Below are 72,089 nucleotides of genomic sequence, written 5' to 3' on the forward strand. Positions count from 1 at the left end.
GTCTGTTGCCAATTGTTTGCTAAGTATTTATTCAGCAAGCACTATCCCCCAGAGTTTAATCTATCTGTGCAGCTATTATTTGCAAAGATTGTGAAGTAAAAGGCTTTTGAAATCATTGAACTTTCATTAAACTATAGTGCTCATAGTTTCCAATTATCTTATTTTAAAGATGAGTTTAAAAAAGAGGTTTAATGACTTGCCCACATCCTTGGAATTAGCTTTATCTGTTACATAAGTTAAAAAAAAAAAAAAAAAAGTTGGTTTCAAATGTGTAGGACAGGTTACTCATTAGAATTTAACTTCTTTGGAAAAATTTGGTGGTCTAGGGCAAGTTTCATAAATCAGGGGGGAAAACCCATATTCTTGACATTTTGTTTAAATACTCATGGTTCTTTAGAAAATTTCATCAAGTTAAGAAAAAGAAAGAGGAAGGTGTTCCCACACAGATGCAGTATAAAACTGAAGAGAGGTTTATTTGTAAAGTTTATGGCCTGTTCGTTTGCCCTACAGTTACTCTTGCAGGACAAGCTAAATGCAAACAATAAATAAGCAAGAAGACAGGTAAGTAGAAAGAGCAGAAGTAAAAAAAAGTACACACTGCTGAGAGCATCAGAACCATCCTCCCCATTGGAAAATGAGCAGAACACATTCTGAAGATGAGATTATGCAGCCACACGACACTCTCCCAGGTAATATGTAGATGAGAGGCAGCATCCAGAGGTGACTTCCTCTGAAAATCTTAATCAGTCTCTCTCTGTTTCAGATTTAAAGTACAAAGCATACATTTTCTCTCTTATTTCTCTACTTTGGTTCTTTCTCCAGTGTTGTTACACAATACATAAATAGGAGCATGATCCCCATGTAATTTAATATCATTTTCACATGTATCATATTTATGTTGAAAAGAGTCATGTCTTCTTCTGGTTCCACGGGCCAATGTACCAAAAATGTTTGGTATTTTATTACAGGAATTCTTATGAGACATAATCTTTATTCTGTGGAACACAGTAAACACATTAAATGGTTGGGAATAGAGATGTTCCAGGTAGAAAAATTTCCACAAAGCTTCCAAAGAATTTGGGGTGCTGATTTCTAAGTGCATAATTAACATAATTAACAACTAAAATTGCCCACTTGACATTATCACCTATCACAAATTGAAGCCCTCATCAATTTGAGAGGAATTAGATACATTTTTGTTTTTTAAGATTTGTTTTATATTTTTTCAAAGTAAATATAACAACCAGGAACTATTTACCCATCGTAACTGAATTTTACCTAAAAACATCCTTATTTTGTAATGATTTGGTTTCATGATAGTAGGTAGGTAGATACTTTGAAATTCCTCTCAATAACAGAAGTTTTCTCTATTTTTCTTTATGAAAAACACTGTAAATAGATCTTAACTATTAAAAAAATACATTTTTCCTCATTTTTTTCCTTCTCCACTTGCTTATATGCAAACATGATTTTAGCACAGTTTAAATCATGAAACATACTCTTTTTCATCCTTTTTTCACTGGCATAATTTCCTAAATTTAACTCCATATACTCATAATTACCAGATGAATTAATTCTAGCAAAAATTGAATATCAAATATTTTATCCAGATGATCTTCATTCCCTCATAATTATTGTCTTAATGACTGCATAATATTCTAACACATTTTATACCATAATTTAATTAGCCATTTTGTGATTAGTGGACATTTGCACTGATTTCCATTTTCCACAAATAGTAACCTTTCAGTAAATATCTATAATAATAAAATAGTAATATGCTAATTAGACCAGACGTCCTTCTGGACAAAATTCTGGATGAAGCTGGGGCAATCCCTCTCACAATCTGGGACTGCTGGCTCCTAACCACTCACCTGCCTGACTATCTGATTGTCCCTAACCGCTTCTGCTTGCCAGCCTGATGGCCCCCTAACTGCTCCCCTGTCAGCCTGATTGACGCCTAACTGCTCCCCTGCCAGCCCAATCGCCCCCAACTGCCCTCCCCTGCCAGCCCGATGGCCCCCAACTGCCCTCCCCTGCTGATCCGATGGGCCCCAACTCCCTTCCCCTGCCAGCCCGATGGACCCCCAACTGCCCTCCCCTGACAGCCTGTTTGCCCATAACTGCCCTCCCCTGTCAGCCTGATTGCCCACACTGCCCTCCCCTGCTGGCCATCTTGTGGCCACTATCTTGTGATGGCCATTTTGTGGCAGCCATCTTGTGACGACATGGGGATAGCCATCTTGTGATGACGTGGGGGCATTGCGTGAGGGCACAAGGGCCACCTAGGCTTTTATTAGTATAGATAATTAATGAGAGTGAATTGTTTTATGTCTCAGATAAATTGTAGTACAGGTTATTTCAATGTAAATTTTTGAACACCTGCTAGTAAAATGACAAATAATGGATGGTTTGTACCTTGAGGAGTTTACTGAATAGGGGATGTATCAATGCCCTTTATTAATTTACTAGTGGCCCGGTGCACAAAATTTGTGCACCAGGGAGGGGGGTGTCTCTCAGCCTGCCCTGCATCCTCTCCAATCTGAGACCCCTGTGGGATCGGGCCTAAACTGGCAGTCGGACAACCCCCTCTCAATCCGGGACTGCTGGCTCCTAACCAATCACCTGCCTACCTGCTTGATTACCCCTAACCACTCTGCCTGCTGGCCTGATTGCCCCCAACTGCACCCCCCTGCCAGCCTGATCACCCACCAACTGCCCTCCCCTCCTGGCCTGATCATCCCCAACTGCCTTCCCCTCCTGGCCTGATCACCCCTAACCACCTCTGCCTCAGCCCTGCCACCATGGCTTTGTCCAGAAGGACTTCTGGAAGGTCTCATAGTCTAATTAGTATATTACCCTTTTATTAATATAGATAGGATATGACATACTGCCATAACTATAACATATGTACCAGTATTACTCTATGAGAATACATACTTCATGTGATAGGAAGGCATCTAATACATGACATTGTATATGGTGTAAGTAGTAGAAAATACTGTATTCGCAGCAATAATATACACCCTGTGACTTCCCTTCCTGATTTGGGAATGGTTCCACAGTTCTTTGAACATTTCCTGGCCCCTACTGTATTTCTTTTTGTCATTCAGTGTAACTTTATTTACTGTTTATTGCACATGATTTGAGGTCTTTAATTTCTAACCACCAAAGATTCAAAGGACTATTTTTTCCATGAAGTTTAACATTAACATCAGTGAATTCATGCATTCATGTGTTTTTATTGTAAACATCTGAATTATTCACATTGTCATAGATCCTGAACTCATAAGCGTGGACCATGCATAGGCTGGCAGCAAGCCAGGAAGCCACTCTGCAAGCAAACAGATACTCTGCATAAGGAGAAAAGTCACAGCACAACATTTAATGTCCAACCTGAGTCACCTCAGAATGTTATATATATTGACTTCTTAATTCGTATAGTATCGGGAACTCAACCGCTTGATTGGTGACAGGGTTGACCTGGTTTCAGGAGGATTATTCCTGAAATAATTAAGGAAAGGGGGCTCAATCTTTTCTTGGTTGCTTACTACTCCCCAGCACCTTCATCTTTCTTCTCATCTTCAGCTTCTCAGGCATCTTCTCCTTCACCTTCACCTCCTTCTTCTTCCTCCTTTGCATCCTCAAATTCTTCCTTGGCATCTTCTTCCCCTTCCTCTCCTTCCTCTTCATCAGCTACTTCCTTCTCCTTCTCCTCCTCTTCAGCTTCTCCTTCAGAGGGGGGTTCGTCCTTAGCTTCCTAATGGTCTCCTCTACCTAGATCTGCTCCTCCTGGACGTAGCTGGTGTGTTAAGAAGGGAAGGAGCAAGCGGACATCAAGTAGGAGCTAGTCTGTAAACCACCTTAGGCAGATCGACCAAAGATCTGGGAACTCTGGGTGTAGCCACTGGCTATGTTTCCCATGCTGGTGAAACTGAGCCAGGTCTCCTTACCTTCCTGTAAGCTGCAATGTCAATGTCCAAACCCACATTGAGGAGATTCTGGTATTCTTTTAAATATCCTGCCATTTCACTCTTTGTAGTTCTCAACTCATTTTCTAATTTGTTGATTGTGTTTTATTGCATTCTTACACTTGATCTTAGCCAAAAGGCCGAGAAGCGATTTTATTGCATTCTTTACATAATGTTGGTGATAATGATGACTTGATCTTGTTTATTAACTTTTACTATGCAGAGCAGCCATCAGAGGGGAGGGGTTGTGGGCCTGGGTAAAAAAAGTGAAGGGATTTAGCAAAATATATATATATATATTTACTTTGCTGAATTTACCATGAATGAAAACTATATAGCAGAATGCCTATTGACAAACAAGAAGAAATGTCATTCTTGGTGAAATGGAATGTGCACGTGAATAGGGTACAAGCTCTTTGATAAGTTCTTTGATAAGGCGTGCGATAGGAAAGGTTGAGACCCACTGATAAGGATAGATCAGAATACATATGCAATTAATTATTTCTAATTAGAAAAACACTCCAAAGAGTAAGACATAACTTTTAAAATGTTAAAAATTAAATACACTTTGTCATAAGTAATCATGTTGAGTGCTGCTTTTCCTGATGAGGTGTAATCAGTATGTGATGGGCAAACACACTAAGTTAGCATCAGAAGTCCTGCATTTGAGTTTTTGCTCTGCCTCTTATTACTAGTAGCTATGTGATGTATGTAAAATTTTTAATTTTAAAGTTCTATTTACATGTAGCACATTATTAGAATCTAGGACAATCATGGAATTTTAGGTACACTATCAGGATAGCAGAATCCTCATATGTTACCTCAAGTAAATGAAATGTGCAGAATATTTTAAGTATTTTTGATATTTTTCCAGTTTGGGGCTATAATGAATAAAGCTGCTATGAACACTTTTGTATATTTTTTGAAGACATTTTTGTTAGATATTAAAATACTTAATGTTGTCTATTTCATTTTCAAATATTTACTCTTCATGTCCTCTGCCTATAAACTGCTCTCAGTTTTTCTGACTCTGACACAGTGCTAACTTCTGGCCCAGTATTCAATTAGAATTCTCATCTATTTCTTTAATAACATCTAATGTTATTCTGATTTCTTTTGCTTTTTAAGCATTGAAACATTTTTTCTGAACATCATAAGAACATACATTGATTGATTTTTTTTCTGTTTGTTTAATGATGGGGGGGGGGAGGGGAATAGAGCTCTTTTAATAACATATGACCATAGAAATACCTGTAGCAGAGTAGTCATTTTTTCCTATTATAGCTCCAAATTGGGGTGGGGAGGTCGGTATCCTTGAATAAGAAAATGAATAACTAAATCATGGTATACTCATGAAATGAAATACAATTAAACAATAAAAAGGAACATATAACATAGCTGAATCTCATAGATAAGATGTTGAGTGGAAGAAACCAGGCACAAAAAAATACATACTAGATACCTTTCATTTATATTAAATTTTAGAATGGGTAAAAACTAATTTATGGTGATAAAAGTCAGAACAGTTGTTATCTCTGGGAGTGGAAAGGTAGGGGTTGGGTATGATCATGAAGGAAAGATACGAGGTACTAAAAGTATTTTATATTTATCTGGATGAAGGTTAACTTAATGTCTACTTATGAAAATATGTATCTAGTTGTATACTTAAAATCATATTTGTATATTTCACTATTTGTATGTCATCTTTCAATTTAATAAGCTTTTCTTTAATAAACATAAAACTTTTCATTGTTCCTCTTTTTTTAATCAATATTACACCTAAATTCAAATTTATTTATTTATGTTACCTGTATTCTTTCAAAAATAATTGATTACTTCCATGGAAGCTGTATACTATGTCAGGAGTTGAAGACATAGCAGTGAATGGGCTATCCATGGTTGCTGCCCTCGGACAGCTCCCAGCTTAGAAGGAAAGACAGCTGTGGACTAAATACTTATAAAATAATGAGTGTACCAAAGAGAATGTGAAACCCAGGGTACTAGCCTAATTTGGGAGGTCAGAAAAAGAAGTACCAGTTAAGTGGGACAGCAAAAATGAGCTGAATATAACTAGATGAGGAATACTTGCTAGAGGAAATAGCATATGCAAAAGCCCTGAGGCAAGAAAATGCTCCCAGCATTGAAACAGATGCTTGTTGAGCAGGGAGAGTCTGGGGACAGTGGCTGTAGAGGTCAGTGGGGGCCAGAGAGATATTCAGTCAGTTGGTGAGAATAGTGCCGCTGTGCTGGTACCCATGACAATTTCAAATGATGAGTTATTTCAAATTTGCTTAGAGCTGCTGAAGTCTTATATCACTGTTAACACCCTATTGATTATTTTATTTTGGTTGTCCAGTACTGAACAAAAAAATCCAGATTAACATGGACAAATGGTTTTTAATAGCTTGCCTAACAAATATAGGAAACTTCATAATTAAATGGAGATGGCAGGAGATGCTTTAGTCCAAGTTTGAAAAACAACAGCAATAAAAACTGAGTTAAGTGACAGCATAGACTTTACAAGGCTTGTTTAGTAAGGAATGCATTGTGTCAATTTCAGATATATGAGAAAATTACACATGTATGTACTTAAAAGACTTTTAAAATAATATTGTAATGAAATCTATGTAGAAACCCTGAGGCACTCGGTTTGAAAACCATAAGGATAGCCAAAGGATTCTGGGTTGAACTCTCATCCTAAGCCTGTCTGACAAACTTGGGCAAGTCACAACTTTCGTTTAAATCATTTATAAAATGATTTCTGCTTTGCATTCCCACTGCACTGGTCTCAGGGCAGACTCTGTTGGTCACCTGCCTCGTTCAAAGAACACCCAGTGGCCTTCAGATAGCATTGTGGCCTTGATTGGTCAAAGTCTATCAAGCTAATCTCATTTCTCTGCCCAGGTGCTCACTTACCTAGCCTCCCTTGCAGCTCAAAATGGTCCAAGTGACACTGTTCTAGGCAATGAGTTATAGGGGAGAAATCTCTATAGAATGCTTCTGAGGAAAATTTTCTTCTCTTATAGAAATAGAGAGACCCTGAAAAGAAACCCATTTTCTTCTAATTGCTATCATGTGAGGATACCTTCTTGGTGCTACTGCAACCATTAAGTAGTATGAGGAGAAAGGTAGTAAAAGTACAGCTTACCCTGCACTTCAGCATCATGGAGCTGCTGTACCACCATTACCACCATCTTATTATGTGAAAATAATAAATACTAGTAAAATGTCTCTATTATCTCAGTTACTGTTAGGTAGTCTATTAATTGCAGCCAGAGTCACCTCAATTGATATACTGTGACCTGAAGACTTTCCAAACTGAGTGGCTGAGTGATTAGCTAGTCTCAAAGGAATTCACTGTATTCTCCTTCTCTGGATCCATGTGGTAATATCACTGTCTAGGTGCCATTGATTTTTAATAAATAATTCCAGTCACTAAACTTATTTGGGAATAAGTGTGATAGAATAGAAATCACTTGAAACTTGGAGCCTGACAAACATAAAATCAAATCCAAATTCTACTACTTAGTAATTATAATACCTTGAACAATTACCTTACTCTTTCTAAGCCTCAGTTTTCTCATCTGAAAAATCTATACTAATAAAAGAGAAAGATACAAATTGACCGTACCTTCATGATGCCCACTAGCCAATCAGGAGTGAGTATGCAAATTAACCCAACAAAGATGGCAGGTTAATTTGCATTTGCAGGTGCTGAGTGGCCAGGGGCGGGGCAGGACCCCAGCCGCTCCAGGCCTCTGGGCAGCGTGGGAAGGGGGAAAGGCAGCTCTGGGCTGGAGCAAAGGCAGAAAGGCAACTCTGGTCCAGAGCGAAGGCGATGCCGGCAGCCAGGGGATGAAAGGCCCATTCTTGCATGAATCTTCCTGCATCGGGCCTCTAGTAGGGATAATAATAGACCCTATCTCAGAGGATTATTAAGCATGAAATCACTTAAGACATATGAGATGCTTAGAACACTACCTTATACATTAAAAATGCTTTAAAGGGTTTACTACCCCTTTCCTCCTCTTCATCATCATCATTACCTCCTTTTTCATGATTCAGAGACCTCTACTATAGTATTAAACAGATCTAAACTATGCCAAATTTCATTCTATAGCAAATAGTGCCATGGAAATCTAGTGATTTCAGTGTTCTAATGTGATTGCACCTACTGATTTCTTACAGGTGCTTGTGCTAAGAGCTCACCAGCTGCTATGAGTTTGGAGGATGTCCTTCCAAACTTTAGGCCACTCCCATGGGAATCTGGCCACCACTTATGTGTCCAGTGCTATGTACTAGGTTAGGTGCTAGTATGTATGCCTGGTATACATTTTCATTATAACCGAATCCAAGAGGCTTGTAAATATTCTCTCTTTTCTATAGTTTAGAAAAGCAAAGCTCATAGGAAGAGCTTGCTTCAGTGTCTACAGACAGTAAGTACCAAAAGGAGTATCAACCGGCCTGATAAATAATAAAGTGCATGATACTGCACTAGAGAAAGAGCACCAAGCTTGATGGTAGTTGATGAATGACGGAAAGGGACAGCTCAGAGAGAGGATAATATGGTCACCCAGGACCTATAGGTGATTCACTGGTTTAGATGACTGCTGCCACTTTAAAGGTGTGAATGGATAGAGCAGAAAGCAAGAGAGAATGGGGCTTTCCATGGTCACATTGATTGGGGTCCTTCATTTTGAGCAGATATGAATACTCGAAAGCCTTCTCTCAAGCTCACCTCTTTCCTTCCCTGTTTTACTCTTCATCTTCCTTCTCAAACCTCAAATCAGTAGCCAAGTAAAACACAGGAGAGTGAAACTTGTAGCCATTTCTGAATGCACATAGATTCTTTTGAGGTTGAAAATATTTGTAGCTATTTCCTTTGTAGATTTTTAAAATTGATTTTTAGAGAGAGAGGAAGAGAGAGGGAGAGAAAAATGTGAGAGTGAAACATTGATAGGCTGCCCCCTCCCCGCCCCACCTTACGAGGGATTGAGTTCAAACCCAGGCATGTGAACTGACCAGGGATTCAACCCGAAACCTTTCGGTACATGGGATGAAGCCCAACCAATTGAGCCACACTGGCCAGGCTGTAGCTATGATTGACAAGTATTGCAGGAACCCTGATAGCCTCTAACTTATTTAATAAATGTATTAATTAAAGTGATGTAAATAGATTCTTTTTGCAGAGATATTTAAAGCCAATGGAATGGAAAGGAAATGAAGTTATGGATACAGAATAAGATCAAGCATGATGTGGTTGTTTTCATACAATTTTTTTTTCATGTTAACATATGGAAGATATGAAAAGAGTAACTAGGAAGGGCTAATTTTTAAGACCAATAAGTAACCAAAGCAGGAAGTGCCTTTCCTGTGTGATGGTGGTTTCTAACAGGTGTCCCAGTGACCCACAGTCACTGAGCTGAGATGTAAAGGACAAGATTGAGTTCAGTTACACGTTTTTGAAAGTGACCGATGAACAATATATCTTAGAAAGTTGAAGAGGGTTTTTGAGTTGATGCCTCTTGAGGTTATGGGGGTGGTACCAATCTTCAAGTCCCCTAACTTGCACAAGTATACAAATCACACACCCTGCCAGTGGCCAGAGGAGGGAGAGGCTGGCTCTGCATACCAAGGGTCTAGTTGATTCTCTCCTCTTCCATCAAGTTACAGTTTTTAAAATTCAGTGATCTGGCAGATATGAGGTGATATCTCATTGTGGCTTTAATTCGCATCTTTCTGATGATTAGTGGTGTTGAACATTTATTCATATGTCTATTGGCCATCTGTATGACCTCTTCGGAGAGATGTCTATTAAGGTCCTTGGCCCATTTTTTATTTGGGTTGTTTTTCTTCTTGGTGTTGAGTTTATTAATTTTTTCATATATTTGTGATATTAACCCCCTTATCAGATATACCATTGGTTATTATGTTCTCCCATACACTGGGTTCCATTTTTATTTTGTTGATGGTTTCTTTTGCTGTGCAGAAGTTTTTAGTTTGATATAGTCCCATTTGTTTATTTTTTTCTGTTCTTTCCCTTGCCCTAGAGAATGTATCAGCAAAAATATTGCTATGAGAGATGTCTGAGACTTTACTACCTATGTACTCTTCTAAGATTTTTATGGTTTTGAGATTTACATTTAAGTCTTTTATTCATTTTGAGTTTGCTCTTGTGTATGGTATAATTCTCTGATCTAGTTTTGTTTGCATGTACCTATCTAATTTTTCCAACACCATTTATTGAAGAGACTGTCTTGCCTCCTTTGTCAAATATTAATTGAGTGTAATGGCTTGGGTTGATTTATGGGGTCATCGTCCTGTTCCATTGATCTATATGCCTGTTCTTGTGTAAGTACCAGGCTGTTTTGATTACAATGGCCTTGTACTATTGTTTAATATGTATTATGCTACCTCCAACTTTGTTCTTCTTTCTCAAGATTGCTGAGGCTATTTTGGGTCAGTTTTTGTTCCATATAAAATTTTGGAATATTTATTCTAGATCTGTGAAATATGCCACTGGTATATTAATAGGAATTGTGTTGAATCTATAAATTGTTTTGGGTAGTATGGTCATTTTAATTCTTCCAGTCCATGAAAACAGTATATGCTTCCATTCATTTGTATCTTCCTCAATTTCTTTCTTCAATATCCTATCATTTTCTGAGTACAGGTCTTTTACATTATTTCTTAAATGCATTCCTAGGTACCTTACTTTTTTTGTTGTTGCAATAGTATATGGGATTGTTTTCTTAGTTTCTCTTTCCAATAGTTCATTATTGGTGTATAAAAATACCACCAATTTATAGCATAAGAACAGGCTTATAAATCAATGAAACAGTACAGAGAGCCCAGAAATTAACCTGCATATTTGTGCTCAATTAATATTTGACAAAGGAGGAAAGAGCATACAATGGAGTAAAGACATTCTGATCAATAAATGGTGTTGGAAAAAATGGACAGGTACATGCAAAAAATAAATAAATAAACAAGTGCTCGTGAGGATGTGGAGAAAACTTCTGGTGAGAATGCAGACTGTTGCAGCCACTGTGAATAAACAGTGAGAAGTTTCCCCCAAAACTAAAATGATGCCTTCTGACTCAGTGGTCTCATTTTTGGGAATATATCCTAAGAATCCTGATATACCAATTCAATAGAATATATGCGCCCTTATGTTCATAGCAGCATTATTTATAATATCAAGATCTGGAAACAGCCCAAGTGGATAAAAAAAACCAAAAACACAAAAAAAAAAAAAAAAAAAAAAAAAACAACTGTGGTGCATTTACTCAATGGAATACTATGTGGCCATAAAAATAAGGAAATCTTACATTTGCAACAGCATGGATGGACCTGGAGAAATAAGCAAGTCAGAGACAGACAAATACCATATGATCTCACTTATAAGTAGAATCTAGTGAACAAAGTAAACTGGAGAACAAAACAGAAACAGGGGCATGGATATATGCAACAGACTGACAGCTGCCAGACGGGAGAGGAGAGGGGGACAACAGATGAAAGGAGGTGAAGGGATTAGCCAAAGAACATATTTTCATAGGTAAAGGGGTGCAGGGGGTGAGTGGAGGTGGACAAAACGGAGGGGAAATGGGGGCATCTGTAATAATGTCAACAATAAAAATAAAGTAAGTCTAGCCCTGGCCAGTGTGGATCACTGGCTGAGCATTATCCCATGCACCAAAAGGTTGCCAGTTTGATTCCTGAATTTGTAGGCTCAAACCCCAGTACAGGAATGCATGAGGCAGCCAATCGATATTTATCTCACACATTGATGATTCTCTCTCTCTCTCTCTCTCTCTCTCTCTCCCCTCCAAAAAAAAATCAATAAATAAAAACATATATTTTTTAAGTGTCTATTTTGTCTGGAAAAAAAATTCAGTTGATCTAACCAAAACCTCTCAATTTCCCTTCAAATATACTGACCAGTCCCACCATTTCTGTCTCCACCCTCTTCACAATGTCATTTATTTAGCAATTTTTTTTTTTTACACATTGCTGTGTAAACCAGACTCAGTGGAGGAACCTGTTCTTTTTCTAAAATATATTTTTATTGATTTCAGAGAGGAAGGGAGAGGGAGAGAGAGAGATAGAAACATCAATGATGAGAGGCAATCACTGACCAGTTGCCTCCTACATGCCCCACAGTGGGGACCAAGCCCACAATCCAGGCATGTGACCTCCTGGTTCATAGGTCAATGCTTAACCACTGAGCCATGCTGGCCGGGCAGGAACTGGTTCTTAAAATGATGAATTCTTGTATCCTATTGACCCAAGTATTTACATATTTTATGCTGTCTTGATCCCTGAAGAATATAACATACTTCATAGTACAATCAAACATCTCCTCCTCCTCCGCTTCCTTCTTCTCTCCCTCCCTCTTCTTAGTGAAGACATCAGAGCACAGGGAAAATAAGAGTCTAGTTTAGAAAAGATAAACTCAGGGGTGAAATTTTCATACAAAAGTGTAATACACACACAGTCAGGTTCTGTATTCCTGGGCAGTATTTGAGCATGGATTCTGGAGCCAGACTTCCTGGACATTATTCCCACTTGCACAATTTACTTTGACAACTTTATTTAAGTTTTCTGTGATTTGGTATCCTTGTCTGGTGATAATAATATTACTTACCTCAGGTAGTTTTCTGTGGCTTAAAATAATCAATTGAAAGATTGTGTAATGAAAGTGTTAGTTCTTAATAGCATTAACTATAATTATATTTGTTATTATATTGACTCTATAGAGGCTGAAGGATATGACATTAACTTGGGATGTGCCTGAATTTTCATAATCCTGATGTCATCTTTTCTAATTCTTTATAGAAACAGAGGCAATGGAAGTTAAAATCATTCAAACATACTAATAACTAGAACTATTCTTTTATTAAGAAATGCCTTTAAAATATCTCAAAGTTATCAGATGAAATATATATATATATAAAGTTCTAACACATTAACTTATATTTCCTATGAGATTTTGCTTTTTGAAAGTATTAACAAGACCTTCAGAGATCTTTTCATTTAAAAATAATTGATTGTTTTCAAAGTACTTCTAAGTAAATTTTTATTGCTGCATTTCTTTATGCATGATTAAGAAGCAAGAGTGAGTGAACTTCTTTCCAGATTCATCTTCTAATAATGGTTTATGGGGTATCCAATACCACAGCTGTTACCACTCCCTGCTATAACACTAAATATATATATTCACAAGTACGTCTACTTGTTCAATTTTCAGAATCCTAATGTCATCTTTTCTAATTCTTTATAGAAACAGAGGCAACTTTACTGTGCGTCTACTTTATTTGCAACTCTGCCACTTGAAAATTATTAACAATTATAACTTTGGTAGTTAAATGGTCACAATGGAGACTTCTTTCATATCTAAAACAATGCAAATTAAAAAAATAATACATTAATTCTTAGCACCCAATTAACTAAAAATGGTTTGGCCCATGTGCACAAAATCAATTGATTAGAGTACAGCTGCCAAACTGACTGATTTATTCCAAGGCTTGGACTAAGATATTATTCAAAAGAATAATCTTCCGCTCTCTGAAATTATCTTTTAATAGATACATTTTTCTCTTCTTACACCAGAAGCCCAAGAGAGGCAAACCCCTTCCTGCATTCACTTATTCAACAAGTATCTTATGAGAGTGTACTCTGAGACAGGCATTGTACGAAGCCACAGGACAGAAAAGTGACTTAAAGAGATATGGCAAATAGCATGGATGGACCCAGAGAGCATTATGCTAAGCGAAATAAGCCAGTCAGAGAAAGATAAATATCACATGATCTCACTCACTGTGGAATATAATGAACAACATAAACTGATGAACAAAAACAGATCCAGAAACAGAGAAGCATCGATCAGACCATCAAACCTCAGAGGGAAGGTAGGGGAGGGTGGGGGTCAGGGAGAAGAGATCAACCAAAAGACTTGTATGCATGCATATAAGCATAACCAATGGACACAAACATTAGGGGGGTGAGGGCATGAGCGGGTGAGGGGGTAGGGGGGTTAATGGCGGGATAAGAACACATGTAATACCTTAATCAATAAAGACAAATATATAAATAAAAATGAAATAATAAATATGAAAAAGAGATATGGCAATTACCTCTGACCCATGTGGAGACAGAAAGAAAGAGTTTCCATATTATCAAGAGTGTTATATAGCGCAGTGGGGCCAATACTGTGGGGGAGCTGGAGAGCTCAACAACACTTCACATCTTGGGGAGGAGGGACCGAGGTCTGTAGATTGTAGGGCAGTGAGTCTCGTTGCAGAAAGATGGGGAGGGAGAGGATGAGGAGGATGATGCTCCAGGTCCATGAAGCATAGTGTTGGGAGTGCAGTGAGGTCTGTGTATGAAATTTTATAGGCAAGTCGCAGCCTAGAGGTTCTTACTGAATTTATAAGAACTATAAGATTCTCTCTTAGACATCAGACCCAGTACGATGCATAATATAATCTCTTTTAAAGCAATTTTTCAGAAAATAAGTCAATTACATAATTGCAACAGAGAAAAAGAGGGGTTTGTTGCTACTCACTGAACACAGTCACAATAAACATTTTATTAGCATTTCCTAGGACCCAGTGGTATGTGAAGCATAAGGAAATGTAACTAAACATACAGGCGCTAATAAGGGAAAAGATGGCACACCTGTGCCAGGGGGACCATACAGTTCTACCAGGACAGTCCCAGGGCATGCCTGTGGCCCCGGCATCAGCATAAACGGTGCCTCCTTTCACTCTCAGATATGCCCAGGGTTGGACAATGAATTATGGACAACCGATCAGAAAAGAGGATGATACCTATTGACGAGGCTGCTAGCAATGTTTTCACAGAACCAGTGGGATTTGCAGTGTGACTTGATGGTACAGTGGGATTCTGTAAGAGATGGAACCCTGTGACAGCTGAAGATCAAATACCAGCCAGCAGACACCTGCTGAGAACTCATCATTTCAACGAATGTGAAAGCTACTCATTCATTAATGCACTGCCTCACTCATTCAACAAATATCTATAGAACACATGATGCATAATGTGGCAGGATAGTGAGAAACAAGGAAAATTCCTGGGCAAGTGGGATGGGGAAGCGGAGACAAAAAAAATAAAATAAAATAAAATAAAATAAAATAAAATAAAATAAAATAAAATAACAAGGCCAAACACTTTGAGCAGCATGCAGCCAGCTTGTGAATTACAGGACCTTATCTTTCCTAACCAAGGACACCTGAGAGAAAATGGTTTATGCCTAACCTCCCTAAACAGAGAATACATAGCTTAATCACCCTGGCCTGGGGAAGAGAGAACAAAGACCCAATTAATGCCATTTGTGCCAGCTAAACCCAAGGACAGATGATGTTGGGGAACAAATAACAAAAACCCATTAAAGCCACACAGACCTAAGATAACAGTAAAACAGACCAAATAATAATCCAAAACTCGCCTATAGGCTCATTTGGATGAATCAGCATATTTAAAATGCACCTGGAAAGCTGATAAATATTCTACTGAAACCCTCCCCTAAGATTCTCACCTGCAGAAAAAAAAAAGGGGTGAGGGGGGACAAAAAGCCCTCAGAACAAAGACTAAATGTGGGCTCACTCAGGACTAGAGTGCACCCATGCCCCTTCCTGGGCAAGAATTTCTTTTATTCCTTCCTAAACTCTAAGTGTCCCCAAGAGACTTGCAAAGGGGTGGCAGTGGGCAGCAGTGGCAGCTCAACCCGGGCTCACCCCCTGATCCTGTCGCCAAGGCCCCTCTTTCCTCGGACTCCCCACTGAGCTAACAGCGGCCCCGCCTTGGCTGACTTCTTTCCTGTGACATTTCTAAGGAGCCAAAGCAGAGCACCGCCTGGGCTTCGCCCTGTTGTTTCTTCTACCCTAGGTCCTTCCTTGGTTTCCCTCGCCTCAGCTTTAATGCTCTCAAATCCATCTGGCCTTGAACTGTGAAATCTTTCCTACAGGAATTCAAGAGCCCACACACTACAGCCCAGCCTGAGGCAGACTTGCTCTGGGCAGGTAGCTGTCCAGTGACATTACCAGGCACTGTGTAGGCACTGAGTCACACCAGCAAACTGGCTACCCAGATCTCATCCTCATAAAGCTTACATTCTAGAGGGGGTGGGAGAGTGGGTGGAGCATAATTTAAAAAGTAAAAAACACACACAAATAAACTGGATATTTTCAGACAGTGCTAGTGCTCTGAGGAAATCCAAAAGGGTAATGCACTGGTGAGTGGTTGGAAGGTGGTTACCCAGACGGCTTCCTGAAGAGCTGGCCTGTGAGTTCTAACCTGAATGAAAGGAGCAGACACCCATGATAGGATCTTGGAGGCATTTAGAACATGCAGACTAGTGAAGGCAAAGCCCTGGTGCAGGGGCAAACTTGGTCTGTGGCTGGCAGCAACCATCAAGAAGTAGGGTGACATTTAGCCATGGCTTGAGGCAAGGTGAGTAAGATAGGGCATTGCAGCTCAGGGAAAGAATTTGCATTTGATTGCAAGTGAAAGAGGAAGCTATGTAGACAATAAAGAGGCAAATGCCTTCGGGATAATCATGTTGTAAAGATCACTAAGGCTCTCTTGTGGCAAACAGAACAGAGAACAGCAAAACAGAGAGGGCAGCTGCTTGGACCAGGTGGTTGCAGGAAAGCAGAGGTGATAAGATGGATTCAAAATACATGCTGGAGGATCTGGAGAAACCAAGATGGCGGCATAGGTGAAACACCTAACCTGCAGCCGGGCACAACAATTTCAAAGGCACAACTAGAGGTCAGAACGGACATCGTCCAGAACCACAGGAGAGCTGGCGGACTGAAATGCCCACAGCTGGGGGGAAGGAGAAGGCCACGGGGACAATCGGGGGAGCCGTAAAAGCCTGAGGTATGGAGAAACTGGCGGAGACACGAGCACGCGCGCCTGCGGGGAGGATGGAGCCGGAGAGGAAGGGGCGGCTGACGGCCTGGCCGGCGTTCACTGGCAGGAAGGAGATAAAGGCTCCGGAGTGTGCTAAGCGCCGGCTCCGACTGCACTGAGCGCCAGTTCCGGGCGAAACCCTGGGAAGCCAGGCGCAGGCTGGGGGAATGAATCTGGGCTGTGGGGCGCAGGCACAGAGGAGCGGGGGAAGGCAGAGCTCCAGAGACGCGCACGGGAAGGGGCACAAAGGACGGACTGTTGCCTGCGCCACTGAACTGCCCTAGCGGGAAGGAGACATAAGCTCAGGACCGTGCTGAACCCCAGTTCCAACTGCACTGAACCCCAGTTCCGGGCGAAACCCTGGGAAGCCAGGCGCACGCTGGGGGAATGAATTTGGGCTGTGGTGGCGGAGGCACAGAGAAGCGGCGGCTCCAGACGCGCGCACTGGAAGGTGCGCAGAGGACGGACTTTTGCCTGCGCCACTGGGTGGCCCTGCTGGGAAGGAGACAGGGACGCCAGACTGCGCTGAGACCCAGTTCCAACTACACTGAAACCCAGTTCCAGGCGAGAATCTGGGAGTCCAGATTCATTAGGGGAGGGACTGGACTGTTTGGCAGTGGGCGAAACTCCAGGGCGCGTTTCTCTCAGAGGTGTTTGCAAGGAATACAGAGGGACACAGACACAGGAGCCTCATAGGGCGGGGCTGACAGGAAGCCAAGGTTGTAGGCTCCACCCTGTAGCTCCGCCCCAGCCAAGCTGAGCAGAAGCTTTTTCCTGCTGAGTGCCTCAGGTAGTGGCTGACCCACACTACATTGGAGACCCAGAAACGAGGGCATCTAGTGGTTGGTGGGAGATGACACCAGATTTCAATCACTTGCATAAGGGAGGCATTCTAGAGGCAGACTCAGTGAGCGCCAAGGCATTGCTGCATCAAGACCCGGCCCACAAACATGTCTCCTGCACAGCAACTCTTCCTATATAGACAAAGAGGGTCCTCACGGCCAATTGGCCTGGAGGACAATTCCTCCCAGTGACACCAACAACAATCAAGACTTAACTGTACAAAGGAGGACCAAGATGGAGACATAGGGCGGCAGCCTGATCGTTGCCTACCACAACAATATTGAGACTACGACGGGAGAGCAGAGCAGACACCAGCCAGAAAGACCGGGGGGCTGGCTGAGCAGATGCTCTACAACTAGAATAAAAGAGAGGGGTACGCAGGATGATGCTGATGCCGGTGACCCAAAGTCCACACTTTAAGAACTATGGCTCAGGCGACACAATGGTGGCCTGGAACGTGCTCGGCGCAGTTCCCCCGGCGGTCTCCGGCTGAGGGGACGGCTCCACTCGCTGCCGAGCATGGACAGACGAGCCCCTGGGAGACATGGGGAGGGAGACTCCGTGCTTGCTGACCTCTGAGTCCTTCAAGAATCTCAATGCCCCAAAGTGGCCAGGTGCGCACGCTCAGCGACTGGCCACCGTTGCAGACCCAAGGGCCGACGCAGCGACACCGGACCAGCCCACCGCCGGGCACCGGGCACACCAGAGCCTTGCCGAGCCCGCCGCCCAACGAGTTCTGCGGCAGCCGCCCTGGAGCTCTGAGAAAATGACCGAAGGAATTGCTGAGAGGGAATTGACCAACAGGAATTGGGATCAAGAAGACGAAACCCCGCTGAGACCCGAGTCCAGGCGAGCCTGTGAGCCTCTGGGCTCAGATGTGGTCACACGCCTCTGGGTCTAGGTGAGGCCTCACGCCCCTGGGTTTGGGTGAGGCCACGCGCCCCTGGGTCCAGGTGAAGCTGGATTCCGGGTTCGGGTGAGGCCATGTGCCCCTGGGTCCGGGCGAATCTGAACCCTGGGTCCGGGTGAGGCCGTGGGCCCCTGGATCCGGGTAAGGCTGGGTCCCTAGTACGGGTGAGGCCGTGAGCCCCTGGATCCGGGTGAGACCACGCGACCAGGGGTCTGAGAGAGGTAACGCGCCCCTGGGTCCGGGTGGCTTCGTGCACCTAGGTCCAGGTGAGGCCACGTGCCCCTGGGTCTGAGAGAGGCCACGCACCCCTAGGTCCGGGCGAGACCATGTGTCCCTGGATCTGGGTGGGGCCTCGTGCACCTAGGCCTGGGTGGGGCCGCGTGCCCCTGGGTCTGGGGGAGGCCAGGCGTCCCTGGGTCCGGGTGAGACCGTGAGTCCCTGGATCCGGGTGAGGCCTCGTGCGCCTAGGCCCGGGTGAGGCCACGTGCCCCTGGGTCTGGGGGAGGCCAGGCGTCACTGGGTCCGGGTGAGACCGTGTGTCCCTGGATCCGGGTGAGGCCTCGTGCGCCTAGGCCCTGGTGAGGCCACGTGCCCCTGGGTCTGGGGGAGGCCAGGCGTCCCTGGGTCCGGGTGAGACCATGTGTCCCTGGATCCGGGTGAGGACGCATGCACCTAGACCCGGGTGAGCCCAAGTGGCCCTGGGTCTGGGAGAGGCCAAGCGTCCCTGGGTCCGGGTGCGACCATGTGTCCCTGGAGCCGGATGAGGCCTCGTGCACCTAGGCCCGGGTGAGGCCACGTGCCCCTGGGTCTGGGAGAGGCCAAGCGTCCCTGGGTCCGGGTGAGACCATGTGTCCCCGGATCCGGGTGAGGCCTCGTGCACCTAGGCCCGGGTGAGCCCAAGTGGCCCTGGATCTGGAAGAGGCCAAGCGTCCCTGGGTCCGGGTGAGACCATTTGTCCCTGGATCCGGGTGAGGCCTCGTGCACCTAGGCCCAGGTGAGGCCACGTGGCCCTGGGTCTGGGAGAGGCCAAGCGTCCCTGGGTCCGGGTGAGACCATGTGTCCCAGGATCCGGGTGAGGCCTCGTGCACCTAGGCCCGGGTGAGCCCACGTGGCCCTGGGTCTGGGAGAGGCCAAGCGTCCCTGGATCCGGGTGAGACCATGTGTCCCTGGATCCGGGTGAGGCCTCGTGCACCTAGGCCCGGGTGAGCCCAAGTGGCCCTGGGTCTGGGAGAGGCCAAGCGTCCCTGAGTCTGGGTGAGACCATGTGTCCCAGGATCCGGGTGAGGCCTCGTGCACCTAGGCCCGGGTGAGCCCAAGTGGCCCTGGGTCTGGGAGAGGCCAAGCGTCCCTGGGTCCGGGTGAGACCATGTGTCCCTGGATCCGGGTGAGGCCTCGTGCACCTAGGCCCGGGTGAGCCCAAGTGGCCCTGGGTCTGAGAGAGGCCAAGTGTCCCTGGGTCCGGGTGAGACCATGTGTCCCCGGATCCGGGTGAGGCCTCATGCACCTAGGCCCGGGTGAGCCCAAGTGGCCCTGGGTCTGGGAGAGGCCAAGCGTCCCTGGGTCCGGGTGAGACCATGTGTCCCAGGATCCGGGTGAGGCCTCGTACACCTAGGCCCGGGTGAGCCCAAGTGGCCCTGGGTCTGGGAGAGGCCAAGCGTCCCTGGGTCCGGGTGAGACCATGTGTCCCTGGATCTGGGTGAGGCCTCGTGCACCTAGGCCCGGGTGAGCCCAAGTGGCCCTGGGTCTGGGAGAGGCCAAGCATCCCTGGGTCCGGGTGAGACCATGTGTCCCTGGATCCGGGTGAGGCCTTGTGCACCTAGGCCCGGGTGAGGCCACGTGCCCCTGGGTCTGGGAGAGGCCAAGCGTCCCTGGGTCCGGGTGAGACCATGCGTCCCTGGATCCGGATGAGGCCTCGTGCACCTAGGCCCGGGTGAGCCCAAGTGGCCCTGGGTCTGGGAGAGGCCAAGCGTCCCTGGGTCCGGTTGAGACCATGTGTCCCTGGATCCGGGTGAGGCCTCGTACACCTAGGCCCAGGTGAGCCCAAGTGGCCCTGGGTCTGGGAGAGGCCAAGCGTCCCTGGGTCCGGGTGCGACCATGTGTCCCTGGATCCGGATGAGGCCTCGTGCACCTAGGCCCGGGTGAGCCCAAGTGGCCCTGGGTCTGGGAGAGGCCAAGCGTCCCTGGGTCCGGGAGAGACCATGTGTCCCTAGAACCAGGTGAGGCCTTGTGCAACTAAGCCCGGGTGAGGCCACGTGCCCCTGGGTCTGGGAGAGGCCAAGCGTCCCTGGGTACGGGTGAAGCCAGATCCTGGGTCCGGGTGAGGCCGTGCGCCCCTGGATCCATCCGGGTGAGGCTGGGTCCCAGGCCCGGGTGAGACCACGCGCCCCTTGGGTATGGGTGAGGCCACGTGCCCCTTAGTCCGGGTGACGCCGTGCCCCTGGGTTCGGCCGAGACCAAACCAGAGGGAGTCGGACCTCCATTACCACCATTTGTCCACCATCCAGAGCTGAGGGGTCAGTGCTGACATGTACACATAAGGAACTACTGGACATTGAAATTGGGTCTCAAAAGAACTCTTGGTCCAGGGGGAAGCTCGCTACAGATTGATTCATTTGCCTGTCAGCATAACTATTATTGCTCGTCTCACATTCAGTTCTTATTAGTATATATCTAGTGACATATGATCTCGCTCATCTAGGGGAAATGATGAACAACATAGACTGAGGAACAAGAACAGAACCAGAAGCAAGGAGGCATCGATCGGACTATCGGGCCTCAGAGGGAGGATAGGGGAGGGTAGGGGGAGGGTGGGGGGAGGGGGAGAGTTCAACCAAAGGACCTGTATGCATGCATATAAGCCTATCCAACGGTTAAGTTCAACAGGGGATTGAGGCATGCGTGGGGAGAGGGGTGGGATGGGAATGGGGGGATGAGGACAAATATGTGACACCTTAATCAATAAAGAAATTTAAAAAAAAAAAAAAAAAAGAAGGATCTCTTACCATTTGCAGCAGCATGGATAGAACTGGAGAGCATTATGCTAAGTGAAATAAGCCAGTCACAGAAAGATAAATATCACGTGATATTTAACCTCCACAATGCTGTCTCACTCATTTGTGGAATATAATGAACAACATAAACTGATAAATGAAAATAGAGCTAGAGGAAAAGAAATTTTAGACTATAATAGAAGTAATCCTGTTATTTGTGGATTTTTAATATTTCCTGCAACTTTTGTGATATTATACTGTTAGTACAGTTTTCATAATATTATATTTTTAAAAATCTTTTTTCTTAAAATATTAATGGTTATCGCATGTAACATTATATTTAAAATCATTTTTCTTGAAATATTAAAAGAAAGAAAAAAAGTTTGTATAGCTCTAAAAAAAAAAACAAAAAAAAAAAACAAAATACATGCTGGAGGTAAGTGGCCAGGGTTTGCTGGAGGTTTTCTGAGGGGAGTAAGAGGGAGGGGGATTGAAGGATAGAGGAAAATAAGCAATACCTCATGGACTTGGCCTGAAACTGGGTGAGTAGTAACATAAATATAATTGGTGAACTGTGAGCACAGTGCCACTTTCAAACGTCTATTCATGCTTTGATCAAGGAGCAGCCAACCTCTACAAAGGGAAATGCTGACTAACACTGTGAGCTCAGAACAAAGTCCATGTCAAATTCAGGCTTTCATCTCCGGGAGTGCTTACACGTGCACAGTAAATGCTCAAGAAAATACTGGATGGATGGATGGATGGATGGATGGATGGATGGATGGATGGATGGATGAATAAAACTTTTATGTGAATTAGCCTAGATCAGTGGCCGGCAAACTCATTAGTCAACAGAGCCAAATATCAACAGTACAACGATTGAAATTTCTTTTGAGAGCCAAATTTTTTAAACTTAAACTTCTTCTAACTCTACTTCTTCAAAATAGACTCACCCAGGTCATGGTATTTTGTGGAAGAGCCACACTCAAGGGGCCAAAGAGCCGCATGTGGCTCGCCAGCCACAGTTTGCCAACCACGGGCCTAGATAGTTAAGCAAATCATCTAAGCCCTGGCTGGGTAGCTCAGTTGGTTAGAGCATTGTCCTGATGTACCACGGTTACACATTCTGTCAGGGCACATACAAGAATCAACTAGTGAATGCATACACAAGTGGAACAACAAATCTCTCTTTCCTTCTCTCTCACAAAATCAAATTAAAACAAACAAACAAAACTGTCTGGAGGAATACAGGGTGACTGATTAACAACTAGTTAATCTCTTTTCTCATTTATTTTTCATTTACTCCTTTAACACATATTTATTTAGTGCTTACTTTGTACCAGGCATTGTGTTAAGCAGATATGTGAGTCATATAGTGTCCGTGCTAAGGAAGCAAAAGGCTTGATGACAGCAAATGACAATGGACCTTGATGTGGACAGAAAGTCAGGGCGGGCTTCCCTGAGGTAGATATTCTTGACTGAAGTGCTGAAGGTGTGGACTTGGCAGGAGTAAGTTCACGTAATGAGAAGAAGCATTGCTGCTGGAGCAGAGGGGCCAGTTACACCTGATATGTCGCTGAGAGGTGGGCTGCACGCAGGAAGGCAGAGACCTCTGAAGGATTTAAAGAAGGCAGGCATGAGGAGAGTGCACTTTGAAGAGAGAAACCTGCCTACTGGTGGGAAATGGCCCACTGGAAGAGAGAAACCAGCTAAAGGGTGACACCTGAGCCACATTCTCTTTGACACTAATTACCCAATCTAGAAATCTAACATCCTATCTAATAAAGAGGGAATATGCTAATTGACCCTCACGCCATCGCAAAGATGGTGGTGCCCACAGCCAATAAGGAGGAAATATGCTAATTGACTGCCCCGCCCTCAAAGATGGCAGCATCACAGCCACAAGATGGCAGCACCCAGTCCCCTCAGCCCTGCAAGGGGTGGTAGGCATTCGGCAAAGCTGGACCCACCCCCAGGGGGTGGGCCTGGCTGCTCCACGCACCTCCTCCAGAGTCCCCCATTCCCCTCAGTCCCCCAGCCACCCAGGGCCAACCCAAGGCACAGGCAAGCCTCAGATGGCAGCTGCCCAGCCACCCAGGGCCGCCTGAGGCTCAGGTAACCAGGACCGGCCTAGGCTTGTGCTGCCGGCAGTGGCAGCAGCAGAGGAGTGATGGGGCATCCCTTTCCCCTGATCGCCAGGTCGCCTCCTGCCCCTGAGGGCTCCCGGACTGTGAGAGGGGGCAGGCCAGGCTGAGGGACTCCCCCCTCCAGTGCATGAATTTTCATGTACCTGGCCTCTAGTCTCTCTATATAAAAGCCTAATATGCAAAGTGTCCCTTTGTGAGTTCAACTGACTGGGTGTTCAATTGCTGGCTATGACGTGTGCTGACCACCAGGGGCGGGGCAGCAGGAAACGAAGGAAGACCCCAGCCAGCAGCCGACAGCCACTAGGGACCCTACCTGTGCACGAATTTTGTGCATTGGGCTTCTAGTAGTCTGAATAATTGTCTTTGGAGAGCTTTGAAGTGGGAAAAATAAGAGCAGAAGAAGCTCAAATATTTGGCATGTAATTTCAGAAATCCAGTAATGTATGTGAGGCTTCCCACTATGTCTAATCCTAGACTAAACTTTTCATAATTTTATTGTCAAAGAAACAGCTAAGAAAATGCCATTATTTTTGTTAACTTTCATTTTAAACTAATGTCTTCTTTCCCAGTATAAGTGTAATGCATGTTTATTATTTTAAAATTTCAGAAATGAAGAAAGTAAGTATAAAAAAATACTTTTAGTGTTTCCCCAAAGTAGCCTTTGTTAGTATTTTATTATACTTTCTGGCATACTTTTTACTAAGCTTTCTTCTTCCTCCTCCTCCTCCTTCCTTCTTTTTATCATACTATTTGTATAATTTTATTTACTTCTCTTTTCACTTAATATCATAGCACAATCATGAGAAATAAAAACGGTCTATGAATTTCTCCAAAATATTAGGAAACCCTATTTTGTCTCTCTAACCAAATATTCTAGATCTCATATGCTGAGGTGCTGGTCTTCTGTGAGTCCTGACATTGGTAAGCCATTTGAATATTTATTTATTTACATCATTGACAGAAATGTTTGATCACCCCCTTATGTTCACAAGAGGGTGCTTTCTCCTTGGGAAGTGGATGTCAAATGCTACTCACAATTTCAAAGAGGCCAATTTCTTTTACACAGTTGAGCTGACCATATATGTCATCCAAATAGCTACACTATAATATTCCAAAGAGATCACCTAAATTCTATTACCACCTCCAATTATTAGAACTTCAATAAATCCATAAAGTTATATATACTTCATTTTTTTTAATAAAACCAGAGACCCGATGCACGAAATTCGTGCAAGAGAAAGCCTTCCGTCCTCCAGCTGCTGGTACCAGCCTCCCTCTGGCACCTGGGACCCGGGCTTCCCTCACAGCCCTGACTTCATCCGGAAGGTTGTCTGGAAGGACATCCTGCCTAATTAGCATATTATGCTTTTAATAGTGTTATTATAGATAGAGGTCTGGTACACGAAATTCATGCACTGGAGGGGTGTCCCTCAGCCCAGCCTGTACCCTCTCCAATCTGAAACCCCTCAGGGGATGTGGGATCGGGCCTAAACCCACAGTCAGACATGCCTCTCACAATGTTGTTGCTGCTGTTGCTCTGTGGCATCTCTCTGTGGCATCATGCTGGGGTTGTGCCCTGGGTTCATGATATTCAAGGCCTATCTCTGGGGTTTCAGGCCTCCCATTGCTGCTGCTGCAGAGGGACAGCAGGTCGTGGCCCGCTGGCTTGCATGGAGTTCAGGTTCAGCAGGCTGGGCTAGAGCTGAAGGCCAGGCTGGCTGGCCACAAACTTGGCCATGTGTTATTTGATGAGGGCTGCCATCAGCTGAGGGTTTGACTTCAGGATGTTGAGCACTTGCTGCTGCTGGGGGAGCTGGGAGACTTCAGGGTCCACAGCAGGTCCTGCAGGGCACCTGGAGAGATGCTCTGAGGTGGCTGCACCTTGGGTCTGCATAGATATCACGGGTCTGGGCATGGGTGCTGGGTGCTGGGGGATGGGTGCGAGCTGCCACTGCCTGGGGTAGGGGGGCAGAATAACAGGCCCACTGACCTGGTTGGGCCACATTCAGGCCCATGGGGGCCTTCTGGCTCTCAGGGGTCACTGTGCCTCAGGGGCATACTGTTTTTGGTGCTCACCCAGTACAGGTGCTAATGCTGCTGTTGGGCCTCATGTGCAATCTGCCGGGCACCTCAACTGCTGTAGGTGGGGCTGGCACTTGGTTAGTGGGATTCCCAGTGCAAACTGTGGTGTGGGGGGCTGAGTTCTGGCCACGCTGGAGAAACCGGCTAGTGACATACTCACAGGTGAGGTCTGGGGCAGAGTTGGGGGCTGTGGTGTCCAGGGTGTGCTGGGATGCAATGTGGGAGGCGGGGGTGGTGCTGAATGAGGGGAAGGCAGACTCGGCTGAGCCACAGTGCAGGTGTTGATGGTGGCACCTGCTGGCACATGAGCTACGCGTGCTGCCAGTGGTGCTGTATCTTCTGCTGGCAGAGCTTCTGCTTGATGTTGAGGCAGTAGGGAATGGGGCATGTGTTTTCTTGGCAGTGTTTGGCATGGTAGCAGCAAAGGGTGATGAACTGCTTGCACACTCCGCAACCTCCAGTGGTCTTGCGCTGGCAGTCTTGCTGTGCCGCACAACCCACCTCATCTTCTGGCAGGACGGCTACGGGCAGTTGGCATTATGGCACTGGCGGGCATGCCTCAGGGACTGGATGCAGCATCGGATGGCCTGGCACTGCCATTCCCGGAGGCTCCTGAACTGTAGCTCACCTGCCACCCCTGTAGGAGCAGAGGCAGCCCTGCCTCCTCTGCTCCGGCTCCCCCACCTTCTCCACTCTGGCTCCGCAGCTGCGGTTACCGCCTCCTCCCCAATGGCTCCCTTGGCGTTGTCAGTGCTATTTTCCTGAGCAGCCAGCAGAAGAGCTCTCAGGACCCCCTCCTGCTCAGACTCAGAAACAGGCTGTTTTGGAGCCAACTTTTATGGTACTTGCCACGGCGACGAAGCAAGCATTCTGCCAGGCTGTTCACGCTGCCCGCTCTCAGCGGCTGCCCCCCTGGGCCTGGAGGACTCTGGCGGGGCTGAGAGGACTGGGCGCCGCCATCTTGTGGCTATGGGTGCCATCATCTTTGTGACAGAGTGATGGTTAATTTGCATATTACCTTTTTATTAGATAGGATGGTTACAATTTTAAGAAATTATTGCTAACAAAGTGATAGACTTCCTAGAATACTTTTTTCTTGTTCAGTTTTGTGAAGTGGGGTGGGTTGAATAGCAACATCATTTCCTTTGCCTGAGAAATAAATGGAATCACAGTATGCTAAGTTGCACTTATTTTTCATTAGCAGTTAGCCACCATGTCTATGCAAAGATCCATTTATCTCATACATATTTTTTTTTCCTTTTCAGATAAAACTTCCAAATGCTTACATTTCACTGCATGTTGGTTAATTGGATAATTTAAACATCAAAGGAAAGTTTCATTTAATTTAACTCCTGAAGTTGTCTTTTGCTTTATTAACTCCCAATCAATAAACAAGCAATTTGGAAATGTAATCAGGAAATGCTTCCGATTGGCTGACAATGTATCAAAGCGAGGCTTCAAGGCAACAGCAGGCTGTACCAAGTAGTTTATTACCAGTAGCTGTTACTGACATTAGTCAAAACCATGAAAGATAAAATGGAATAAGAAATGTAATGCTGGAGAAGCCTTGGGCGCTGTGCTCTCTCCCTCCTTTTGAAAACGGCAAGCCTGTCTTTGATATGATAACAAACATAAACTGTTTAAAAACACCAAGTGGAGAAAAACTGAGCCTCGCCTGTCATGCAGTTAATCCATTCCAGAGTGACACACAAACAGTGTAACACCCAGCAGATATATGTTATGGAAATACTTTGAATTGGATTTACATGTAGTGAGCAAATTGGAACTTTTGATTTTTACCAGATATGGTAATATGCATGTTCTCATATTAACAGATGTAATCCTATTTGAAAATAATAAGTTTTCAACAGGCTCTGCCACTGGAAGCTCTGTGAATAAGAAATTGTTTGGCTTTTCACTAGAGACGCGTGAAGAGAATTAGACCCTACACTTGCAAGGCAGCCTCCGTTTTTATCAGCTGGCTGCATGCTCTTCTGCCCTTGGTTACCACTTACAAGAGATTTCTGGGATTGATGCATTTTAGGCTCCCCGCCCTTTATCTCTGGACTGTCCATTGCCGTAGGCAAATAGCGAAGTGCAGAGCACTGGACCGGGATGTCTCTTTACACACATCCCTTCTTACAGTCATTCTAAACAGTCTACGCATATCTTCCCGACAATTAAAACAGGAGAGAGGGGAAATACCCTTTATATTTGTTGGCTAGACGCTCCCTTTAGATATTGAGCACAGATTCACAGAATTATTGTTCATTGCACTCAGAACATTATAAGCCACACTGATAGCAAAGTCAAATAGACGACACAAAAGGGAGATAAAAGGAAGCAAGGAGGGATTCTACTTTATATTGCTTTTGGCGGCCTCTCTGCCGGGGAACACTGGGCATGCTGAGTCCAGTGCCTTTTCATCAGTGTGTGAGGAGTTTCCCTCCTAGAGCAGTTAGAGACCTTCGTGTTTCAAGATAAATAAAATACCATATTGCTTGAGGAAGCTTTGCTTTAGGGGCCTATATATCTAAATGAGATGATGAGATCTGGCTGGGGGATTGCACCAGGGTGACTGACCATAATTTTCATCCACTGTTTTTCTCCAGTGTCCAGCCACTTAGACAGTAATTTTCTCTGAATTACTCGCTGACCATCTGCCCAATCTGTCCTCCACATGTAAACACACCGAAGCATAATAGAAATTCCATAATTTGGTGCATGGGTATTTCAGACTTAGCTCACTTTTGGGCCACATGATATGCATCTTGAAACATCCCTTTAGCTTGTTTTCCGTGTATAGGTGTGAATGTACTGTATAATGAACAGTCTATGCATACGCAGAGTGACCAAGTTTTCTATTGTGACTGACGCCTAGAATGATAGGAAACAAACCTCTGAGCTGATTTGGCTACTTGGTTTTGACTGATAGCTGCTTTTTTTTTTTTTTCCTTTTTAAAAAAATATATTTTATTGATTTTTTACAGAGAGGAAGGGAGAGGGAGAGGGAGTTAGAAACATCCATGAGAGAGAAACATAGATTCAGCTGCCTCCTGCACACCCCCTACTGGGGATGTGCCTGCAACCAAGGTACATGCCCTTGACCGGAATTGAACCTGGGCCCTTCAGTCTGCAGGCCAACCCTCTATCCACTGAGCCAAACCGGTTAGGGCTGCTAGCTGCTTTTGAAATCAATTTAGATGAGCTGAATTTTTTTACTCATCTGGCATACTGCAAATATTAGGGAAAAATTTGTTTAATTAACAGTTATAATTCAAGATTCCCATGAAGTTCAACTAAGCAATTCCAAAGTATCTAGTTACAGTAGTCTTACTGTCATTTTTTTTTTCAATGCACTTTGTAGGCTTTTAAAATCACATTTCGAAAAATAAAGAAGATATTTGATACAGATGTCATATAAAGTCACACATCTGTTAAGCATCACTATATGATATTATTTGTATCCTCTAATTATAATGGTAGCTATATTTTTTAAAAAACTGCTTTTGATTCACAGAGAGGGAATTTTTAAATCGGTATTCTTATGACTTCACCAAAATTTTAAATGTTTATTTGTTTAGAAGTAGTGAGAATAAATTTTCTTTGGCTTTGCAGTAAAAGACTGAATATGCAGTTCAGACTCAGAGAGTAAAAATCATTGTTAGAAGAAAGTATGTACCACCAACGATCAATACACTGAGAAACAGAGATACACCAACCTATATTTAGCCCTCTCTTGTTTTCTATACTCACTGTGTACAAAACTTAACTTCTTTTACTATTAATGAGTATAAATGAAAACTAAAAAAGTATTTTTTAAAATATATTTTTATTGATTTCAGAGAGAAAGGGAGAAGGAGAGCGAGATAGAAACATCAATGATGAGAGAGAATCATTGATCTTGCTGTCTCATGCACACCCACCATTGGGTATCAAGCCCGCAACCCAGGCATGTGCCCTTGACCGGAATTGAACTTGGGACCCTTCAGTCCGCAGGCTGATGCTCTATTCTCCTATTCTCTGAGCCAAACAAGGTAGGGCTAAAAAAGTATTTTTAATAAATTTATGATTCATCTATTAGCATCTGAAGGCCAAATAAAAGAAGTCAGCACTTTAAAAGTTTTGGAAGATTTTTTTTTTTGGAGATTGATCCAAAAAATCCATGTGAGGTTATTTATATCATCTGAAGCTTTGTACTCTAAGACAAAATGTGGGAATATCAATGTTGAAACAAAACTTTAGAGGGGAACATTAGCTATTGTGAGAAGAATAGAGTGTCAATTCTAAGGGCAGTGCAGTGCCAGAGAGAGAGGAGTCACAAATGGTATCATTTATTAGTTCTAGAAGGTTACCCGATGTTTTACAGCTTTCACTATGCTTAATAGAGAGTGTAGTAATTTGTTGTAAAAGTGGATTGTCTGAGATAAGTAGGAGTTTTGAAGCATTGAGTATGAAGATTACTATGTAATATTATTTTATAATATTCTCACTTGTGTATGTAAGAAATTTTAAAGATCACCAGAATATTGAAAAAGCATCAAATCATTCCACTTTGTTTCTTATAAAAATAAATATAATAGCACAATCAGTTCATTTTAGGAAGCAGAACTCTGGAAGGTGGTCCCTTTGTAAAGCAAGACGTGTATCTACAGCACTAGTTCCGTGAATTACGATCTAAAGGCTGCATTTTTACACTCTCATTTAAAGTCCCAAGGGTCTAGTAAATAAACATACAAAGAACATGTGAAGATGGTTTATACCACAGGACACCTATCATACAAAACTTGACATTCTTAACCTAGATAGTTACTGAATGTGCAAAATTTAAAAATATTGAAGGCTGGACCTAAGGGAAGTGAAGAATGTAGGATGATGCCTACATGTCTGGCTGGAACAATGTGTAGAAAATGGTGTCATTCACTTTGAATGAAGGAGATGGCAGAAGGGCATGGGTTTGGGGGTGAAGAAATAAAAAAAATTACATTTTGGACATACTATTTTGAGACACCTCAAAGTCACCCAGGTTCCAATAGTGATGTCATGAAGGCTTTTGAAACCATGAGAATAGTGGCCCTGGCACAGCGGCTCAGTTGGTTGGAGCATCATCCCATTCACCAGATGGTCATGGCTTCAATTCTGGTCAGTCAGGGCACATACCTAGGTTACATGTTCCAACTTCAGTCAGGGCATGTGTGGGAGGCAACCGACCGATGATTCTTTCCCACATTGATGTTTCTCTCTCTCTCTCTCTCTCTCTCTGATCTTTCCTCTATCTCTAAAGATCAGTGAAGATATATCCTTGGGTGAGGATTAAGAAAAACATGAGAATGGTAGTCAGAGGGAAAAACTATAAATGTAAATATAAATATAAATATCAGCAAGGAGTTGAAGTAGATCATCTAAGGAGAGAGGACAGAGAGAAAAAATGCTTAGAATTACCAGGCCTCAAAGAACCCCATATTTAGAGGTTGATTGGAAAGGACCTGCTCCCCGCATCCTCCCACCCCGCCACCCCCAGTGAATGAGGAGTAAAGCCACTAGAGAGTAAGGCTGCTAAATTCCAAAAAGGAAACACGAAGAAGATGTTGGTTTGTATGTTGAGTGATTCTTGGAGCTCAAGAAGAATGAAGACAGAAAGGTGTTCATTGGCTTTGGCAGCATGGAAGTCTTTGATGTCCTTGACAAGAGTGATTTCCGTATCATGCCAGGATGGGTACCACATTAGAGAGCATCGAATAGAGTCTCAAGAATGAGGAATTTGAATTGCAGAGAAAATAATGAGACGGTAGAGGTTTTGTTTTTATTGTTGTTGTTTTTTTAAGATAGAAGATAGAAAAGAATGTTTATATGTTGATGGGAATGTCCCGGTGTAGGAAGACTGATACTATAAGAAGAAGACAATTACAGTAAAAGAGAAATAACGAAGAATGTGGGGGGAATGATGAGATTCAGGCTTGATATTGATGGGGGTACCACTTGCTTCAGACTTCACACTGATCACTGATGGGGGGACTATTTGCTTCATCGTCACAGGAGAATGAGGTGATGATTGATGCAGGAACGCTGATGATGCCAACATTATTAGTAATGACGCCAACGTGTGTGCACACGCTGCAGTAATAATTGTATATAAGGAATCTTGACTTATCGAAAGTTAAAGCATATAAAAACAATTTCAAAGAAGTAAGATATAACTTTGTAAAGTACATGGTTTCAAATGTAAAGGGAACTTTTGTGTGGCTCTGAGTTAAACACCATTGAGCAAATGTAGATTTTGGTTAATTCCAGCTTTTGCATTTGAGTAATGACCTTTATTTCACCACCATTTTATTAAAATAGGACTTCTTATCACTTTCTCACCTTTAGCACTTACTATTACCATAAACCTGTGATTCTCAAATTGCAGCCTGGGATCCCTTCTTGAGATTCTTTCAGGGTTTCAAAGGCAAGGTCAAAACTATTTCTATAATAATACTAATTTTCTTTTTTTGGCCTTTTGCACTGTGCTGCCATTTGCACCGATGGTGCCAAAGTACTGATGATGAGTAAAACTGCCGGCACATTAGCACAGATCAAGGTGGTGGCACCATATCACACCCATAGTCACTGTGTTCTTCACCATCCTGCACTCCCGGGGAATCACACAAACAAAAGACAGTTTCCCTTAAGAAGACCCTGGATGAAGCGGCAACTATCATCAATTCAATTAAATCCTTATTAAGTTAAATGATTAACTTTATAAAATTATACTTTGAATACATGGCTTTTTAATATTATGTGTGATGAAACGGGAAATACACAGAAAGCACTTTCGCTGCATACTGAGGTCCCATGTGAATCTCAAACAACATGACTTGTGAGCTTAACTAGCTACCTTTTTATAGAACATTTTTACTTACAAGAACAACTGTCAGGCTTAGTAGGGTTATTGAGATGTGGATATTTGGCAAGTATTTCATCAAAAATACCCAAAATGAAGCTTTCCCTGTAAGGAAAACATCTGACAGTATCTGTTGCCAATGATACATTTCAAGTAAAAATTAGAATTTTGGAAAGTTTGCATTTACTGTTATAAACTTGATAGTCTCCCAATATTTAATTTTTTTTTCTGAAGAAATTTTTCATCACCAATTGTCACTGATGATGTGATTTTTTTTTTCAAATCTCTCATGCAAGGAAAAGTATCAGCGTTTGGAAGTTCTATATAACTCAGTGAATCAACATTTTCCAAATGACCAGCATATGATGTCACAAAATTATATATAGGTAAAAGATCCAATTGAAATCCTATATAATAAAGAGGTAATATGCTAATTTGTCCGTTAGGGTGTCTGAGTCATGACCAGTCAATGGGTTGCACACGCACAGGACCTGGGGGGCAGGCAGGGACAGGGGCGGGGAATTCCACCCCCAGAGGAGGCACGTCCAGGCCTGCCCAGCGCTGAGGTGAAGCTGCCTGCCTGTGTCCCTGACCTGGGATGTGACCCTCCCTGCATGTGTCCCCCCCGCCACCACGCCAGCACAGAGCTGCTTCAGTGTCTCAGTGAACTTTGCAACTGACCCAAGGAGGAAACCGAGAGGGGAGAAGCCGGGAGCTGTGGGTTCCCAGCGCTTTAGTCACTTGAAAACAGCCCCGCTTGGAATGCGAGGCAGCCCTTGCGTCAGCTGAGAAGTGAGGGGGCTGAACCCCACCATTGCTGGGCCCCGGTCCGTCCAAGGCCCGAGCGTCCACCATGAGAAGGAAAAAATGGAGGGAGGGGCCTGGAGGAAGGGAGGACAATCGAAGGAAATGTGTCTAGACTTTCCCCAGCCCTCTCCCTCTTTCCGCTGCCTACAAAAGCCCCAGGCCCGACCACAGTTCTGTTTCCACCTTTTAGTCCCCTGTTCTCCAACCACAGAGGAAAGAAATAAGGAAGGGGTCCGTGCTGCCTCCAGAAAGTATCTATATACCTGATTGGCCAGTCGCCTCCCGCAGAGGGAGGCCAGACTGTGGCTTAGGCCCACGCCCAACGGGCCTAAGCCATCAGTAGGACATACTGTGAGGGCTCCTGGACTTGGGGGGTGGGGGGTGGGCAGGCCGGGCTGAGGGACCTCCTCTCCCCTGTGCACAAATTTTCATGCACCGGGCCTCTAGTATAAAATAAACGAGTGGATTTCAATGTGGCAGAGTCTGAAAATTTCATTGACTTTTTTTTTCAGGTGACACATTGCAATTAAAATCTAGTTTCTTTAAGAAACTGTCACTTGTCTAGTTTTAGTGCAATATCAAAGAAGAATATTCACAATTATCTTCTGAAAAGTTTAACAAAATACTTTACTCTTTTTCAATTACAAAGCTGTGAAAAGCTGAATTTTCTTCATTTGATTCAAACAGCGCAACTTATTGCAACAGTTCCAATGCAGAAGCATATATGAGAATGTTTGTTATTTAGCTAGCCATAAAAAAATTACAAAAAAATTCTCATTGAATTTAGCTATTCTCACTAATTTTTCAATGCATTTTTATAGAAAATGTTAATATTATATATATGAAGTAAAATTACTATTTTTAACTAAGCTCATAGTAAAATATACCTGCTTTTATTAACAAGTACCAATTGGTAGTTACAAAATAATCAAAAGGATATGAAGTATCGCATTGAGAATATAGTCAATAATATTGTAATAACTGTATGGTGCCAGATGGGTAGTTAAATTACCAGGAGGATCGCTTTGTAAATTACATAATTGTCTAACCACTGTGTTGTACACCTGAAACGAATATAAAATAATACTGAGTGTCAACTATAATTGAAAAATAAAATAAAAAATTTTAAAGATAAACACACACACAAATAAAAATATAAATACCAAAAAATAAAAAAGTACATGCTTTTAATTTCTTTTATGGTAAAAGCTATTGAATATTACCCACATAAACAGAAGCTGTTTGGTGTCCTCAAAACTTTTTTTTCTTATTAATATTTTAGAGAGAGGAAGAAAAAGAGAGATATAGAGAGAGAAACATCAATTTGTTGTTCCACTTATTTTGACATTCATTGGTTGATTCTTGCATGTGCCCTGACCGGGGATCGAACCCAACACCTTGGTATATTATGATGGTGCTCTAACCAACTGAGCTACTCAGGCAGGGCCGGTTTCCTCAAAACATTTTTTAAGAATCTAAAAGTTGAAGATCTGTGGTCATAAGCAAACTATTTAAAGAATATTTGTGGGTAGTGCATGGAATACATTTTTCCATTTTTAGTTTTTTAATGTTTGGTTTCTTGTGCAAACAGTATTTTCTGGTTAATTGATCCAAATGCTAACTTTCCAATTTTCAATATGATCACCTTCTAGACAATATGATCACCTTCTGTTGTATTTAAGTTGATAAGGAGATGAGTAAAAGCTTTCCTTTTACTTTTACATTTTTAACAATTAAAATATGTGTATGTTAATTTGAAAGTTACAGTCCTTGGGAAGATCCATAATCTCTAAATTTCAGGGTTTGGCTAATTCTCCCCTGAGCTTGTAGTGCACAATGATAATGGTGGTGAGGAAGGGTACAAGGATTTGGTTTCTACTCCCAACTCTGCTCTTAAATTTGATCTAATCTCTTAAACCCTTGGGCTTAAAATGCCTTATATTTACAATAAGGATATGCATCTCCATTTTTTCTCAGTTCCTGTCAGCAACTTGAATTTCATGTAACTCTGATAAATGTACACATATAGTGCAGTTGAAAAAAGTTATCCCAATAAAAGAGAGTTGAGCAAAAAGCAATTTCAAGACAACTCAAGCTCTTAACCTTCATTTCTTGACTACCACAAAGAACACAGGAATAACTCCTATGATCACCTTTTCCCCTTGTATCTGCCTCTCTCTGCAGCCTCACACATCTGCACTCAGACACACCCTCTATTCTCAGGATTCTGCATCACAGAAGTTGAAGAGCAGATGTAGCTTGGCAGGATCCTTCTCTGGTCTCTGTAGCCCCACCTCAGAGGAGTACTATTTGTAGTTTTATATATCCTGCATCATATCCCACTTTATAGACGCTCCATAATACTTTAATCATTTTACCATCCAAGGAAATATACAAAGTGTTCAGATTTTGTATTAATATAAAATGCCAGCCTTTTAAAAAACTTTTATTTTTCAATTGCAGTTGACATTCAATATTATATTAGTCTCAAGTGTATAGCATAGTGGTTAGACATTTATATAACTTACAAAGTGGTTCCCCTGTTAAGACTTGCACTCACCTGACACCATCCATAGTTATTAATTACACTATTATTGACTATATTCCCTAAGCTGTACTTTACTTCCCAGTGGATACTTTGTAACTGCCAGTTTGTTCTTCTTAATTCCTTACCCTTTTTGCCTTAGCTTCCCACTGACCTCCTCCCTCCCATCCCCCAATAGGGCAACCATCAGTTTGCTCTCTGTATCTATGACCTTGTTTTTGTGTTGTTTTTTCCTTTAGTTGTTTTCTTACATTCCACATATAAGTGAAATCATATGCTATTTGTCTGTCTCTGTTTAACCTGTTTGATTTATCTCAATACCCTCTAGGTCCATCCATGTTGTTGCAAATGGTAAGACTTCATTCCTTTTTAGGGCTGGGTAATATTTTGTAGCATATATGTACCACATTTTTTGTCCATTCATCTTTGGAATGAAGCATTTAATCCATTAAATTTAAAGTAATTATTGAAAGGCATATAGTTATTGCCATTTCATGAATTGTTTTTTATTGTTTTGGTGGTTCTCTGCTTCTTTCTTATTCTCTTGCTCTCTTCTCTTGTGTGTTGATGACTATCTGTAGTTTTGTGTTTGGATTTCTTTCTTTTTATTTCTTGCATATTCTTTGTAGATTTTTGGTTTGTAGATACCATGTGTTTCATATATACCAGGCTATATTTATAGTAGCCTATTTTAAGTTGATGGTAGCTTAAGTTTGAACACATTCTATAACTACAGCACTAACATTTTACTCTCTACATTTATGTTTTTGTCATTTTTTTAACTTCATGTGTGCGTGTGTGTGTCCCTTAATTAACTGTTGTCCCTTAATTACCTTTGTCTTTTAACTTTTGTACTAATTTTAGTGTGGGTTGATCCTTTGTTTTCATTATGTGCTTGCCTGTGTCAGTGAGAATTTTTTCTTTGCAATATTTTCTTATGCGTATGTTTTCTTTTTATTCTTAAAGAAGTCTCTGGAATATTTTTTGTAATATTGGTTTGGTGGTGATAAACTACTTCAGCTTTTTCTTGTCTAGAAATTATTTAACTCTCAATCAATTTTAAATGATAGCTTTGCTGGGTAATCTTGTTTGTATGTTTTTGCATTTCATCACTTTGAATATATTGTACCAATGCTTTCTGGCCTGAAGTTTCAGGTGAAAAATTGGCTGGCAGCTTGTGGGAGCTCCCTTGTATGAAACCAATTGCTTTTTTTCTCTCACTGAGTTTTTTTTTTTTTTTTTTTTTTTTAAATTAAATTGGTTGGAGTGACATTGGTTAACATGAATATAGGTTTCAGGTGTGGGTTTCTATGCTAAAAGATCTATATATTGCACCATGTATCCACCACCCCAAGTCAAATCTTCTCCTGTCACCTTATATTAGGACCCCCATCTGCCCTACCCCCTTCCCTCTGGCAACCACCACACTGCTGTTTGTGTTCACGAGTTTCAGGTTTATATCCCACATATGAGTGAAATCATATGGTTCTTAGCTTTTTCTGACTGACTAATTTAACTTAGCATAATGTTCTCAAGGTCCATCCATGCTGTTGAAAATAGTGCTATTTCATCCCTTCTTATGGCTGAGTAGTATTCCATTGTGTATATGTGCCACATCTTCTTGAGCCAGTCCCCTATCGCAGGACACTTTGGTTGTTTCCATGTCTTGACCACTGTGAATAATGTGGCAATGAACACAGAAGTGCATATATCCTTGTGAATACATGATTTAGAGTTTTTCTGGTATATACACAGGAATGAGATTGCTAAGTAGTGTGGTAGCTCTGTTCTTAACTTCTTGAGGAATCACCAGACTGCTTTCCACAGTGGTTGTACCAGTCTACATGCTCACCATCAGTTAAATGAGTGTTCCCTTTTTTGCACAACCTCTCTAAAACTTGTCATTGTTTGTCTTGTTGATAATGGCCATTCTAACAGGTGTGAGGTGGTATCTCATTGTAGTTTTGATTTGCATTTCCCTAAATGCCAGTGAGGTTGAACATCTTTTCATGTATCTATTGGCTGTTTACACGTCTTCTTGGGAGAAGGTGTATTTTCAGGTCCTCTGCTCACTTTTTGATTGAGTTGTTGGTGTTAAGTTTTATCAGTTCTTTATATATTTTGGAAATTAAACCTTTGTCGGAGGTACTGTTTGCAAATATCATCTCCCATCTGGTTGGCTGCCGCTTTGTTTTATTGTCAGCTTATTTTGCTGTGCAGAATCTTTTTAGTTTGATATAGCCCCATTCATTTATTTTTGCCTTTACTTCCATTGCCTTTGGGGTCAAGTTATAAAATATTCTCTACAACCAGGTCCATAAGTTTGGTAGCTATATTTTCTTAAACATAACTTATTGTTTTGGGTCTTACATTCAGGTCTTTGATCAATTTTGAATTAATTTTTATACTTGGGAAAAAGCTGTAATTCAGTTTCATTCATTTGCATATGGCTTTCCAGTTTTCTCAGCACCATTCATTGAAGAGACTATCTTTACTCCATTGTGCATTTCTGGCTCCTTTGTTGAAAATTGTCTGTTCATATACATGTGGTTTTATAGCTGGGCTCTCTATTGTGTTCTATTAATCTGTGTGTCTGTTTCTCTGACAATATGCTGTTTTGAGTATTGTAGCTCTGCAGTATAACTTGAAGTCAGGTAGTGTGATACCTCCAGCTTTGTTCTTTTTTCTCAGGATTGCTTTGGGTATTTGGGGTCTTTTGTGGTTCCATACAAATATGATTATTTCTCATTTAATTTTTAAAAAATGACATTGGGATTTTGATGGGGATCATTAAATCTATATATTGCTTTGGGTAGAATGGCCATTTTAAGTATGTTGATCTTTCCAATCCATGACCACAAGGTATTTTCCCATTTTGTTGTATCTTTTCCAATCTCTTTTTAAAATGCTTTGTAATTTTCACTATGTGGGTCTTTCATGTTCTTTGTTAAGTTTATTCCTAGGTATTTTATTCTTTTGGTTGTAATTGCAAAAGGAATTATTTTTATCATTTATTTTTCTGAAGTTTTGTTGTTAGTATACTGGAAGGCAATGGATTTTTGCACATTGATTTTGTATCCTACAAATTGACTTTATTTGTTTATTATTTCTAATAGATTGTTGGTATAGTCTTTAGGGTTTTCTATATACAAAATCATGTAATTTGCATGATTTTGTATATATAAAAGGCATCCTCTTTGGATGCCTTTTATTTCTTTCCCTTGCCTTATTGCTCTGTCTAGGACATCCAGCACTAAGTTGAATAAGAGTGGTGAGAGTGGACATTCTTGTCTTGTTCCTGATCCTAGAGGAAAAGCTTTCTATTTTTCACCATTGAGTATGATATTAGCTGAGGGTTTATCATATATGGTTTTTATTATGTTGAGGTACTTCCTTTGTATCCCTATCTTATTGAATGTTTTAATCATAAATGGATGTTGTATCTTATAAAATGCTTTTTCTGCATCTATTGATACAATCATAGATTTATCCTTTCTTTTGTTAATGTGGTGTATTACATTGATTGACTTGAGTATGTTGAACCATCCTTGTGCCTCTGGAATGAATTCCACGTGATCATGATGTATTATTTTTGCATATACTGTTGTATTCAATTTGCTAGTATTTTGTTCAGGATTTTTGCATCTGTATTCATTAGAGATATTGGTCTGTAGTTTTTTTTGTTTGTTTGTGTTTTTTGTTTGTTTGTTTGTGTGTGTGTGTGTGTGTGTGTGTGTGTGTGTGTGCTATCTTTGCCAGGTTTTGGTATCAGGGTTACATTGGCCTCATAGAATGTATTAGGAAGTACTGCCTCTTCTTCAATTTTTTGGAAGAGTTTGAGAAGAATAGATTTTAAATCTTCTTTGAATATTTGGTAGAATTCACTGATGAAGCCATCTGATCCTGGATTTTTGGTTTTTGGGAGATTTTTGGTGGTTGTTTCAATTTCCTCACTGCTGATTGGCCTACTTAGATTTTTCATCTCATTATGATTAGGTCTAGGAAGGTTATATATTTCTAGGAACTTATCCATTTGTTCTAGTTTATTGAATTTAGTGGCATATGGTCTTTCATAATATTCTAGTATGATCCTTTGTATATCTGTGATGTCTGTAGTGACTTCTCTCTCCTTTCTGATTTTATTTATATGGGTATTTTCCCTTTTTTCTTAGTGAGTCTAGCCAGAGTTTTGTCAATTTTATTAAACTTTAAAAAAAAAAAACCAGCTCTTTGTTTTATTGATTTTTTTTGCATTTTTGTTCTCTATTTCATTTAATTCTGCTGTATTTGTTTTTATTTCCTTTCTTCTGCTGATTTTGGGTTGCTTTTGTTCTTATTTTTCTAGTACTTTTAGATGTGATGTTAGATAGTTTACTTGGGATTTCTCTTGTTTCTTGAGATAGGCTTGTAATGATATAAGCTTCCTTCTTATTACTGCTTTCACTGCGTCCCAGAGGTTTTGATATGTTGTGTTGTCATTGTCATTTGTTTCTATATATCTATCTCATCTTTTATTTCTTCTTTGACCACATCATTTTTTAGTAGTATGTTATTTAATGAAGAGACTATCTTTACTCCATTGTGCATTTACTCCATGTATTTGTGGGTTTCTTTACTTCTTCTTTGCAGCTGATTTCTCATTTCAAGGCATCATGGTCAGATAATATGCTTTGTATAAGTTCAATTTTTTTTACTTCGCTGATGCTAGTTCTGTGACCCAATGTTATGGTCTATCCTTGAGAATGGTCCATGTGTGCTGGAGAAGAATGTATAATCTGATGTTCTAGGATAAAATGTTCTGTAAATGTCATAAATTATGACCATTTAGTCTAGTGTTTCATTTAAGGCCAATATTTTTTAATTGATTTTCTATTTTGTTGATCTGTCTAGAGCTGCCAATTGAGTATGAAGGTCCCCAACTATGATTGTGTTTTGATCTGTTTCTTCTTTTAGTTCTGTGAGTAGCTGTTTTATATAATTTGATGCTCCCTGGTTGGGTACATATATATTAAGAAGTGTTATGTTTTCTTGATGTAGCGTTCCTTTTATAATTATAAAGTGTCCATCTTTGTCTCTTGTTATCTTGAAATTCATTTTGTCAGGTATAAGTATGGCTATACCTGCTTTCTTGTGCATGTTATTTGTTTCGTGAACCATTTTCAATCCTTTTACTTTGAATTTACCTTTTTCTTTGCACCTTAAATGTGTTTCTTGTAGACAGCATATGGTTGGGTTTTGTTTCTTGATCCACTCTGCTACTCTGTGCTTGTTTGTTGGTAAATTAAGACCATTTTTATTTATGGTATTGATGTATGATGATTTCCTATAGTCATTTTATCTTTTGTTTTCCAGTAGCTCTATGCCCCTGATGGCTCTTTTCCTTTGGATTTCTGTCTGTTGTTTTTGTTTGGTGGTATTCCATACTTCTTTCCTCTCTGTCCTCTTTTTTAAGCTATTTGTCCTGGTTTAGGAATTTTTGTGTGTCGCTACCATTAGGTTACCATGAAGTTGCATATAAAGCATAGTTTTTTTCCCTTTGAGTGTACCTGATATTCACCTTCCTTTGCCAGTTCAGACCTTTCCCCCTTCCCCTTGTATGGTTTTATTGTCACAAGTTATCCCTGCTCCACCTGGGCCAACAGTGAGGAGCTGCATGACAGAAATCTATGCTCTGTTGGGCACCTGCTGACTCAGACACTATTCACTCTCTCTCTCTGCTTTCCACTCACACTGCTGGGTTTCCCCACCTCTCAGCTCTTTGTTCCTCCTGGCCAAAGGAAGTAAGTCTTTTGGTGATCTTACTTGTAGTGTTGTGATCTTATGTTCTTTGTTTCAGGTAGAATAACTCCCTTGAGTATTTCCTACAATGGAGTTTTTCCTGTAATAAAATCCCTCAGCTTCTGTCTGTCTGGGAATGTCTTTATTTCTCCTTCATATTTAAAGGATACTTTTGCTGGATATATTATTCATGGCTGTTAATTTCTCTTTTTCAGATATCTGAATATTTGGTCCCACTCTCTTCTGGCTTGTAGAGTTTCTGCTGAGAAATCGGATACAATTCTGATGGGTTTTCCTTTGTAGGTTACTTCCTTATTTTCCCTGGCTGCTTTTAGAATTTTCTCTTTGTCATTAATTTTTTTATAGCTTCATACCAAGTGCCTTAGAGAAGGCCTCTTTGAATTGAGGTAACTAGGTTTGCTTCCTGGATTTGAGGATCTCATTCTTTCCATAGATTTAGGAAGTTCTCATGCACTATTTGTTTTAATAGACCCATGCTCCATTCCATGCTCCCTCTCTTCCTCCTCCACAATGCCTATAATTCTGATGTTACTTTTTTTTGATAAAATCAGAGAAGTGTGGTAGAGCTCTTTCATTTTTCTTTATTCTCAGGTCTCTCTCTTCTTCCCTCTGTATCATTAATTGATTCCTATCTTTGATATCTCTAGTTCTCTTCTCTAACTGGTTGGTTCTGTTTTCTATGCTTAGCAGTTCACTCTTAATCACCTTAATTGCATGCTTCATATCCAGGATTTCTGATTAATTTTTTTTTTAAAATATATTTTATTGATTTTTTTACAGAGAGGAAGGGAGAGGGATAGAAAGCTAGAAACATCAGTGAGAGAGAAACATCGACCAGCTGCCTCCTGCACACCCCCTTACCAGGGATGTGCCCGCAACCAAGGTACATGCCCTTGACCAGAATTGAACCTGGGACCTTTCAGTCTGCAGGCTGACGCTCTATTCACTGAGCCAAACTGGTTTTGGCTGATTAATTCTTTTTTTAAAGTTGCAATTTCCTTGGATAAATGCCGCCATTCCTCTGATGTCAGTACTCTTGCTGCTTTTAAGATTCCCTCTTTGTCTTTATTTTTTGGCATTTTAATTATGATACGTCTTGGTGTAGTCCAATTTGGGTTCATTTATTTGGGGCTCTCTGTGCTTCCTGGACTTGCATGTCTATTTCCTTCACCTAGGGAAGTTTTTGCTCATAATTTCTTCAAATATGTGTTCAATCCCTTGCTCTTTTTCCTCTCCTTCTGGTACCCCCATGATGAGAATGTTCTTGTGCTTAATGTTGTCTCAGAAGTCCCTTATACTATATTCATTTTTTTAATTCTTTTTTTCTTTTTTGCTGTTCTGATTGGATGTTTTCTGCTACTTTGTCCTCCAAATCACTTTGTTCCGCTGCTTGTTCTAATCTGATGTTTATTCCCTCTATTGTAATCTTTATTTCAATTATTGTATTATTCATTTCTGACTGAGTTTATTTTTTATGGTTTCTAAATCCTTTTAATATTTCTTCTCTCTGTTGAAGTTCTCACTGAGATTATCTAGCCTTCTCCTATATTTCCTCTCTTTGTTGAAGTTCTCACTGAGATTATCTAGCCTTCTCCTGAGCACATTAAGCATCTTTACAAGCAGTATTTTGAGCTCTGCACCTGGTAGATTGCTTGTTTCCATTTTGCTCAGTTCTTGGGCTGGTGTTTTGTCCTATTCTTTCATTTGAGACCCTAGAGGCCCAGTGTACATATTCATGCACTGGTTGGGGTCCCTCAGCCTGGACTGTGCCCTCTCGCAATCCGGGACACCTTGGGGATGTTGGACTGCTGGTTTTGGCCCGATCCCCACAGGCAGTCCAACATCCCCCGAGGGATGTAGCAGTGTGCAAAGCGGCAGGCAGCTGGGGAGGAGCCCAAGCCAGGCTTGGCACTCAGCACTTCTAACTGCTCACCATTCTCTCCTAACCACTCGCCACTCACTCCTTACCGCTTACCACTTGCTCCTTACCACTTGCAGCTCACTCCTTATTTCTTGCCACACAGCGCTGCTGTGGAGACAGAAGAGGCTCCTGTCACTGCTGTTGCACTTGCCAGCCGTGAGTCCAGCTTCTGGCTGAGCAGCGCTCCCACTGTGGGAGTTCACTGACCACCAGGGGGCAGCTCCTGCATTGAGAATCTGCCCCTGGTGGTCAGTGCACATCATAGCGACCAGTCGTTCCATCGTAAATGTCACTTAGGCTCTTATATATATATAGATGTTTCTTTGTCTTCTAATTTTGGCTGCCTCCTGTTGCTTGTTTCCATGTATTAGATAGTTCTGCTACTTTTCCCAGTCCTGGTAGAGTAGCTTATGTGGCAGATCTCCTGTGAGGCCCAGTGGTACAGTCTCCACTGTATCCTGAACAGGGCGATCCAGGGATGCCCCTTGTGTGGTTTATGTGTGCCCTCTTCTTGTAGTTGTGCCTAGATTGCTGTTGAAATGCCAGTGGATGAGACTGACCCTCAGGCTGACTGGCTTTGATGGCTGGCCATAACTATAGTGGACAAGCTGTTGTGTAGGCACTGACCTCCTGGAGCAAGATTTGCTTTCACAAATCCTGGTGCCTGCTAATCCCATCTTTGGATATGTCGATTATGACACTCATTGGGCGGTGCCCTGGTGTGGTCTGAAGTTGGACAACTGTTATGTTGGTTCTGGGGCTTCTTGGGAGGGGCTCCAGAGCAGGCCAAGTTTAGCCACTGCCTTGTCTGGCCCAAAGCCACCTGGTAGGAGCTACAAAGTGATATGAGATTGTTAGCTGCCTGTGCTGGTCTTAGAGGTACCTGGGAGTGGGTGTGCTGTGAGCTGAGGTTGGCTGTCACTAGTATGAGATTTGCGGCCACTTAGCAAGAGGTACAGGGCATGCTAAGGTCAGCTGCTGCTTTGTGTGGTGTTTGTGGACCTTTGAGAGATTTTAGGAAAGTTCACAGCCTGGACCCAGGCTGGCAGCTTGTGTGGATTAGGCTCTGAAAGAGGTTCAGTCTAGTCAAGGTACCAGACAATTATCAGGGTGGGGTGAGAGTGGTGTTGCCTGGTTAAGGAGACTCAGACTCCATGTCTGCCTACACATGCAGGCTGGATGGGGATGGGGGAAGGACTCAACAAAGGAATAATGGAGCTTTCAGGCACCTTAGTCCCTGAGAGAGCTGCGCCTATAAGCCTTAGTCCTGAAGGCAGACAATTCAGTTCCACCACATATGTCCTGGTATTTTTTTTTTTTTTTTTTTTGGCTGAGAACATTTTTATTTTTATTTTTATTTTATTTTATTTATTTATTTATTTTTTTTATTTATTTATTTATTTTAATTTCTTTATTGATTAAGGTGTCACATATTTGTCCTCATCCCCCCATTCCCATCCCACCCCTCTCCCCACGCATGCCCCAATCCCCTGTTGAACTTAACCGTTGGATAGGCTTATATGCATGCATACAGGTCCTTTGGTTGAACTCTCCCCCTCCCCCCACCCTCCCCCTACCCTCCCCTATCCTCCCTCTGAGGCCCGATAGTCCGATCGATGCCTCCTTGATTCTGGTTCTGTTCTTGTTCCTCAGTCTATGTTGTTCATCATTTCCTCTAGATGAATGAGATCAAATGTCACTAGATATATACTAATAAGAACTGAATGTGAGACGAGCAATAATATTTATGCTGACAGGCAAATGAATCAATCTGTAGCGAGCTTCCTCCTGGACCAACAGTTCTTTTGAGACCCAATTTCGATGTCCAGTAGTTCCTTATGTGTACATGTCAGCACTGACCCCTCAGCTCTGGATGGTGGACAAATGGTGGTAATGGAGGTCCGACTCCCTCTGGTTTGGTCTCGGCCGAACCCAGGGGCACGGCGTCACCCGGACTAAGGGGCACGTGGCCTCACCCATACCCAAGGGGCGCGTGGTCTCACCCGGGCCTGGGACCCAGCCTCACCCGGATGGATCCAGGGGCGCACGGCCTCACCCGGACCCAGGATCTGGCTTCACCCGTACCCAGGGACGCTTGGCCTCTCCCAGACCCAGGGGCACGTGGCCTCACCCGGGCTTAGTTGCACAAGGCCTCACCCGGATCCAGGGACACATGGTCTCACCCAGACCCAGGAACGTTTGGCCACTCCCAGACCCAGGGCCACTTGGGCTCACCCGGGCCTAGGTGCACGAGGCCTCATCCGGATCCAGGGACGCATGGTCTCACCCGGACCCAGGGACGCTTGGCCTCTCCCAGACCCAGGGCCACTTGGGCTCACCCGGGCCTAGGTGCACGAGGCCTCACCCGGATCCTGGGACACATGGTCTCACCCGGACCCAGGGACGCTTGGCCTCTCCCAGACCCAGGGCCACTTGGGCTCACCCGGGCCTAGGTGCACGAGGCCTCACCCGGATCCAGGGACACATGGTCTCACCCGGACCCAGGGACGCTTGGCCTCTCCCAGACCCAGGGCCACTTGGGCTCACCCGGGCCTAGGTGCACGAGGCCTCACCCGGATCCAGGGACACATGGTCTCACCCGGACCCAGGGACGCTTGGCCTCTCCCCGACCCAGGGCCACTTGGGCTCACCCGGGCCTAGGTGCACGAGGCCTCACCCGGATCCAGGGACACATGGTCTCACCCGGACCCAGGGACGCTTGGCCTCTCCCAGACCCAGGGCCACTTGGGCTCACCCGGGCCTAGGTGCACGAGGCCTCACCCGGATCCAGGGACACATGGTCTCACCCGGACCCAGGGACGCTTGGCCTCTCCCAGACCCAGGGCCACTTGGGCTCACCCGGGCCTAGGTGCACGAGGCCTCACCCGGATCCAGGGACACATGGTCTCACCCGGACCCAGGGACGCTTGGCCTCTCCCAGACCCAGGGCCACTTGGGCTCACCCGGGCCTAGGTGCACGAAGCCTCACCCGGAACCAGGGACACATGGTCTCACCCTGACCCAGGGATGCTTGGCCTCTCCCAGACCCAGGGCCACTTGGGCTCACCCGGGCCTAGGTGCACGAGGCCTCACCCGGATCCTGGGACACATGGTCTCACCCGGACCCAGGGATGCTTGGCCTCTCCCAGACCCAGGGCCACTTGGGCTCACCCGGGCCTAGGTGCACGAGGCCTCACCCGGATCCAGGGACACATGGTCTCACCCGGACCCAGGGACGCTTGGCCTCTCCCCAACCCAGGGCCACTTGGGCTCACCCGGGCCTAGGTGCACGAGGCCTCACCCGGATCCAGGGACACATGGTCTCACCCGGACCCAGGGACGCTTGGCCTCTCCCCGACCCAGGGCCACTTGGGCTCACCCGGGCCTAGGTGCACGAGGCCTCACCCGGATCCAGGGACACATGGTCTCACCCGGACCCAGGGACACTTGGCCTCTCCCAGACCCAGGGCCACTTGGGCTCACCCGGGCCTAGGTGCACGAGGCCTCACCCGGATCCAGGGACACATGGTCTCACCCGGACCCAGGGATGCTTTGTCTCTCCCAGACCCAGGGCCACTTGGGCTCACCCGGGCCTAGGTGCACGAGGCCTCACCCGGATCCAGGGACACATGGTCTCACCCGGACCCAGGGACGCTTGGCCTCTCCCAGACCCAGGGCCACTTGGGCTCACCCGGGCCTAGGTGCACGAGGCCTCACCCGGATCCAGGGACACATGGTCTCACCCGGACCCAGGGACGCTTGGCCTCTCCCAGACCCAGGGCCACTTGGGCTCACCCGGGCCTAGGTGCACGAGGCCTCACCCGGATCCAGGGACACATGGTCTCACCCGGACCCAGGGACGCTTGGCCTCTCCCCGACCCAGGGCCACTTGGGCTCACCCGGGCCTAGGTGCACTAGGCCTCACCCAGATCCTGGGACACATGGTCTCACCCGGACCCAGGGACGCTTGGCCTCTCCCAGACCCAGGGCCACTTGGGCTCACCCGGGCCTAGGTGCACGAGGCCTCACCCGGATCCAGGGACACATGGTCTCACCCTGACCCAGGGATGCTTGGCCTCTCCCAGACCCAGGGCCACTTGGGCTCACCCGGGCCTAGGTGCACGAGGCCTCACCCGGATCCAGGGACACATGGTCTCACCCGGACCCAGGGACGCTTGGCCTCTCCCCGACCCAGGGCCACTTGGGCTCACCCGGGCCTAGGTGCACTAGGCCTCACCCAGATCCTGGGACACATGGTCTCACCCGGACCCAGGGACGCTTGGCCTCTCCCAGACCCAGGGCCACTTGGGCTCACCCGGGCCTAGGTGCACGAGGCCTCATCCGGATCCAGGGACGCATGGTCTCACTCGGACCCAGGGACGCTTGGCCTCTCCCAGACCCAGGGCCACTTGGGCTCACCCGGACCTAGATGCATGAGGCCTCACCCGAATCCAGGGACACATGGTATCACCCGGACCCAGGGACGCTTGGCCTCTCCCAGACCCAGGGCCACTTGGGCTCACCCGGGCCTAGGTGCCCAAGGCCTCACCCGGATCCAGGGACACATGGTCTCATCCGGACCCAGGGACGCTTGGCCTCTCCCAGACCCAGGGCCACTTGGGCTCACCCGGGCCTAGGTGCACGAGGCCTCATCCGGATCCAGGGACGCATGGTCTCGCCCGGACCCAGGGACGCTTGGCCTCTCCCAGACCCAGGGGCACGTGGCCTCACCCGGGCCTAGGTGCCCGAGGCCTCACCCGGATCCAGGGACACATGGTCTTACCCGGATCCAGGGACGCTTGGCCTCTCCCAGTCCCAGGGCCACTTGGGCTCACCCGGGCCTAGGTGCACGCGGCCTCACCCGGATTCAGGGACACATGGTCTCGCCTGGACCCAGGGGTGTGTGGGCTCTCCCACACCCAGGGGCGCTTGGCCTCACCCGGGCACGGGATCCAGCGTCATCCGGGTCCAGGGGCACTTGGCCTCACCCGGACCCGGAGTCCGGCCTCACCTGGACCCAGGGGCATGTGGCCTCACCTAGACCCAGGGACGTGAGGCCTCACTTATACCCAGAGGCGTGTGACCACACCCGAGCCCAGAGGCGCGCAACCCCGCCCGCACCCGGGTCTCAGCGGGGCCCCGTCTTCCCGATCCCAATTCCTGCCGGTCAATCCCCCCTCAGCAATTCCCCTGGCCATCCTTCCGGAGCTCCAGTATGGCTGCTGCAGAACTCGTCGGGCGGCGGCTCGGCGAAGCTCCGGTGCACCCGGTGCATGGCGGTGGGCCAGTCTGGAGTCGCTGTGTCGGCCCTTGGGTCTGCATCGGTGGCCGGTCGCCGAGCATGCGCACCTGGCCGCTTCCGGGGCGTTGAGATTCTTGACGGACTCAGAGGTCAGCAAGCGCGGAGTCTCCCACCCCATGTCTCATAGGGGCTCGTCTGTCTGTGCTTGGCTGCCAGTGGAGCCATCCCCTCAGCCGGAGACCGCCGGGGGAACTGCGCTGAGCACGTTCCAGGCCGCTGTTGTATCGCCTGAGCCATAGTTCTTTTGTGTCGCCTGAGCTGTAGTTCTTAAAGTGTGGTCTTTGGGTCACCGGCATCAGCATCATCCCACATCCCCCTCTTTTATTCTAGTTGTAGAGCATCTACTCAGCCAGCCCTATGGTGGTCTTGGATGGTGTCTGCTCTGCTCTCTTGTCGTAGTCTCAAAGTTGTTGTGGTAGGCAACAATCAGGCTTCCGCCCTATGCCTCCATCTTGGTCCTCCTTTGTATAGTTAAGTCTTGATTGTTGTTGGTGTCACTGGGGGGGCTCTCTTTGTCTATAAAGGAAGAGTTGCTGTGCAGGAGACACGTTTATGGGCCGGGTCTTGGTGCAGCAAAGCTTTGGCGCTCACTGAATATTCCCGTTGAATGTGTCCCTTATGCACGTGGTTGAAATCTGGTGTCATCTCCCACAGACCACTAGATGCCCTCGTTTCTGGGTCTCCAATGGGGTGTAGATCAGCTACTGCCTTAGGCACTCAGCAAGGATTACAGCAAAAACTGTAGTTTCTTCCTCCTGTCTGAGTGGCCCTGGAGCAGTCCGACTAGAACAGCAGATCATCTGGTCCGCTGCCAGAGGGCAGTCCACCCACATGCATAAGCCATTGCTTGGGGCGCAGGTGTGCCTGCAAGACTTGCGGGGCAGGTCTTCAAGACGTGCGGGGCGGGTCCTAGGGGGGGGCGGGGTCTCAGGGCGCCAACAGGCCATGGTGCGGCGAGCCTCGATGGCTGTGAGTCTGGTCCTTCTGCCTTCCATGTATCTAAGTCCCCTCGTTCCGCACTCCAGCGCAGCAAACACTGATTGCTGGGCGCACCTCTGCAAGAGTCCCGCCTCTCCCCGCAGGCATCTGGGTTTCCCGGGGTTCGCCAGAAGATGGGTTTCAGGGTGATGGAGAGCTAATCTCCCTTAGGTTTGGAACAAAAGCCCCTTTCCCCCGCCACCAGCCAGACCCACGCACCTCCACACCTCATCCCCTCCGATTTCGCTGGGTGCGAGGCAACAGAACAGCCTTTAACCTCCGCCGCCATCTTTTTCAAACTTCTCAATTTGTACTTCTTAATCCCTTCATTTCAGTCAACTTTACTGAAGTCTAGCGCCGCCGGGAGGTGCACGGAAAGGGCGCCCGGGCCTCCGTCCGGTGCGCGGTGCGCGCGTCCCGCGAAACCAGGCGCGCGAGGGCCGCGCGGCTGGGACGGGCGCTGGGCGGCCGCCGAGCTCCAGGCACTGCCATCGCCGTGTTCCGGACGTCGCCGCCGCGGCGTCCCCCCAATTTATACTTCTTAATCCCTTGAATTCAGTCAACTCTACTGAAATCTAGCGCCGCCGGGAGGTGCACGGAGAGGGCGCCCGGGCCTCCGTCCGGTGTGCGGGGCGCGCGGCCCGCGGCACCAGGCGCGCGGGGGCTGCGCGGCGGGGACGGGTGCTGGGAGGCCGCCGGGCTCCGGGCGCCGCCGCTGCGGCAGCGTCCCCAGCGTCCCGGGCCGGGCAGCCTGCGGGGGCAGCGGAGTTGCGAAAGTGAGTGAGTTTCCCAGGGTTTCGCCCGGAATGGGGTTCAGTGCAATCGGAGCCGGTGCTCAGCGCACTCCGGAGCCTTTATCTCCTTCCTGCCAGTGAACTCCGGCCAGGTCATCAGCCGCCCCCTCCTCTCCGGTTCCATCCTCCCCGCAGGCGCGTGTGCTCGTGTCTCCGCCCGTTTCTCCATACCTCAGGCTTTTACGGCTTCCCCGACTGTCCCCGTGGCCTTCTCCTTCCCTCCAGCTGTGGGCATTTCAGTCCGCCAGCTCTCCTGTGGTTCTGGACGATGTCCGTTCTGACCTCTAGTTGTATTTTTGAAATTGTTGTGCCCGGCTGCAGGTTAGGTGTTTAACCTATGCCGCCATCTTGGTTTCCTCCGTCCTGGTATTTTTTGAGCAGTTGTCCCTTGGCTGGATCTTAGGGTGTTTTGAATGAGTGAGACTGTGCTTGGGTGCTTTAAGAGAAGACCTGTGTCTCTGGCAGTTCTCAGTCTCACCCAGACTGAGTCACTGCTGTTGTTGGGAGTCCTCTGCCCAGCACTGGAGCTCTGGGCTGGTGAGCCCAGTGTGGGGCTGGACTCCCTCACTCCTAACGGAAAACCCATGATATTCCTCCCAATTCTCAACCACCACACCTGGGTGTGGGAACAGCTCATTCCATGTCTCTTACCTATCTCAATGTGGCTTCTTCTACATATTGTTATAGTAGTTCTGATCAGCTAGTCATCTGGTGGTTCTCAAGGGTTGTTGTCCTATAATTTAGTTGTAATTTTGATATGATCACGGGAAGAGGCAAGCACACATTTACCTACCCTGCCATTGTGACTAGGAGTCCTAAAATAGCCTTTAAATTAAATCTTTAAACACATAACAATAAATATTTTTGCAATTATATATTTAGACTAAATTCTTGAAGTAGGATTGGTTTTTAAATGGTGGGGAACACATTTTTCTCCTACAAATCCACAGAGCAATGCCGACTTCCCCAAACCTTCCCCTTCCTTAATATCAAGTCAGATCAAACAATGTTTTTTTTTTTTTGTCAAACTGATAGATTTTTAAAAATGTCATTTCAGTACTATACTTATTTGATTTTTTAAATCATTACCTTTTATTAATTAAAAAGCATGCTTTTTATATGTTTACTGTATTGCCCATTTGAATTTTTTTATATTGGTGAGTTACCTGTTCATGATCACTTTCTAATGGGTGCTAGTCTTTTACTAAATGATTTATAGAAATTATTTTCTTTACCCTCTGATTTACAAATATCTTCACAGACTTTTATTCCTCATTTTACTTATTTAAAGTGTTTTGTTCTATGAAGATATTCCTTATTTTTTATTTAGTCTAATATGTTCATACATTATCTACAGCTTCTTGGTTATATCATGCTTAAGTGCACCAAACTTATTTTTTTAATCACCAAGCTTATTCCAAACCTTTAATAATTTAATTTTTATGCTCAAATTTTTGAACCAACTAGAATTCATTTTGAGTAAGGAGTGAAATAAAGCTCCCATTTCATTTTTTTCCAAATGGCTAGCCAGTTGTCCCAGTACCCTTTATTGAATAATACATCTTTTCTACAATGTTTTGAAAGGCCATCTCTATCATATCTTAAATTTGTACTTTTTTCTCTATCTCTGACTTCTCAGAATAGGGAGTTATAGGTGAAAGATAAGCAAGTGAGGAATGAAAAAAAATAAAAAAAACACAGTGATTAAAGCAGATCAGGGGGAAAATAATGTTTACAGGATACTAAAAACTGAACATAATATTTCTCTACTTCCTCATGGTTACAAGAGAATATTCTGTCTTTGTTGGCTAGGCCATAGAAAATCAGAGCTATCATTATCCTATCCATGACACTTGAACTCTTTTACTGCAAATAGCATAGGATAAAGAGATGAGCATCTGTCACCATTTTTTCTTGGTTTGTTAGTAATTTTTGGCATTGGGAGAATAATGTGCCTTTAACAGATCATAGATTATAGATAAACAATGCATCCCACAGTACTCTGTTGCTAGTGTATACAACACCTCACCACCACTACCACCACTCATATTCTGAGTATTTTTATTCCTGTTTTCATGAAAAGGATCTATTTTCAATTCTAGGAAGAAAGAATAAATTTTCTGCAGTGGGTGTGATGAAAAGTAAAAGTAGAGGGAGATGCAAAGGCATTACCCATCTCCAAGGACATATGGGCAAATTTTTACCTTCCTTGAGAAAAAGTTTCAGATTCAGAAGCAAATGGGGCTACCCAAGAGGGCCCACTAAGAGTCTTAGAGTAAGGACTGCTGCTTCTGGGCTCCCCTGGTTCTGACTGTCCTAAGCTCTGCACAGTCAGTTTCTCACTGGAGTTGAAATGACTAGAAACCTGAGGAGCATAAGCTGACCGCTTTCTTGGCAGAACTATTCATTTCTTAAAGCACTAGCAAGTCTTCTCCACGAGTATATTTTTGGCAGCATTTGTAGAAAAGGGAGAAATGGAGTGGGAGAAAATTAAGACAAAGGAAAGTCAATACCTATAACTGAACTTTGTCTTTTGCTCACATTTGATACACCTGTTTGTAGGACCCTGGGGACAGGCTAGGGCAGGGGCTAAGGGCCTATTACTCCTTGTGTGGGGACTCTCAAGTAAATAGATATTGGAGTCACAAATATTTGGAAAATGAGTTAATTGAACTAACCAATGAATAGTTACTACTATAAAAAATAATCCCTTTCAAGACTCTAAGTGATTTGTCTCATTTGGGCTGAATATTAAAATGTTTCCAATTTAGCACAAAGTACAAGAAAAAATAGTTTTTGAAATTTAAAAATTAGAAATTGTTAGAGAATAATTGGCTACTTTAAAATAATTATTTTTTTATCATGTTTTCAACCTCCACTACTGGGGTTTAATCACTTTCTAATATCAATGTCTCTGAAAGCAAATTTTCTAGTAACATAGAACAGAAAGCTCACAGGTGGAACTCTCCAGCTCATAGGTCCTGGGTGAAGTTCAGGGCAAATAGGACATGCACGTGTTAGGAACCCAGAGTCAATATTGTTTTATAGAACCAGGAAGAAACTTGGGTGGGGGGTCGGGGAGAGAATGGGCTAACATCCATTTCTAACTTTTGTCTTAGAATTCTTGATGAATTAGTATCTAAATTAATTCTCATAAAGGAGGGAAAATGATGAGGTAATCACCCCAGTTTGACTAATGGAGAAAGTTCCCTGGTAAACAGCTACACTACTTTGTTGATTCTGTCACAATGTGGAGAGATAAAATTCAAGGTTCCTTTCCCACAGAAGAAAATACAACTTAAACAGCTCTTGAGAATGCATTATCCTGGCATAACTAGAAGATTTTATGCAATTTGAAGTTATTTACTATTAAAATGCTAAAGAAAATATTCTTAATATTTATCAGAATATTTATAACAGAATGAGGAACTTAATAACATGTTTCTGAACTTTTAACTGTTTTCCAAAACACCCTGAGTTAAATATCACTACATTAATTGACATATAGGACAAACTGTAATGTTAAAGTATTTGAACAAATGCCCCCAAAAGAGAGTGGGCATTGACTTAAATCAGATAAATGCTGCATTGTGTCAGGAATGAATGGTCTAGGCACAATTAGCGAGAATTATATGAATTTGTGTGAATTACTTCCAGCACAAATGGTAAATAGAGGAACGGAGGCAATATAGCTCAGAAAGCATGTTGGTACATTTTTCCCAGCACAATGGTTTGATGCAATCACGAGTGAATTTTGATACTACAAATAAAATGTCTTAGTGATTTGTAAAGATTTTAAGAAAAAAAGCTGAAAAACTACATATGTGATCGCCTTTAATGGGAGTAGTTGTTGGCTTAACCGGCTTCAAGAATTTTCACCACCTAGCTCTCTACCACTTTAAGCTACTGGCAAAGGTACAATGGAGGTGATGAAGCTTTAAGCCTTCTTCCCTGTACTAAAACAATGGGATTACGAAGAAGCCCACACCCTGAATCATAGCTTAATGCAAATAGTCTCTCTTCAAAGCAAATGTGATGGACACAGACAATAATGTGGTGTAGGCCAAAAGATGGGAAGGCAAGGGTAGGTGGAAGTGGACAGAGGGAGGGAATGGGGGAAGTCTGCAATAATTTCAACATTCAAATTTTTTAATAATAAAAAAAAAGCAAACATCCTCTAAGAGACATATTTCCTGGAGGAGAAAGCACAAGCTCAACATTTTGAGTGCAAAGACCTGACTGACTATGATGCTTGGTACAAATGCTAAGAGAGATTTCATTATGCCAATTTTTATTAAGATTATTTCATTTTGTTTATGCTATTAGTGTTCTGGTTATAAAGTATATGAATTGATATTTGCCCTCACCCTAGTTTTCCCACAATCCTCTTCATCTTGAGGGTGAGATTTTGTAGATCTCAAGGTTTTACAGAACACATGACATCTAAACTTCCACTTCAAATAGCTGTTCATTGTTTCTTCCTTTTAAATTAAATCCATTGGGATGACATTGGTTGATACAATTCTATGCAAATCTATGGTCCATCATCTGTATATTGCATTGTGAGCCCACCACCCAAAGTCAAATATTTTTCAGTCACGATATATTTGACTCTTTACCCTTTGGTACCTCCCCACACCACTTCCCCCTAGTAACCACCATACTGTTCTCTGTGTCTAGGAGTTTTCATTTCTTTTTCTTGTTTGTTCATTTGTTGCTTTCAGTTTTATATTTCACACATATGTGACAACCGAAGTGTCCCTCAATAGCCGATTGGCTAAGAAAGATATGGTGCATATATAAAATGGAATACTACTCAGCCATAAGAAAAGATTAAATGCTGCCATTTGTGACAAGATGATTGGAACTTGAGAATATCATGCTAAGTGAAATCAGTCAGACAGAAAAAGTCAAGAACCTTATGATTTCACGTGTATGTTCACTGTCTCTTAAAGTGAGTTAACCCCAGGGCTGTCCACATTTGGGCTGTGAAACTTCCCGCACCAGGAAGCAGAGGTTTATTTTTCTTCATAATAGGCCATCTGGTTGCCAGCGGTGCAGGGGCGGAGCTGTGTTTCCAGGGGATGGGGGCACCTTTTGCTAACATGCCCAGAGCTGCAGTATGAGGTTCGGAGCAGCTTTGGTTGTAATAGTTGTTTAAATGTTTTGTGTGTCTCAGAAATTAATTCTCCCACATTTTTATTTTTGGGGGAATGAAGTAAATAGAAATAGTGGGAATAAATCTACATGCTTAGCAGATCCCACTGCTGGGGATAAGAGCGTATCCCAAAAATGCTGAATCTTAGCAGGCTCTGTGTGCTCCGGCACCATCCGGCAGCCCTCATGATAAAAATGCTACATTGCCTCCGTCATGATATTCCACTCACTTTTCCTTCTCATTTCTGCTCCAAGAATGTAACCAAGAATGATGGGCAATTTCACATGTGTAGTATACTGACAAACATCCTCTGGTAAAATGCAAAACTCAGTTTACATCCAGTATATTGTCACAGAAGTATGTTGCTTAGTATATACACTGCCCACAGAATTTTAATTTTGGAGAGACAACAAAAAATGATTTTTTAAAAGGCAACAACAAAACCAAAAATGGCTCTCTTTTTAATTTCCATCAGAGATGTTGAACTAAGCCAAGATGAGGATGGGCATGGATGTTCCGATATGTGTTTTGGAGAGGTGGCCGTCCACTTCTATGATAAGGTTGATGTCTGCTCCCACACATACATGTACTAGTAGAATTAGCATAGACGGTACTGGTTGACTTTCTTTTTAAGCCCATTCTTCCCCTGTTAAGTTTTCACATCGCTTATAGAGTTGCTAGAATCGCCATCAACAGACTCTCTTAAACTCTAGGTCATTTACAGAGAATCAGCATAAGATAATTCATTCTTTATAAATAATAGCAAAGTTGTTTCTAAATTTTATTTTCCTATTGCTCTTCTTCTGAGCCGTGTCTGCAGCTTTGATAGAAATAATTTAAAATATACTGAGGATGTCTGTAAGTTAAAAAGATAATATAAAAAGGGTTATTGAATCAGAATATTAGCTGTTAGCCTTTCTGTTTGCTTATCATACAATGAGAGCTGCTATTTGCGTTTTATCCTACAAAGGACAGGCCCACTTGCTGTCTCCAAACAGTTAAAAGAATTAGATGAGAAATTATTCCAAATGAACTGCTACACAGTTTGATTAGCCTCGCTGAGGAATATAGTTTCTGAGAAAAGAGTCATCAACAAGCTGAGGTAAAATGTATTCTTGCTAAGTAATAAATTGAAGCCCTAAACGCTGCATGCAGCAGCATATACATGTATATGTATGTGAACTTATTAGCAATACAACAAGTAATTTAATTGGCTGACTATTTAAGATGGTTATTTTAAAGCTGTTACATTTAACATCCAAACATGGTAAAGAGGCTCTGTTTAAATAGGTCACAAATGATATATAAAGGAGAACAGATTTTTACTGGACTGATCACAATATTACTTGTTATGATTTTTACACTTCAAAAAGTTCTCAGATATAGTGTCACTTTATTCTTATCACAGACAGGTAGAACAATGCATATTCAAATGTAATTTTTACACCAAAAATTGACCTAATGAAAGCATCTATTTTATAATAAAATAAGAGTAACATAAAAATTTATATATATTTGTATATATATATATATATATAAATATATTTATATATACACACATATATATATTTATATATACACACATATATATATTTACACATATATATGTGTATATATAGTGTTTGTGGCTATGTATAAAAGGTATTTGCAATAAAAAAGCATAAAGCAAATATTTTTTTCTACTTTGTAATGGAGTAAAAGTAGCCCAGTGTGAGAAATTTTTTAAAAATCACTCACAAGGACAACAATCCAAGGTTTCAAGCAGACTGAGTGTATTTCCAAACTCTAGGGCAGTCTAGCACCAAATGTTTAGTTTCCATCCAAATTGTTGATTACTTGTTGAGGTATGTATGGTGTGTGTGTGTGTGTGTGTGTGTGTGTGTCTGTGTGTAAAACAATCTGGAGATTCTTTTTGCAAATATGCCAAGAAAAATATTTTGAAATGAAGTGGAAAATAAAGGTGTTCACATGCTTTTGCATTTTTATCTATGAGACCATAAAGGGGTTTTCAAACTGATGTTTCCACAGTGCTATGAGAGGTTAAAAACATGTTTTGAGCCAGTCTGTGGCTATTTTATTTCCAATTTCAAACTATTATCTTACAATCCTTTTAAAAGTGTGAGAGTAGCTATACTATGATTCATGTTTTATTGAATTTTCATAAGGAATGAGAATTTAAAACAGAAAGGTAGGTAATGTGAAGAGATAAAACATCCCCATTGGACAGCAGAGGTGTCCACAGGCATGGGTCTATGAATACAACTCAAATGCAGAGCATCCTTCCCCAGCCCTGTCTTTAGATGGTATGTGGACAAAGAAAAGGTAAGCTAATACACTAGAGGCAGGTAGCACTTGATAGTATAAATGATTGACACCATGGATTGCTAAGTATCATGGATGCTTGTCTCAGTCCTTTACTTATTAAAAATAAATACGTAAAGTTAGCAAAACAATAAAACAACAGATGTGCAGGTCCATATTTAAAACCAGTCTTCCTTCTTCCCTTGTCTTTCCTCTCTCCTTTTCTCTGCCTGACTCCAAGCACACCTTTCCAGCTCATTACTGCAAATCATTTGAATTCCAACACACAGTGTCACCTGCTCTGTAATCTGATTACTTTATGGAGGAATTAGTATGTATATTTAATGTAGAAGGGTTTTAATCTTGATGAAAATAATCCTAAGGAACTGTGATAGGGCTGCTCATATGTCTGGCAGATATGCCAGTACATGCTAATAAATGACAGCTGATTTATGTATCTGGATTCTTTTATTTATAAAAATAGCAAGTGGACTGATTTTTGATATTAATAATACAAGTGAATCCACTTTGATTAGACTTCTGTGGAGAGCTGTGCATATCCGGCATTACAATTAAATCTTGTGATGTGGAATGGGAATGACATGCTAATGAAGCAAGCCAGTGAGCCTGAACCAAGAGTGTCCAACATCATTATAGGATATCTTAGATGAAGAGTAATTATAAGAGGAACACTAAAATGTCATTAAAAATCTTCACTAAGAGATTTAACCTACTATTTTGTACTATGCTGGATTTTTTTTTTTTTTAGCAACATAACTGAACATAAAGTTCCCTTTCAGAATTTACAGAAAAAAAAGGGTTTTAAATAGGTCTGGATTTAAGAAAAGATACAATCTAGTATCCTAATTTAATTTGCTACATCAAAATTCAATGGTGGTAGTAATTGAAATCTCTTTTTAATAATTTTAGATGAATTAGCAATTAGGGCTTGATCCGATTTCCATGAAATTTATTAAAATTGAGGGTTAAAGCTCTTGAAAATTTTTAATTCTTTTCACTCCATTAGCACAATACATCCAGTTTAAATGACTCTGTCAGCATGGTACATTCCTTGTTTATTTATGAGAATTTGTTTCAAGGAAGTTCAAAAGAGGTAACGTAATGCATATTCATAAGGTATAGCTTATAATATATGATTCAAGAAAGCTCTCAAAGCTTAAAATCCCTTCCTTCTTTTTGAAAAAAAAAAAAAAAAAAAGCACTACCCTCACCTTCACAACCTCATTTGCTTTGGAGCAATTCTGACTCAGGCGCTCCCCAGGTGTGAGGTGATTGTGTCACTGGCCTTTGTGTGAAGAAGTCTTCTTCATGACAAGTTGCGATTGGTCACTGTTAGAACGGGACCTGGGGAAAGATGAAACAGTGCCAACTCTCAAGTACATGATATGCGAACTCTGAACCCTGACTTCAACCTCATAGAACCAGGAGCCTGAATAGAAGAAAATGCAACCAAAATCGTACTGCCTAACACATTGCCTTGGTGCCAGCAGGAAAAACACAGTGCTTCTCAGAGGCAAAAACAAGTAAATTACGCACACGCTGCGAGACCAAAAGAAATATGCCAAGGATTTGTTCTCCTTCTTCGGGGTCTTTGTGAAGAAATGCAATTATACTTAACAAAAAACACCATAGAACTGGTTGGCATCACTCTGAGACAAAAATGTGTTTCTGTTCCAAATAGGTAGCATTTTCCGAATGTTTGTATGTATTATGTGTAATTTGTTCAGTGTATCATTCTGGAAAAACACACACACAGGAACTGGCTGGGTAATTATGAAAAGGGTAAATAGTATTTTCTGACTGTGAGCTCCCATTTCTAAAGTTGTAGCAGAAAACTCTTACAATTTACCTGTTTGAGAAAACATTACCAAGACAGGCTTTGCCTATTTGCCATCATCAATTTGATTTTTACAAATGATGTATCCTCGTGGCTTAATGAAACAAACCTCCTGAAGAAACCTATGTGGAAAATGAATGTCATTCAAGGAGACTGGGGGTTTTACACAGGAAAAACCCTGGGGTTTTTCTATTAGTTCAATTTTATTCAATAAGTCTTCATTCTTTATCTGCACAGGTTAGTGTAGAAGATGGGCATGTGGTGATTCTTCACTATAGTATGTTAAGGGCCAAGAGTGGTGTGCCCGGGTGCTATGGGGACATCAGTAGTAGACCTTTGAATAATAAGGCATGCTGGAGGATGAAGGATGTGCTAGAGGTGGCCAACATAGGAGGTGACAGAGCAAGTTGAATATTGCGCTGCAGGCAGAGGAAAAAAATATGACCAATGATTCATGGCCCTGAATGTGAATGGTGTGTACTGTAGAGATATTGGGGATGGCAATTGGCAGGGATGGTTACTAAAAGAGTAAGTACTCCATGACCTTACTATCACACAGGGCAACAGATAAAGAAAAAAGTAGCTGTAAATGGAAATCTCAGAGGGCCTTTTATGTATCATGTTAAGCAAATCAGACTTTATTGTAAAATTGACGAGCAGCCAATGAAGGGTTTTAAGCCCCAGAAAAATATGTGGTCAACCGTACCTTATAGGCCAATCACTCACTTTCCTGCCTCCACCTTTGCTTGAAGAGTTATGCCTCTTGAATGCCCTTTCTCAGATTCAACAGATTCAGTTTCTGACTCCACTGGAAGTTCATCAGTGTTTCTATCAATAATACTGAAATGGCATTTTGAGAAGTATTAAGCTATCACAGGTTCGGATGATGGCGGTTCTGTTCATCCTGCAACACTGTTCTCGCTTCTTTTTATACTTACCCTTCACAACTATTCTAAGCATTTTAATTTTCTAAAAAGCAAAACAAACCTAAATAAGATAGTGAATTTGGACCCAGCTGAAGCCTTGTTCCTAAAGCCAATTCTACAGATGAGCTGTGGCTTCATACCTTTCAGGTACGGAAACATTTCTACCCAAAAACCGCTCCAGGAGGAAGGAACACAAGAGATTTTGCATAGAAATGGCTGTAAAGTTGCAGAGAAGAATTGCTAATGCCCCTTTAGAGGGCCATCATTTTATTTTTGCAAGACTACCTCTGAACATTGGTCAGTTTGGGAATTTGAGTAGGAAGGCAGACAGGAGTGAACAGAAAACAAAAACAAAAAAGAAGAGAATAAAGTCAACACTGAGAAAGATAGAAGTCAAAAGGGCAATATCTTCAACCAATTGCTGTCTTGCCAGTGGTCTTCGAAAGTCATTTCTGAGATCAGTAAATGCTTAGGCTTTTTGCTATGAAACATTTTCTACATTCCCCCAATTTTCATTTTACTCATGTTTAGCAAGATAAGAAACATAAGAAAATCTATTGCACTTAATCTAAAAGAGAAACCGTTCCTAGAGTGACCTCTTGAGTACAATTTGAACCCTTTTCTTTATATATATATATTTTTCTTTTTTTAATTGACTTTTTACAGAGAGGAAGGGAGAGGGATAGAGAGTTAGAAACATCGATGAGAGAGAAACATCGATCAGCTGCCTCCTGCACGCACCCTACTGGGAATCAAGCCTGCAACCAAGGTACATGCCCTCGACCGGAATAGAACCTGTGACCTTTCAGTCCACAGCCCGATGCTCTATCCACTGAGCCAAACCAGTCAGGGCTCAAACACTTTTCTGACACGGGAAGGCTTTCATCAATTTTGTTTAATTTTTTCACCTGGCCTGCTTGTCCGGAGGTGCCAAGGTAAAAGGGAGAAAGAAAGAGAGATAGAAACATCAATGATGAGAGAGACTCTTGATTGGCTGCCTCCTGCATGCCCCCTACTGGGGATAGAACCCACAACCCGGGCATGTGCCCTTGACAGGAATCTAACCTGGGACCCCTTCAGTCCATAGGCTGACGAGCTATCCACTGAGCCAAACCAGCTAGGGCTCAAGCACTTTCTTGATAGTTGGGGAGAGAGGTGGAAGGGAAAGAAAGTAGGGATAGGTTTGGGAATATCATCCAACTACTAAAAATCAAGAACAGATGGAGGTAGAAGAGGAATTTTAAAATGCACAAGAAGAGGAGACCATCACCAATGACAAAAGAGCTGGAGTAGGTAGAAAGAGCCCTTCCACCAATAACTCTAGATAAGATAGCAATCTTTCCCCATCACCCACCTTCTACATTCTCCTCCCTTCTTCTACGTCAATGAACTTTTGCCTCATGCTGAGTCCAATCATATTTATTTCTTGAGAATTTGAACTAAGAAATTGTAGTCAGAGAATAATTGATATGGGAACAGAAGATCCAAGAGAGAAATTTTAAGTTTAAGATACACACTGAGTGGCCAGATTATTATGATCTCTGAATGCATAATAATCTGGCCACTCAGTGTATATCTTACCTTATAATAGACAAATATGCAAATTGACAGTACCTTCGCTACGCCCAAGCCACGCCCACCAACCAAGCCACGCCCACCAACCACACCCACCAGGAAACCGTTGCAGGGACGTTGGGGTGTGGTGGAGCCCAAGGCTGGGAAAGCCTCAGGCGGAGGCTTTCCCGGCCTTGGGCACCAGTGGGGAGCCTGCACGGATTGCAGGAAACCACTGGGGGTCGGCTCCTGCGATCCTTAGCAGGGATGCTGGGTGCGGCCGAGCCCAAGGCCACCGCCCGGGGCCAAGCCCCGACCCTGAAAGAAGGCAGAAGGCGGTGGCCACAGCCAAGGCCTGGGTCCCCGGTGCCGGCAGAAAACTGGTGCAGGCAGCCAGGTGAATGAAGGTCTATTGCACGAATCTTTGTGCAAACGGGCTACTAGTCCTATATAATAAAAGGCTAATATGCAAATCGACCAGCAGGCAGGCCAGCCAATAGCCCATGTCCCCTCCCCCTGGCCAGGCTTGCCAGACCCCCCACCCATGCACGAATTCATGCACCAGGCCTCTAATACACACACACACAGACACACACACACACACACACACACACACACATACATACACTGAGTGGCCAGATTATTATGCATTCAGAGATTCAGAGATCATAATAATCTGGCCACTCAGTGTATTTGGAACTATATAAACAATTTACTTCACATATACACACACATGCACACACACACCACACACACTAGTGGCTCGGTACACAAAATTCATGCACATTAAAAGGGGATTAATTAGAGGAAATATTTTAATATTGCTATTTGCCTTTTCTCTATATTAGAAGTATCAGAGATGAAAGAAAATTAATAAAATGTATATGAAAATCTTCCTCCTGTCAGAGTCTGGGGTGCACCTCGGGACCCAGAGTCAAGTTCTTACCCACCTTCGACTCCTCAAAATCACGCAAGACCCAGACCCAGTCGGCCCCACCCCCATTGGGTGAGATCCAGACCCGACCAGCTCCACCCTTGTCAAGCCCCATGGGTGGGGGATGCAGCCTCAGGTCCCCTGGCCTGGCACCAGGTGGGGGGCACAGCCTGAGGTCCCTCAGCCCGGGCCAGGGAAGGTGGCATGCCTTGAGGTCCCCCATCAAGCCCTGCCAGGTTTGGGGGCGCAGCCTGAGGTTTCCTGCCCTGGCTCAGCACCACCCAGCCTCAGGCCCTTGCTGATTGCTCGTTAAGGCTCATTACGGGAACTCAGCCTCCACTGTGATGCAGCCAACTTGTGTTATAGAAACCCCGCCTCCACTGTGGGTGCCGTCATCTTTGTGTCAGTGTGACGGTCAATTTGCATTATTCCCTCTTTATTAGATAGGATATTAAAAAAAAAAACAAAAACAAAAAACACAGCCCTGGCTGGGTGGCTTTGTTAGTGGGACCATCATCCCAAACACCAAAAGGTTGTGGGTTCGATTCCCAGCTTTGGGCAATACAATGTAGGCAGTAGTGATGTAACCAGCTTCTAGTCCTGACCCTTAAAATCCTTTCAGCTCTCACTTCTTTCTTGGGGGTCCACATATTTCAAAGAATAGAACTACAGAATGGGGGAGGCTTATCCCACCGTCATCAGACTGTGAGGTAAAAGTAACATTTGTTGTGTTAAGCCACTGAGATTTGTGGGTTTATTTACTATCACTGAAGAACCCTTCCTAATCTCGTGATCTAGAGAACAAAACCATAACAATGAAAACTTGTAACATAATATGGGAATGTAGAGATAACTACTATATATGGACAGAAAAACAGAGAGTACATATTTCCTGTAGACTCAGTCAGGGATGGAATCAAGAGGTGAAAGTTCACATTGCACTTGAATTATGGTAGGAGTTTGCAAGATAGAGCAAAACAAAATGAGAGATTGAAGGAAATGATCTGTTGCTGAAATATCTTTCATCATCAAGCAATAGCAATTTAAGAGCTACATTCAACATTGTGGTGAAGCAATACTGGATTACCATTTAGCTTACTTAACTGGAAATTGATTTGGCCAGATAATACATTTACTGTGTAATCTGATAGCATTTTTATTATAAATGAATTCATGAAAAAAATAAAAGCACCTAGCAGGTTATTTAGAAATTTTTAAACTCACTTCAAAATAGAATGTATTGATTACTAAGAGATCCTTAGTACCTAATATCTAACAGGTGCTATCTTCAGATGTAGGCTAATTCCTGATACTTGGACAGGGTTCAAGGTTAATGTAGTGATACCACAATCTATAGTTGCCAGGGGCAGCTAGAGCCATCTACACTGAATGCCTTAATGTGAATGTATAACATTTCTCCCGAGATGAAACAAAAACTAGCAGCAGAAAATCTGAACTCTTTTACTATTCAGAGAAAGTGATGTGTTCTGCACTGGCCTCTCCTTCTGAGAAGGTGTGAGATGAAGGCTTCGCTGTGAATTGTCAAATCTGCTTTTCTAGGAAGGGTGTTTGAATTATAATAGAAAGAAGAACCTGTGAGTTTAGGGAAAATGAAGAAAACCATGTTAAGAACAAATGAATAATGTGTCAAGGGTCATACCACAGGAGGACAAATGATAACCATCCTTAAAAGTGCAACATATGAGGTACTGAGTCAGAGGAAGATAAAGACTGGAATGGAAAGATTCAGAGCGTTGTGAGATCTTGGAGGAGTTTGATCTGTGGATAGCACATTATAGCTCTATAAATTCAAGGTGGAAACGAATGGTGGGTGTGCAGGTTTGAGGCGTCAATCATCAGTAAGGTGGACAGTTCTGAGTGTTGGAGATGAAGGCAATGGCTTCTTCCTGAACGAGTGGACCAGGCAGAAATGTTATTCCAGGTAAAACATTTAAAAATACTAAGTAAACCTCAAAGATAAATTTGTGGTTATGACTTTGAATTGAGGATTTTCAACATAATGACCAACCTGTGCACTATGTATATTCCTACTTGAACAGAAGTGTCAGATATTTCCTAGGGAAAAAAAAATTATGATAAAGATTAGCTCAGGAAGAGTTTTCTCTTATAATATAGCAATATGGCCCCAGCAACGTAGTGCATAACAAATATAAAATTAAGAATATGATGAGAAGGATGTGTTTGTCATCATGACTTCATAGATTTCTATTTTATACTGGTCTTCCTTTTTTTTCTCTGCATTACTAACACCTTACTAACTGATATTTCTGATATGTTTGCCAGGTTCCCTTAGGTTTCTTGAATACCAGATATACAAAATACACCTTTAGTTTGGAAATTAGGGAAAGAGGCAACGTGAAGGCTGATGATATTTACCAGCTTTATAAATAAAGTAAAATACATTTTTCCTTTTTATTTCCTTTTAGTACACATAGATACTCAAGTTTACTTGAGCAGTCTATTGTGATCAAAGGCACATGTGACCAGTTCTGGGATACAGAAATAGTTTCACCAATAGTACTGCTTCTTTTTAACTTCTTAACATTGGTCCTTTATTATCTACATCATAGCAGAATTCCTTGAAACTTATTAAAGCTCTTATAAAAAGTGTACTTAAGCCCTAGCCAGTTTGGCTCAGTGGATAGAGCATCAGCCTATGGACTGAAGGGTCCTGGGTTTGATTCCAGTCAAGGACACATACCTCAGTTGTAGGCTCGATCCCTGGCCCTGATCAAGGGCCCTGTGGGAGACAACCAATCAATGTGTCTCTCTCATATCCATGTTTCTCTCTGTCTCTCCCTCTCCCTTCCACTCTCCTTGAAAATCAATGGAAAAATATCTTTGGCTGAGGATTAACAATAAAAAAGTACTTAAAAACAGTTTTAACTAAGTATAGCTAGCATTGTTACTATGTTTGCATTAATTGAGTACTATGACTGAGAAATCTATTTGTCCTGTGTTATTCTATACTAGAGGACCAGTGCACAAATTTTGTGCACAGGTAGGGCACCTAGGCCTGGCCTGTGATCAGGGCTGATCAGGTTCTTCGCCTCCCCGCCTACCTGACTCCTCCTTCCTCGCCACCCATGTGCTGCCACTATGCCGTTTCCCCCGCCTCCCCGCTTGCCCGCCTCCTCCTTCCCTCACTCCCACAGTGCCCCACCACCGCAGCTGGTCACCCACCATATTTCGTGCTGCCCCCTGGTGGTCAGTGCACGTCATAGTGAGTGATTGAACTCCCATTCTCCCAGTCAAACTCCTGAGGGGACACTTTTCATATTAGCCTTTTATATATATAGATGGCATATGCGTGTATGCATAACCCATGGATACAGACAATATGGCAGCCATATCTGAGTCTCCATCAACCTGGCTCACACTGTTTGCTCCATCTACTCTGGCCCTGGTGATTCCCTAACATCCACCCCATCCAATTTGCAGCCCCACCTAATCTGTGTGCAGTACCTTTTCCATACGAATGGCTTGTCCTGGCTCAGGCTTTAGACGTTGCTAAAATCTCTCAAAAAAGCATCAGCTGGTGTCAGCATGCCCCAAACCTATCAATAAAAAACCCAAAACTATCATTAGCACTAGCCTGCCTTGCTTCACAACTGGGCCTTGCCTGAGCACTGCAAAACCCAATACAAATGAAGGTATCTGCAGATCTTTCTGTAACTCCTGCCAAGTGGCCCCAAGTGGTGGATGACTTAGCACCTCCCTGGAAACCCTAGATCCAGTGAACCCAGTGGACAACTTCAGACCATAGCAGATTACAACTCTACCCATCCACAAGTGACACATTCAAGGGGTAGACTCAGTGAGCACCAAAGTCCCACTGAAGCAAGTCCTGCTACATAGAGGTATTTCCTGCGCAGCAGCTCCCATTGTAGTCACAGCTGGTCCTCACTGCCAATTGGCCTGGAAGTCAACTCCTCCCAGTGATGCCAACAGCAATCAAGGCTCAACTACAAGAATGTGCACAGAGCCCACACAGGGGTGCACCTAAAGTGCCCAGATCAGGTGACTGGGGAGGCTAAGCCACTGAGCCCTACAGGACACCTACTACATAAGGCCACTCTACCAACTCCAAGAGAAATAGAAGCTCTACCTAATACATAGAAACAAACACAGGGAAGCAGCCAAAATCCAGAGACAAAGAAGCATGTCACAAATAAAAGAAATGCAAGAAAGCAAACTACTGGATACAGAGCTCAAAACCATGATTATAAGGTTACTCAGGGATCTTTACGAGATCTTCAAAGGATTTAGTGAGACTTCTAAGGACCTTAGTGAGAATGTCAAAGACATGAAAAAGGACCAATCAGATAGTAAGCATGCACTAACTAAAATAAAGAATAGTTTACAGGGATTCAACAATAGAGTAGAGAATTCTGAGAATCAAGTCAATGATTTGAAATATGAGGAAGCAAAAAATTTCTGATCAGAAAAGCAAAAAGAAAAATGAATAAAAAAATATGAAGATAGTATAAGGAGTGTCTGGGATAAGTTAAGCATACCAATTCCCATTATGGGGGTGCCACAAGGAGAAGAGAGAGAGCAAGATATTGAAAATCTATTTGAAGAAATAATGACAGATAACTTTCCCTACTTGGTGAAATAAATAGACTTATGAGTCCAGAAAGCACAGATAACCCCAAACAAGAGGAACCCAAAGAGGCCCACACCAAGACACATCATAATTAAAAAGCCAAGGGTTAAAGACAAAAGAGAATCTTAAAAGCAGCAAAAGAAAAGCAGTTAGTTATCTACAAGGGAGTACCCATACAACAACAGAAACTTTGCAGGCCAGTAGGGAATGGTGAGAAATATTCAAAGTGATGAATAGCAAGGACCTACAACCAAGATTACTCTGAACAGCAAAGCTATCATTTAGAATTGAAGGTCAGATAAAGAGCTTCACAGACAAGAAAAATTCAAAGGAGTTCACCATCACCAAATCAGTATTATATGAAATGTTGAAGGGTTTTCTTAAAGAAGAAGAAGAAGAAAAAAAGAGGAGGAAGAGAAGGAGGATGAGGGGAAGAAGAAGAATATTAAAAATAAAATGGCAATAGATACATATCTATTATCAATTGAATCTATAAATCAAAATAAATGAACAAGAAATCTAAGGAACAAAATATGCTGGTGAATAAAATAGAATCAGAGGCATGCAAACATGGGACAGACTAACAAATCTCAGAGGGAAGGGGGGGTGGAAGAGCAGGAAGAAATTAACCAAAGATTTTATATGCATACTAGAGGCCCAGCGCACAAAATCGTGCATGGGTAGGGTCCCTAGGCCTAGCCTGCAATCAGGGCCATCTTCTGCCCGCTCACCAGTCCCAAGTCCCGCCCCACCGCCACCCACCCTGGTTCCTCATTCACCATCTGGCTAGTGGAGCTTGTGGGCCGGGGTGGTGGGGGGAGGGACTGAGAGGTGGTCAATGAACCTCATAGTGACTGGTCTAGCGGTCATTCGGGTCATTAAGCCTTTATGGTTGCTGGGCTTTTGTTATGTAGGATATGCATTACCTATGGGCACAGACATTAGGATGGTGAAAGCCTGGGGTGAGGGGAAACCAGGTGGATGGGAGACATGGAGGGAAAAAAGAGGGACATCTATAATACTCTCAACAATAAAGATTAAAATAAACAAGTAAAAAAAGGGAAGAACGTAACAGCATATACTTGGTCCCTTTTGAATGTCAGATATTCTGAACTATCTCCTTTGGTTCAATGCTATTTATTTGAGTAGAATTATTTCTTAGGATTATAAAGTATACTCTATTAGGACCAGCACAATGGTTGTAAACTCATTACATTCACACCCAAGTCACCGTCCCTATAAGGTATGGTAGCTTTTCCTTTCCTCTATACAGTGGTTCACAAACTTTGCTCCGATTAAATCATCTGGGGTACTCTTACAATTCTTCCTCATAGCAATTAAAATGTCTGTGGGTAGAATTCCATATCAGCATAGTTTATAGATCAGGGGATATTCCAGCATATAGCAGGGATTGGAACTTAAGTGGGCAGAGGAGAAATGAGGTGATAAGACAGGGCTTTAGTGGCAGGTGGTTCTGGAGAAATGGGGATGCTGTTGGTAGTGATAGTCATTGTTAGTCTAAACTCATGAGAGAAAATGTTCATCTTTTTCTCGACGTGTCAATATGTGATTGGTAATTAATGTTAAAATAGTGTTATTGGTTGAGCTGTGTCCCCCAAAATTTATATGTCAAAGCACTTATGCCCAGTACCTCAGAATGTGACTCAATAATAAGGACACAAGTTATTGGATTTACAGTCTATCCTAAATCAGTATAATCATATCTTAAATTATCTAATTGTATTTGAAATGTCACTATTTCCAAATAAGGTTACATTTTGAGGTTCTGGGTGGGCATTAAAATAGGGAATAACACTGTTCAAGTTGCTATAACAGCCTCAGAATTTTAAGTGAGTTTAAATTTTTACCTCAGGTGAAAATTAGCCCCTAAATAATTTTTATGCATATGTAATATAAATGTATTATTTTTAGGTGACCTAAAATTATCTTGTGTAAGAGTATGCAAATGATAATTAATAAACAAGTATGGATCTGACATTGGCATACCTTAATTCAGATATGAGACAAAAATCTATTTTAGATAGTTTTTCTCATCTATAAACATGATTCTTTGCTGAGACTGTACTCAGAAGCTATGTATCTGAAAACTTCCTTTTATTTGGGCATTGTTCTACTGAATAAAAATATGTATTTTTCCTGTATTAGTTTACTCGTGAAATTGTTTTTGGGGGCCACAGAGAAATTAAGTAAACCTAGGGAGTGATTCTTTGTAGGCTTAGAAATTCCACCATGCTTAGACAAATTAAGCTGTTTTCCACTGATTTATGTAAAGCAATTAACAAAGTAATATATTTAAAGATAAAGGAGAGCATCAAGCACTAATGTAGTTTTTGAAAATTACTGAAAGTAATGGCAAAGCTAATCTGTTATAAATTTATTTTAATTAAGTAGTGTTCAGAATATATTTTTTTCTCAGTTCAATCTATTTCATGCCATTCTTGAATGTTTTCATCTTTACATACTCAGTGAAGTGTTCTCATATGGCCTCTATTTTCTGTATAGCATTACATTTATGAAGTAGAGGCCTGGTGCATGAAAATTTGTAAACTCGGCAGGGGGGTGTCCCTCAGCCCGGCTTGCGCCCTCTCACAGTCCAGGAGCTCTCGGGGGATGTCCACCTGCCGGCTTAGGCCCGCTTCTTGGGGGATCGGGCCTAAGCTGGCAGTCAGACATCCCTCTAGTAGCCCGGGAGCCCTCGAGGGATGTTTGACTAATGTCTTATGCCTGGTCCCCTGCTCTGGCCAGCCATGAGCCAGCTTCTGGCTGAGTGGTGCTCCCCGTGTGGAAGTGCCCTGACCACCAGGTGTCAGCTCCTGCATTGAGCGTCTGCTCCCCTGGTGGTCAGTGCACAGCATAGCAACCAGTCGTTCCTGGTTGTTCCACCATTAGGGTCAATTTGCATATTACCCTTTTATTATATAGGATTACAGAGTAAGTCGACTATGGTGTTAGAATGTTTTAATAAGACCTGTTGCTTTAAAACCAAAAAATTATTTCCAAATGCTATGTTGTTTACTTAAAATGTTAAACATTACCATTATAAGGGTGATAAAATCTCGTCATTATGAAACAAATCATAAAATACCAGCAAACCTAGGCAGCATAATTTAGAACACTGTTTATGTGAAAAAAATGATACATTTTATTAATTTATTGTAACTTGTATGAATATACTCATGACCAGAGTATAAATACTTAACAATTTTTTATTCAAATGTATATTTCACTTCCTGGGATATCATGAAAACTGAAGAAATAAGGTGGCAGAGCTTCTGAAATCTATGATATGTAGCCATAGGTGAACATTGCCTTTCTCTGTGAATACTGAAGCTCAGTCAGTTGTGGCTTTATTGGGGAAGGGGGCAGGGGGCAGGGCTCAGATTAATTTGGAGCTCCCCATGATTTACAATGAGTATAAACAACTTTGGGTGGTGTCATGCCCACTAAGATTTCCAGGCCTGTCCCAGGATTGATCCAGCCTCCCCAGTGGCATTCCCCCTTTCTGGATAGGATCCAGCACTAGCGTAGCCTGCCTGCAACTATTCTGAAAGAGAACAGACTCCTCTACCTCTCTCCAGCTTGTCTTCCCTCAAACTTCTCATTGCACCAGCTTTTGGAGCTGAGAACTCCATGGCCCACCGTTTTTTTTGTAGAACACTCCCTTCAGACCCTACACTGTTTTGTCAAAGCCAGAGAGTTTTAATTTGTTTTGCTTTTGTCCATTCAGATAGCTAAACCATCCTTCCTGAATAATAGAGATTTAAGACTGAGATGGCAAGGTGATCGTGCATAGAGT

This window comes from Eptesicus fuscus, chromosome 14 (genome assembly GCF_027574615.1).
Source record: "Eptesicus fuscus isolate TK198812 chromosome 14, DD_ASM_mEF_20220401, whole genome shotgun sequence".
In the NCBI taxonomy this organism is placed as follows: domain Eukaryota; kingdom Metazoa; phylum Chordata; class Mammalia; order Chiroptera; family Vespertilionidae; genus Eptesicus; species Eptesicus fuscus.